This window comes from Haliotis asinina, chromosome 2 (genome assembly GCF_037392515.1).
Source record: "Haliotis asinina isolate JCU_RB_2024 chromosome 2, JCU_Hal_asi_v2, whole genome shotgun sequence".
NCBI classification, from domain to species: Eukaryota; Metazoa; Mollusca; class Gastropoda; order Lepetellida; family Haliotidae; genus Haliotis; species Haliotis asinina.
Window position 1 is genome coordinate 95,701,310 of NC_090281.1, and position 54,698 is coordinate 95,756,007.

At 39.7% G+C, this 54,698-nt stretch overlaps 1 protein-coding gene across 1 annotated transcript; it reads left to right on the forward strand.

Annotated features, from left to right (window-relative positions):
- Nucleotides 1-16,956: 16,956 nt before the first annotated feature.
- LOC137274634 (uncharacterized) lies at nt 16,957-54,107 on the forward strand. Its single transcript, XM_067807937.1, has 15 exons — nt 16,957-17,042; nt 17,610-17,646; nt 25,726-26,997; nt 32,273-32,368; nt 34,712-34,825; nt 36,654-36,767; nt 45,263-45,373; nt 46,695-46,805; nt 47,017-47,127; nt 47,511-47,621; nt 48,571-48,681; nt 49,678-49,788; nt 50,347-50,460; nt 50,807-50,920; nt 51,464-54,107. Exons 2-15 carry the CDS (start codon nt 17,610-17,612, stop codon nt 51,910-51,912), a joined length of 2,976 nt encoding a protein of 991 aa, XP_067664038.1. The 5' UTR covers nt 16,957-17,042; the 3' UTR covers nt 51,913-54,107.
- The last annotated feature ends 591 nt before the right edge of the window (nt 54,108-54,698 follow it).

Sequence of the window (54,698 nt, forward strand, 5' to 3'; positions counted from 1 at the left end):
GAGCAATATATTTGCATCAGGTTTACACAAACAAATAATTTGAGAAAAAAAAACAGTATTTTTCCAAAAAATAAAAAAAGGACGTAGCTTATGTTACAAACTGTTTTACAGGAATCAACGGCAACACTTTACACAAGAAAAAAGTTTTTTAAGAAGCTAAAACTCAATCATCCTCTAATATTTAACTAGTAACATTTAAAAAATTAACGCCATATGTAAACTCACAAACTAAAATAAACAATCAAGAGACTTAAAGATATCATACAAAATTATAAATCTCAGATAAAAACAACTATGTTTAAAAATGAAACTAACTAGACATTACACAAACAAATAATTTGAGAAAAAACAACAGTATTTTTCCAAAAAATATAAAAAAGGACGTAGCTTATGTTACAAACTGTTTTACAGGAATCAACGGCAACACTTTACACAAGAAAGAAGAAGTTATTTAAGAAGCTAAAACTCAATCATAACGCCATATGTGAACTCACAAACTAAAACAAACAATTAGCAATCAAGATACTTAAAGATATCATACAAAATTATAATTCTAAATGTAAAAACAACTATGTTACATTTTTTAAAATGAAACTAACTAGACTTGAACTAAAACGATGAAAAACTAAATCGTCTAGGAGCCTGTCTTGTCCTAGTGGGCCTCCTTGCCGGTGGATCAACAGTTAGTGAGGGAGGGGTGTTATCCATGATGGAGCAAGCTGCGGAAGGGGTTTGAGAGGAGGTAGCGGCGGAAGGGATCTGAATGGAGGTGGTAGCGGTAGGGATCTGAGTTGAGGTAGCGGCGGAAGGGGTTTGAGTGGAGGTAGCCGCTGAAGGTTTTGAGTGGCGGTAGCGGTAGGGATCTGAGTAGAGGTAGCGGCGGAAGGGGTTTGAGTGGAGGTAGCGACGGAAGGGGTTTGAGTGGAGGTAGCGGTAGGGATCTGAGTAGAAGTAGCGGCGGAAGGGGTTTGAGTGGAGGTAGCCGCGGAAGGGGTTTGAGAGGTGGTAGCGGTAGGGATCTGAGTAGAGGTAGCGGCGGAAGGGATCTGAGTGGAGGTAGTGGCGGAAGGGGTTTGAGTGGAGGTAGCCGCGGAAGGGGTTTGAGTGGCGGTAGCGGCGGAAGGGATCTGAGTGGAGGTAGCGGAATGTGATGATGTAGGGGTAAAGAAATATTTATCTATAGCAAGATCGAAGAGGGGTAAGACCTGAGAAGAAGGGGTCGGGCTCAGAGTAGAGCATTCGGAGACCATATGTGAAGGAGTCTGGTGTACGATAGCAGAAGTAATCGAGGTTGAGGTGACTGAGGGGATGGTAGTGGGATGAGATTGTGGAGGGTTTACATGCGTAGTGTCCTTAGAAAGTGTCGGGAGGGGTGTAACTGAAGGTGGGCTGGAGACAATCGTGATAGGGACGGGGATTGAGATGGAGGAATCTGGCAGAGGTTGGGGGATGGGAACAGAGGGGGAGATGGGGTGTGCCTGAGAGACGTGGGTTGAAACAGCGGATGAAGGGGGGTTTTCCTGAGGAACCAAGTCCAAAAGGGGCGTTGTTTGGGTAGAAATAGACTTCGTGAATGCAAAAGCCATGGGGTTGGAGACGGAAAGAATAGGGCGAATGGACTGTGGGATAGGAGGTGAGATAGGGGGTGGGATTGGAGCGAACTCAGCTGGTGTTTCATAAAGATGGGGTTGTCCTCGACGACAGCGTCTGAGTATTGCCTTCCTAAAGCGGAAGACAACACCAGACGCTATCCCAACAACTCCACACACCACTAACGAGATAATCCCATCTACCAGAGACTCTACCTCTGAAACGAAAAAAAGAAGTGGTGCACAGAGCGGTGGAGAGAGAGACACCACAACAATGGATGTATTGTTAGATGTTTAAACAATACTCTCTGTTGTATCTCGATACACAGGGCTTTTTAATTCGATTTGTGTTCTACTAGTTCTATTGCGTTTATTAATTTTAAACTTTGTATGGAAGATAATGATTGTAGCAATAAGAACTATGGTAACTAAAGGTGTTAGAATACCTGATAAAAGCCCAGAGTAGTCACCACTATCATCATCACCAACATCATCATGATGATCATCATGCTTTTCGTAATCACTAGAGCTGACTGAAAAGGATTATACGAAGCAGTAGCAATAATAGTGGTTACATTTCTAGCAGTCGTATGCGGTTTTGTAGCAGTAGTAGTGGTAGCGAGGGTAGTAGTAGTAGCAGGAGTAGAAGTTGTGCGAGTGGTAGCGAGGGTAGCTGCAGCAGGGGTAGAAGTTGTGCGAGTGGTAGCAGGGGTAGAAGTTGTGCGAGTGGTAGCGAGGGTAGTGGTAGCAGGGGTAGAAGTTGTGCGAGTGGTAGCGAAGGTAGTAGTAGCAGGGGTAGAAGTGCGAGGGTAGTAGTAGTAGCAGGGGTAGAAGTTGTGCGAGTGGTAGCGAGGGTAGTTGCAGCAGGGGTAGAAGTGGTGAGAGTGACAGAAATAATAGAAAGAGAAGGTTTTGTTGTAGTGGGGGTCCTAGCTTTAGAATATGTAGAAGTTGTAGTAATTGTAGGAGTAGGCGTAACGTCCGTTTGTTGTTTTGTAGTAGTTGTCGTTGTTGTTGACGTTCTCGTTGTAGTATTGCTGATGACTGTGAATGTAAATAAAATTTTCGATATCCAATGTGTTAAAATGAAGATTACCATTTTAGTATTCTTCGTCAATACTCATAATGCTCAGCTCCAAGCTAGGAAGCAACAACTCCCACCTTTTAACATCTTTTGACATGACACTGGGGAGATTCGAACCCGGGATGAAACAAAAAATATACATTCATTGAAAATTACCTTCGCATGAGTTCTTGTTCACGAGGACCCCCTGCACGTCACCCTGCAGGTCTTCACATCTAACCGCCTCCCCATAGATGTTCTGAAATAATGTAGGATCGCAACTAAATTTTCAACTCAAAACATATACAGTTCTATCAACCCACTCTCATTGATATCGACCCATCTGGAGTTGTCACTCACTGCATTAACAGTCAGCACATGTAACTTGTATTTGACACTGTTATTAATAACACTATGTTAAATTTACCCTGATATCAGTATTTCTTTTTGAGAATGTTTTAAGCAGTCTGTCTGACAATTTGGAATTTAGAAGCAAGTACTTTTTGAGAAGGTCGAGGTTTCAAATTTCAGTTTCAAGTTCTTTTATAAATTGCACTTTATGTTCTAGTGTTAGTTCCAAACGAGCACGCTTAGGTATTTTTTATCATGCAGACCAGGTGAGAACATGAAGAGAATGTCCATTGACAGTGCATACAAGTTATTTTTTTAGGAATTGTTTCTTATCATGGTGAATTAAAAACAAACACTTACTTTCAGTCGCGGGAACAGGTCGAGCAATTTTTCAAGTCTATCCCGTTTACCCTTCAGTACAATGATTGTCACATCTTTGTGGGGGGGCACCTTGTAAGTATGTGTAGATACCTCCACCAGGAACACATACAATTTGCAAACGCGTTGTTTTACAAAGTCCCTTATGATTTAAGGGGGTGGCATATGTCCCAAGAACAAGAAGGGTAATAATGAGCAGCATCATATCTGTACGATCTCCGTGGATAGAATGAACAAAATCATTACAACATAATAGCAACCCGCCCCTCACACGCAATTCGTGCAATTCGTGGGAGAGACACCTTTGATCTTGTTGAAAAGTACAACTATTGTGTAACTTTGTTAGTGCTGTGAGTTCTATCACGTGAAATGACATTCTCGACCCATATACGCCTGGTTTCTATCCAGCAAGGATTCAAGTGTCACTGCATATTTAATTAAACGAGCGCAGGGAGTGAAAGACATTGACCTGTTGCCTACTCGCACAAATATTTTTAATCATAACGATTGTTTATCATTGCAATGATTTGTAATTTAGACAGGAGTGGTTATGCTTTATCTAATAATAACAACAAAAGCCCACGTAGCTTGGATGAGTACAATGTTTGTATTGCAATATGAAAAAAAACATACTTACATTAGTTCAGATGGTGAAATTTCGCATCAAACTCCTTGATGCTTTGTGCAGTAGCTATCTCCGCTTCTGCCCTTATGATGTGGTGCACAATTTCTTTTATTTCGCACAGCTCCAGGATATGTGACACTAAGCAACTGTTTCTTTGGATGGATAAAGTTTTCTGAAATCGATCAAATGAGAATAACGTTCCGTCCATGAAAATAGTCAAGTTTGGACACATTGACATATGTGTCAAATATCGTTCATACACATCTAGTTCTTCTAAAAAGCAACACAAAATGTTTTTCAACCCTGCACAAACGGTGAAACTTAGATTGATGTCACTCCGAGGATCGTTGTCTCCTATTCTTATTCCGAATTGAGTTTTGTCCTCGTTTAAGATAATCAGAAAACCCATTTCATGAGAAAGTTTTAAAATATCTGACAAGGTATGTTCTGAAAATAGGATTTAATACTATTTTACCATCAATACAAGTTTAATATTCCCACGCTATACTTCAAGTACGTTGACACTTCTCACGTGTAAAATATGCTTGACTCTATAGAATTTGAATTCAATTATCTAGTAATTCCGCAGGGCTGTGACATCCCTAAGATGACAGGTGTTTATGGGCGATTTTCTCAATTTGTTGAGATCGGTTTTTATTTGATTCCCATGACATCAGGTGCAACTTTTTGAAAGCATATTGATGCCGATGTTAAACCAAAATGAAACTAAATTTGTATATCCATTGTACGGAAACCAAAGATAAAATTTTGAAAAGGGACATTTCATTTATACATGTCACGTCAGTAAAAGTACTTGCACCTGTGTAACCCACGGGAGGGTGTTACAGACACGAGTTTTTTGTGGGTACTGAAACTGTACGTAAATAAAAAGTAATGTCCAGGAGAGGTTCAGCTTGTCATCTGACGCATTTTAAAGTTTATTCAAATACTTCATTATCATAAAATGTACTCGGGATGTTCTGAAACATCTCTTTTTCTGTTTACATAAACTTTGTGTTAAGAAGTTGCGTGTGTTTTAAAAAAAAAATCAATGTAGAAAGGTAAAGAAGTTCTCCACATTACCCACGGGTTGTGACAAAGCTAACATTATGGATGTGTGCAAATGGGTGAGGGCTGTTCCGAGACAGGGTTTCTTTGGAACCCACAAATCATGTGTAAATAAAATTGCACCCGGGAAAAGTTCAAGTTTTGAATGCTTTCGATTTCTTTTTGAAATACATCATGTTTATAAAATGTTCTCGTTCAATGGATGTCCTTTTATACCAAACAAACTGATTCAACTTTAATTTCAGGTGAACAGACACTTGCTAACACGCACCTGTGTAAATATCAAATATCAAAGTTCAATCCTTAATTATGTACAACTATGACTTAAACAATGACAATGTACTCCAAAGACGCTTCTGTTTAATCGGGTAAATCAAACTTGCTGATCGAAAACAGGACAATGGACATCACGCATCAATTTATTCAACTGTTTTTGAATCAAACATATTTTGAAATGTTGATTTTGGAAAAGATATAAATTACTACCTGGTTTGTATTTCAATGTGAAAATGCTAGGTAAACAAATGTCACACGAGGTATGTTCAGAAATATTAAAAACCATCTTGAATTGGTTATGTTTAAAAGCTGAATTTGAAACAATCACTCGAACGCACATGTCAAGCTTAAAGCGGGAGAGGTAGTACCTTACCTCTCTCACGCTGTTGCGTTTTTCGACGAGTTCAACAGAAAGGTCGGGAAAATTTTACACTTATACCATCGATTGGAATGATATTATTCCTCATTCGTGTCAATTATACCATAATGGGTAATTTATACAAAACCATAGTCCATTTTCAGGTACTACGTTTCATATGGATAATTTGAAAACCCCGCGGACGTGTCATGTTTGTTAAAAGAAATAGCACCTCACGCACCCCTTGTCTTGTTTATAACTTCACCAGGCAACACTTTTAAAACTAGCGCCGTGGTGTTTTAATAGAACATGTATGTGTTCAGTGGGGTGTAATGTATTTCTCTTGCTATGTTTCACTATATTCCAGTGACGATATTCTTTAGATCCTGTCATATGTCCACAAAGCCAAATAGTTCAGTTGCCGTGTGGCGATGTAAAAGCAGTGAGGCTCTCCACCACTAAAGTCAACATTCGAAGTTTAGTATTTTACTCAACATTTGTTTAGGGCTGCTATAAGTTGGTTTAGTCATAAAAATAACATTTTATTGCATCATCAAGGAAGGAATAAATGATTTTCCGTTCTCCAGACAACGTGACGTAAACATTCTCGGTTTCATGTCAGTCAAATTTCATCTCCCTCTATCTCCCATTGAGAAAGTAGTAAGGGTCTCCACCACTAAATTCGACATTCGAAATAAAATATTTTACTCAACATGAAAGGTATGTAGACGATTCATGATGTTGACGCTGTTAACAACGATGAAAATACAACACAAAAAGATGTTTCCTTTTCTTAAATTGTATTTTATTTTCCCCATTTGACAAAGTACAATGTACAATTTTAGTTGTATCTAAAAGCTATATGACATTCTAAAATGTTTCCAATTTTCTAAACTTAGTCTCGCCAGGAACTCCAAGACCTGGTTTGCTCTTCACGTGCAACTTTTTACGCGCAGCTTTTCCACTGTTAATCGTTCTACTATGTCTATCGGTCCTTCTTGTAACCAGCTGTTTTGGTGTGCCTAGACTGCGCAACACTTTGCGAAATTCAACCAGTCCAACAGGTCGCTTTGACTTGGCTGGATTGAGAACCATGAATCGAATCAGTTTCACGAGGCTTGAGTGTTTCACCCATTGTCCATCTATCGACATGAATTCCATATCTTCGTTCACTGTCAGGGCATTGGACTCAATTTTCTGTTTGAGAAATATCCACAATCTCATTAACCTTCCCATGGTTTTGGCCGAAGCAATGTCTCTCAAGAGTTGTTCCGGAACGTGAAGCAGAAAGTCATTTTTGCTACTGATGTCTCTACTTGATTTCTTCGCTGCGTCGTCATTTGGGGACATGTCGTCATTCTGTGTCTTCTCGTTCTTCATCTCTGTCGCTGTAGATGGAGCTGACGATGCTTTCGTCGTCATCTGTGTCTGAGTCTGTATCGACGGTAGTGTCTGTCTTCTCCTTCGACGAGGAGTCTCGATCCGCCATCAACCTCTGGTATGTCTCTCTGGACAGCAGAATCATAGGTTTGCTCATGATTGCTTATGTTGTCTCTCTCCAACAATGCTCTAACACAGGAACGAAGTACGTTATGATATACGAGTAACAGTCTACGTTTTTCACGAGTTCCCACCTTCTTGCTTCCTAACGTTCGAATGAGATTCTTGTGTCTTTGCAATCGTGTTTTGTCAGCATCAGAAAGCGGGATGTTTCCTCTCAGAATGTTGTATATCAAGGTGATAATCGCTCTGAATTGTTCGGTCGATAGATGACTCAGCAAGGCCTTTCTTTGTTTGGTGTTCACTTCTTCTAGCGAATAGAGAAATGTCCTCTGCTTCTTCAGGAGGTCTGCCATGTATGTTTGGATTGATGAAAATCAATAGGCCTGAATGGTCACAAATGAATTTTTTTTTTTTTTTTTTTACGTGCAATGATAAAGTGCTCAGCACTTCCCCAGCGGTCTGGTATGTCAATGCCTCTGCTTCTTATAAGACCCTTGAGGTTGTCGATGATCTGCGTCTTGCTGGCGTACCAGGTTGCACACCGAAGCAATGTCACTTCTGCTTCTCCGGGTGGGTTAGCTACTACGATTCAAGAATATTGCTTCTTATCCATCGCATGACCAGCGCACAAATGATTGCCATCGGAGCAAGTGTACTGTTTAAAAACTATTTAGGCAGGTACACAGTGCAATTATTGTTGTCCCCCGGAAATATATTCGTGCGCAGACGTCCGTTACGTTCGTCGCCATGCGGAGATGCATCCACAACGAGATAGCCATACTTTCGCTCGGCTACTGCATCTCGAAAAGCCTCCGCGAAATATTTCGCCTGTCCCGGAAATATCTGTGATACCAAAATTTTGTATTCGTGAGCCGACCTGGGGTTTGACATCAGAACAAAATAGTGCGTGTTCAGGGAAATGGTGCGGTTGCATTCACCTTTGGGGAAGGCCGACTGTTGAATGTTGATCACCGAAATCCCCAGATGATGAGAAAGCGTGGTGTAAAGATTTAAAAACAATGGATTCTTGCACACTTCCTGCATGTAATCGTCCAGTACCAGCAAGCATCTGTTGTCAGACTCCACAGCGTAAGATTTCAGTTCCTCCTCCGTTGGAAGCGCATCTTGAAATCGAATGTTGGGGACGTTTTTTACCAAGTCCCCATACACTTCCGGTTGGTACACGGCATAGCAGAAGATGATTAGTTTCGGTGGCGGTTCGAACATGTTTTCAGCCTCCTTCAACAGCCTGGCTGTCCAGAACGTCTTTCCCGAAGACGAACCGCCAAGTATGGAGATGGTGGTAGGCGTTTTAAAAGGTAACAGACAATTATTGCTCTCGGCCATTACGTGTTGTTTACTCTCTGGGAGTTTGTCTCTAACACTGATGTCGACATTCAACAGCGGTTGAATTTATACCTTCAGAAGACAACGATGTACAACCCCATTACTCCCAGTGATAAATGAAAGCAGATACTATGAGAGTATTAATATTTCAAGTCAGAACATCAAATCTTGTCTTCCGATTTCACAAATTTTGTTTCCACTCTTTAAAATTTGTTTAAACCAAAATCACACAAACAGTTTACTACATTTTTTTTTGTTTCTTGGTTCCTCTTGTATGCATGTTGTTTCAATGATCACGCTAAAACGCCCATTAGCGGTCTCCTTTGTCCTGTCTTGTGAGTTATCTCCCTTAGACCATCACATGTGTTAGCGAAAGCGGCGGACATTGAAGTTGAATCATCATAAGAAGAAGAAGAGAATGGGCCAGTGTTTGGGGAGACGTCGGGAAGACAGGGAGAGAATGGAGGAACGTATACAGAGATGCGAGGACAGGCATGACGCTCTCTCGCGAGATGTCAGAAGCATCTTGAACCAACTCGAGTGTAGTTATGAATCGCGCATGAGGCAAGTCGAAAGCCACATTCGTCTGCTCATGGCGCGGCCACGTCCCCTTCCACCCAGGATCGATGGTGTGATGCGGTATCCCGCCACCCCAACCTTGTTGGCCCCTCCCCCCTCCCCAGTTTCATCTTCAGACGAGGACTACGTCCCCATGAATTGATAAAAAAAATAAATAAATAAAAAAAAAAAAAAAACAAACAAAAAAAAAAAAAAAAAACAAAAAAAAAAAAAACACTCCTCCGTCATGTGCTCGGGTTCGTATTAAATATTGATTCCAACCACCAAGTTGGGTGATTAATTTCAATTTAAGGAGAGACAGAAAAGAAAAAAAAATTGTTATCCAAAAAATAAAAATCTAATACCAAAATTTAAAAATTGCACGTCAATTGAAAATGTTCACCAAACTTCAATGGATCATTATTCCAGTTTTTAAAAAATAGTAGACAGAAAAAAAAAATTGCTGTCAAGAAATAAAACTTGTTTTCCAAATTCACAATTTTGTTTTCATTTTTCAAAATTTGTTTTCATTCTTCAAAACTTTGTTACACTAAGTTGAATTGATCATAATCCATTTTTAAAAAACTGTAAACAGAAAAAAAAAAAAAATTGTTGTCAAGAAATAAAACTTGTTTTCCAAATTTACAAATTTGTTTTTCATTTTCAAAATTTGTTTTCATTCTTCAAAATTTGTAAAACAAAAAACAAACAAAAAGGAGTTGTCTTAATTAGTTTTAATTACTTGTAAAAAGAAAATTACAAAGAACAACCATCACTATCTATAAAGTTGTGAAACACAAAACACCATCTGATGTGCCCCCATCAACAAGATGGAATTTTAAAAAGGCTGATTGGCCTTTATATGAAACGCTGTGTGCTGCGAAGCTTCAACCTGAATATTTTATTACTGTTCCTGACGCTATCAAATGCTTTTCTGATGAACTGAAATCTATAGCTGATGAATGTATACCAAAGTCCTCTGCAGTTCCACATATTCGAAAACCATGGTTCAGCGATGAATGCAAACAAGCTAGGAAGGCAAGGAAAAAAGCAGAACATTATTTCCGTCGCCATCCTATGGTGCATAATTTAAATAAATTTAAGATTTTAAATGCTAAAGCACGGCGTACTTTTAAACAGAACAAACGCCAATCTTGGCAAAATTATGTATCTACAATAAATTCTCGGACACCTATGTCCAAGGTATGGAACATGATCCAGAAAATTAAAGGTAAAGGTACTAAATCTACTGTCCATCATCTTAAACATGGAGATCAGTTACTTACTGATAAAAAAGATATCGCAAATAAACTGGGCGAAACTCTCGCTAAACATTCTTCCTCTTCTAATTATTTACCTAAATTTCAGCAATATCAAAAACAACAAGAAAAGAAAACTATTAATTTCAATTCTGATAATGGGGAAGATTATAATGAAACTTTTTCTATTCATGAGCTCCATACTGCACTTGATCAAGCTCATGACACTGCTACAGGAGCTGATAACATTCATTATCAACTCCTGAAGCACTTACCAGAATCCTGCCTAGAAACTCTCCTATATATTTTTGATGATATTTGGACATCGGGTAACTTTCCTCCTTCATGGCGTGACGCCATAGTAGTACCAATACCTAAACCTGGACGTGATCATACGGATCCGTCCAATTATCGTCCGATTTCATTAACAAGCTGTGTTTGCAAGACCATGGAACGCATGATAAATAATCGACTTGTTTGGTACTTGGAAACTAATAACCTTATCACAAATATACAATGTGGTTTCCGCAAAAACAGAAGTACTGTCGATCACTTAGTGCGTTTAGAATCATTTGTAAAAAACGCACTGATTAACAAACAACATGCTGTGTCTATCTTTTTTGATCTTGAAAAAGCATATGACACTACTTGGAAATATGGCATTTTACGAGATTTACATGACTTCGGGTTGCGAGGTCGTTTGCCTGAATTTATTGCCAACTTTTTAAATAACAGACAATTCCAGGTCCGCGTGGGCTCTACCCTGTCTGATCATTACAATCAGGATCAGGGAGTTCCACAGGGCAGTATTTTGTCAGTCACACTTTTTAGTATAAAGATAAACAGTTTATCAAAAGTTTTAAATGATTCAATTGGTGGATCGTTATTTGTGGATGATTTTAATATTTCTTGTCGTGGTAAAAATATGAATACCATTGAACGACAACTACAGTTGTGTTTAAACAAGATTGATAAATGGTGTTTAGAAAACGGCTTTAAATTTTCTAAATCGAAAACTAATTGTATACATTTTTGTCGTAAATATAAACCACATAAAGACCCTGAACTATCTCTAGATGGCACACCAATTAAAGTTGTGAAGGAAGCTAAGTTCTTGGGTCTCATTTTTGACTCACACTTAACGTTTTTACCGCATATTAAATCACTTAAAACTAAATGCCTGAAAGCACTTGACTTGTTGAAAGTGGTTTCAAATTCAAAATGGGGAGGGGATCAAGCTACCCTTCTCCATCTATATCGATCTCTCGTGCGTTCGAAACTCGATTATGGCTCCATTGTTTATGGTGGAGCCTGCAAAAGCAACTTAAAACTATTAGATTCAGTCCATCATCAAGGTCTAAGACTTTGTCTTGGCTCCTTTAGAACTTCACCTGTTGACAGCCTGTATGTCGAGGCTGACGAACCATCTCTTGAGCAGCGACGTATAAAATTAGCTTTACAGTATGTAACAAAACTATATTCAAATGAGTCTAACCCTGCATATAACTGTGTTTTCAATCCCCAGTATGAGGATTTATACAAAAAGAAATCTTCTCTTGTTCCGCCTCTTGGTTTAAGAATAAAACCACTTATTTCTGCTGCCAGTATTGAGCTGAAAAACATAGCTCCTTCCTGTCTTCTTTCTTCTCCTCCTTGGCAGTTGGTTAGGCCACAAGTTGACCTAACATTAACGACTTTTAAAAAATCAGAAACGAATGAATTACAATATAAACAAGAATATAATCAATTACAACATAAATATAGCAATTATAAATCCTTATTTACTGATGGGTCCAAGGATGGTGGCGCAGTGGCTTGTGCCACCGTCATTGGATCCAGAACAATATCATCTAGATTACCAGATAACAGTTCTATTTTTACAGCAGAAGCAAACGCCATATTAACGGCTCTTAAATATATTCAAAGACATCCTAGACATAAACAGTACATAATCTATTCCGACTCTCTTTCTTGCCTTCAGGCTATTAAACACCTATCATGTACACATCCACTTTTAATAGAAATTATAGAGTTATATAATGATCTTGCTACTGGCCAATGCGACATCGTCTTTTGGTGGTTACCAAGCCACGTTGGCATTTCTGGCAACAAAATGGCCGATCTTGCTGCTAAGGCAGCACTCAACAAATCTGTGACATCACTTCTGATTCCATACTCAGACTATAAAGCTACAATTAGATCTTATATCCGTGATCTAATGCAGAAGAAGTGGGACACCCAAGTGGGTGTTAATAAATTACATGAAATAAAACCTAATATCGGTACACCTACTTGGGTTGTCAGTCCAGATTTGAGGAGGTTGTTATGCGACGATGTCGCATTGGTCATACTAGATACACTCACGAACATATACTTACAGGTGAGGATCCTCCGTTTTGTATCCCTTGTGATGAAGGAATCACGGTCAAGCATATCTTGCTTGACTGTATTGATTTTGCCATCACAAGGGATCAGTATTTTAATTCACAAACTATGAAGGATCTTTTTAGCAATATTAGCCCTCATTTAATTATTGCATTTTTAAAGGAATTATATTTGCTAATTGAACTGTAAATAGATAAATATTTTAAAATTGGAAGATTAAATTATTAACTCAAATCGTTAGTGGCAGTACCCTCAAAGGGGGTTGAAGTACCGTAAAATAATTAAAGTAAGTAAGTAAGTAAATTTAAGATTTCCATCTTTTTAATCGTAGAATAAGTGTGTTTTTACTTTATGGCTAGATTTGTCTAAATTGCTAACAGCTGAGGGGATGATGTAAATCTAACTTGGGTCCATGCAGGAAGCAAATGTACTCTAAATCCAACTTGGGTTCATGCAGGAAGCAAATGTACTGTAAGTCCCCATGGTCCCTAGTATGGCGATCTACCTTCAGTTGTTGGGAACCTATAGCTCATTTTTATATTGTACTGTCCTCTATAGATGCATTGTTTCAGGTCTATTCACTAGTTTTACATTCTACTCTGTGATATTCTAGTTAGTTTTACTGTCCTTCGTCGACAGGGTTTTACAATGTATGTGCTATTAATTCATTTGTATTATCATAATTACTCGTTCACGTCACGATATGGCTGCAATATTGCCGATGTGACGTTAAATATTAACTCACTCACTACTTCTCTTCTCTCACCTACTCCCTCCCTTGATACAGAGCTTTCCCGTTTACAATCCCCACTCCTGCCATCCCCTCACCGGATTCCTTCTTTCCCTTCTCTGCTAGAGGGTATTGTTACGCCCACCTCCTCCTGTCGCCCTGACCCAGTGTCGGACGTGTTAGTGTCTCCCCTCACTCACACACTCACCACCCAAGCGTATGTGTCTGCTCCAACTGACTCACTCACCATCCAAGGGTCTGTGTCTCCTCCAGCTGACTCACTCACCACCCAGTCTGTGTCTCCTCCACCTGACTCACTCACCATCCAAGCGGCTGTGAGTACTCCTGATACCTCACGCCCTGACCCACCGCCCTCCGAGATCGCCGCTTGTCGCCAGGAGCAAGCGCTGCTACATGCAGACGAAGACCCCGTCCCCGCTCATCAATTCCAATTTCCGACTCCACCGCCTGAGGATGGTCAAGTGCCGCCCGCGGGGAGAGCTCGGAGGACGCCCTCCAAACAAATTAAGTTTATAAATATGGATGATGTGTTTGTTGACACACTGTTAAAGCTAATAAGCTTCGCCTACATGTTTCACCATTCTCGGTGAAGAACTGTTTTATGGATATTGATTTCATGTGTTGCTCTGTATGGTTTAGTTAGAATTTTGTAGGTGTATCCTTAGGATTTGTATTGTGCCAGAAAATTAGCTTCGCTGAAGCTAATGTTTTTTGTGTATCATTCTGACACCATGTGTTTCTCAGTGAACACTGTGGTGAATAAAAATTTCCTATGTATCCATGTGTGTTTGTGTATTTCCAGGATAAGCAACCCAATCGGAGAGTGATGCCGTATTTCTTTCAATACAACCTGAAATATCGTCTTACAATGGTACAGGGGACTCAATGATTCCGGGTTGTATTGAGGGGAAATACGGTAGATTGCGGGCAGTGACCCTGTGTGTATTTGCGCTGAACATATTTGAACGTTGTACAATTATAACATGTACTACGCTCGTCTAGCTGTATCTTGTTTGCTTTGGATCCCCTACTGACACACACAGCAGGACAAAGAGCGTAGATTGTGAACGTGCACTCTTTCACAAGAGAAGATTCTCGACACAGCCACTTTAATATGTGGGTTATGTCAAGAGACTCTCGGGTGGTATATTTAAAACTATGTGCCGCTTGGCTTGGAGTACGAGTGTTATCATAATGTCTCTTGTATAGACGTTGGGTGTGGCTATGTCGGAAAAACCGTAATTATTCACTGTGCAAAACTTTTTCAATCGACTTTTTATGATATTTCAACTGTTTAGACTTCAGTACAAGACATATTGCGACAACAGAACTATTTCACAAGTGAAGATATGCTCTTATCAAAACAGCTGCGTTTAATCATAAATTAATATATAAAGGAAGATCACCGAAACCTATGAGTAATCTTAACTGTTCTGTAAGTCATATCTAGTTATATGTGATATCATCCATATCTTACTCCCATGATGAACATGAAGAAAACGAACAAAAAATACATTTGATAAAGTGTCAAATAGATTTATTCACATTAGACTTGAGAATATCATTGTCTGATTACATTGGAATCGAATTTCTTCGGAATGTCATCAACTGAGAGACCTTACTCCGGTAAGATGTCTTATCTGAAAGTAAGGAACATGCATGTGTAAGAGAATATACAGAATACTTTGGGTTTTTTTGGTGGATTGTATACAGGGATTAGTCATCTAGGAGTAGAGACAGGGTGCACCATCTTCGATCGCAATAGATATTCAACCCACTGTTGACACAAGGCGTGGTAACACCGGGGCTATTCAATTCAATTCCAGTACATTATTGACACAAGGTGTGTCGCAATAGCAATAGATATTCAACCCACTGTTGACACAAGGTGTGGGAACGAAGGTATATCTGTGATGCATTAACACCTGAGCTATTGAGTTCGATTTCAATACATTATTGACACAAGGCGTGGTACCTACGCTATATCTGCGACGCAATATACCAAGGACTATTGAATTCGATTTCAATACGTTATTGTTATTGACACAGAGTACGAGCTATTCAGTCTGAAGAGTTAATAACATCTAGGAGTGGCAGTGTTTAGAAACCTAATCAATTCCATTTCAATACATTAATGGCACAGGTGTGTCGGGAGTACAATTGGTATTCAACCCACTGTTGACACCAGGACAATACCCATTCAACCCACTGCTGACACCAGGACAATACCCATTCAACCCGCTGTTGATATATTCAATACAGGTGATACCCTGCTGATACAGGTGGATGAATACAATAGCCATACAATTCCAATTTCAATCGCTTATTGACACAGGTGGATTGAATACAATAGCCATACAATTCCAATTTCAATCGCTTATTGACACAGGTGGATGAATACAATAGCCATACAATTCCAATTTCAATCGCTTATTGACACAGGTGGATTGAATACAATAGCTGCTCAGGTCACTGTTGACATTAGAACAACGGTTATTCAATACACCGTTGACATTAGGACAATAGCCATTCAGTACACTGTTGACATTAGGACAATAGTCATTCAGTACACTGTTGACATTAGGACAATACCCATTCAATACACTGTTAACATTAGGACATTAGTGACGTCAGAGAGCCACGTGTGGGAGCCCCTGTGCCACCGATGTGGCTTTTTACTTATTAATATTTCCCTACTCGTGGCTAGCTTGAGGACATCTCGTCGCAGATCCTAACCGCGTGGCCAGCCTGACGACATTTCGTCGCAGATCCTAACTGCGTGGCTAGCTTGATGAAACTGTTGTGATGTACTTGTTGATACAATGTGTGTTCACCTATCTTAGTAGCACATCAGCATTAACTATACATGTAGTAAACATTAGAAGTCGCGGTTAGTAACATTTAAAGTTGCCTAAACAATTTGAATACATCATTGTGTAATGGTCTTTGGGATCATCATATCATTCAAACATAATGAAAGATCGAAATATGCTGAGACCAAGTAGAATAGAATTGTGAATAATGGCCTGTTTATTCATTGACACACTGATAAAATATCAATCACAAAGATACCAATGTCCCTAACGTATTGTGTCCAGTAAAGTATTTAGTATAACACTAATCGCTAGAATACCATTCAGTGCTGTCGTTTTAAAATGAGCAGTGTGTTCTTTCAGAATAATGATAATATTATATTTCAATACAGGAAACTAGCTGGGTTCCCCGGAGGGCTATCTGTGCCACTGGAAGCGACTGGCTGTTTCTATCAAAATGCACTTGACAATAAATAATACACAATCGACACCGCTGTATTTATGTCATCGTGCCAAGCTGCTAGGCTCATGAAATCTAAATGTCATTGATTGGTGTTTTAGAGCCAGTGATAGGACAGGGATTGTAAAGTAGATGTGTGATATTTATACGTTAGACTACCACTGGATAATTCAGGTGCCTGCAAATGGGTACGGCGTGTTGGTTTCGGAATTACGGCTTCTCCGATTTATGCAGACACCCCCATCCTTCTGTTAGACAGTAAGTATCGGTGGACGTCCAGCCTACATCAGTCCTGGGTGTTTACTGGGTGATAGACCAAACTGATGCGGGTAGATGATAACACTTTGGTACCCACGGATAGACGAAAGTCATGAAGATATTGGGTAGTTACCACATAAGTGAAACCCATGGGTAGACCAAAGTAAGTCAAGTTGTGGATAGTTAGCACTTTAGTGAAACCCACGAATTCACCAAAGTGATGTAGGTCGAGGATAGATACCTGTTGGTGAAACCAACGGATTGTCCAAAGTGACTTTGACCTTTCCGTCCTTGAGAAATCCAGACTGTGGTGAAAAACGTATCTGTTCCCCACTAACTAGTATCCACGGAAAGTATCTAGACCACAGGGATGTTGCATGTTTGTGGAGGAGATTTTGAGTGTTTTACTCGCTCAGGATAAGAATATGCATTCATTATGCTTTAATCATAGTGTTTTCTTCACGCGTCTCAGTTTTGGTTTGATCTGAAATAGTGTTAATGAATATACGTTATCAATGTTCATATTCAATGGACTGATATTAAACGAAACGTAATTTGTTCTTCCAGATGAAGATGCTCTGGTTCCATCTGTTGTTCCTGGCAGGTGAGTACCTGATCTATATTCCAAGTCATGTAATTCCAATGAGTACGTGAAGATTAATATGAATTTAAAAACACATTTAGTAAGATTATACTGCAGTACCACTATGTGTTTGGAAAGGACTGAAGACACATGAACACTTCTTGTGTCCTACGGGTGAAAGAAGGTCGATCAAGGCCGGACTTTAAACCTTATGGCACCTCCAATGTGAGTGGACCGTGTCAAGGGTGCTTTATTTTCGTGGGGTCAGTGTGATATACAAACTGGGAGAGGATAAGGGAAATCACAGGAATCTTTCACTGCCGCGCAAAGCATACTTTTCATCGGGCATATATGTTATTTTCACTGATGGTATCAGAACAGATTTGAACTCTGTCCTGATATAGTGTGGTCTCATTTCTCATAACCATATGACGTAATCTGATCTATCATGACGTATTACAATCTCACAGTATTAACAGTAATACAAAATGTACTATATTGCTGTTTTTCGAAGCAAGCACGTTCTAAATGTTTGAAAGTTACCGTTGTCAGTTCTGAGTATCCTTAACTAGTGATAAATATTCCCATGTTCATAACTTTAGATATGTCCTTTAGAACCGCAAACGAGTACCAATATTTAAAACTAGTCGCGTTTATAATAACAGTCTTACCCCTTAAATAGTTTCATTTTTATATATCTTAAACGTCCACTTTAATCCCTGAAAACCATGCATAGTTTTGCTCGAGCGTTGTCATTTTAAACATGCTTTAAAACATGTTGGTGATTCGAAAAGAAATTCCCACTAGAGTAATAAAGTATTAGCAGGCCTTTGTTTTTGTATACACGCATTGAAGACCTTTAAAAGACCACGTGCGTCAATATAACTTTGATGTCCAAGCGTAAAATAATTCCCACTGGGGTTAACTGTACCTTAAAGAGCCTCAGTAATAATTCCCCAAACAGTTGCTTAAGAATATTATCACAAACAAGCACTTAAAAGACATCAGCGAATAAATCCACCTCAGATGAACTCGGTAATTCCTTCATAGAAACCTGATTGCGTCTTGGGTTACTCGGGCGTCTGTCCAGTTCTATGCTTATTCCTTCATATGTAACGGACACATATACTTTTACACTGGAGTGCGGTCTGTGGTTGCGACAGCCTAAATGTAAATTTGTATGTGTGTCAGCAATCTTTCAGCTACACTACTGTGGTCTGTAAAACGTTTGTCTCTGCCAGGAACACAATCCGTGCTACTATCATGAACTATTCACAGTGTAGGAAAGATATAATTTGTCATTTACCACTTTGCTGTGTTTGTCTTACCACTATTTCAGTTTTATGTCAATTTATAATAAAATCTGGTCCAGGTATTTCAGTGATTGATGCCTTGAGCATCGAACTACGAAACTGGTATACACAGTTGTGCATCCCCGAATGTAACATCTCGTTAGTTGCCTCTTACAACAAGCATTTGCTGATGAAGAACAGTTCAAAGACACAAATATCCACTTGTGTAGTTGTCATTGATGTTAGACACTGGTATCGACTGACACCATGCCTCCAGTCCTGATTTACGTTTACTGTTACAGATACATTGTGCTGCGGAGTCCCAACGGTTTTGTAATCGATCACCATCATATGCATTTTTAACATAAACCGTTAAAAACAGCATACCACTAGCTAATGCCAGTTCTTATCAGAAAACATAATATGGAACATAGTACAGATGAAACATACATTGGAATACATTGCCACATTTTCCTTTGTAATCTGTTTCCTACTTGGCTTTTAACTTCATCATTTGTATTTCACCAATCTTGTTTGGTGTTCCGATGACACGTCAGGTTGCGTTGAAGTATACGATACAGGAAATTCCTGTTTATAACCCTATTCTGTCATGTTGTAATTTAACAGCGCCAAAATATTTTATTGTGACATATCTCTCAAAAGCCGATGTAATTGCGAGTATATAATGATCACTATCAAATCAGAATGAGTGGTGTTTGCATATCCTACACCACCACCAGGCCACAAGTCACATACACACGCAAAAAGGGTCAGTTGTAAGAAAGAAAACACTATCGTAAAAGACAGACACAGGGAATTGCATCGTTGATGACCGTCGTTGGCAGTTCATTGGACGAAGACCTATGATGTAATGACACATTCTGTGACAAGTTCTGTTGTCTTGCCTATGTAAGACAAAATATTCTTACTAACGAAACCATCAGCGGAAAAACGACTAAATATGATTTCTAAATTCAAAATATCTATTCCTGAACAATTTGATGCGTCGGTTTGCGTTGTAAAATGATTTACTGTGCCTGGGGTATACTTATGCAAAGATATATAACTTACAATTTAGGTCACAAGTGAGTGGTAAGCAGGTTATGATGCATTGTGCCTGTTCATTCGTCTGCTAATCGACACATACACATACACATTGCAGTGTTTTCTGCTATCAACAACTAAGTTGGCATGTGATCGATGGTCGTAATATAACGTTCACAGAAGAATTCCTTGATGGTCATGACCAGCATGTGAGAATGATGGAAACAGTATCTGAAAAAAGATATTCAGATTCGGTATTCGAATCCCGAATCCCGAATCCCAAATCCCTATTCCCGAATCCGTTTCTAACCTCATGTTCCTGATGTATTTAAGGTGTTTATCTGGGTTACAAGTTTAACCAGAAATCCAAGGATCCTCCATTCACTATGCATCTGCGTCCCTTTGTCGTTATAGAATCGAATGATCGTGGGTCACATCCTACAATCACAATAATTTGTAATCTTGGTATGATGCTCACAATATTGATCTCTGCATTGCCTTGTCCAGACTCGATTATATACAGTCCAACGCCATATACCTCCAATATTACTGAGTGTGTCGAACGTGTATAAACATACGTACATACTGCTAGTCTATATATCGTACATACATAATGTTTTGTGGACATAACTATTGTGTTGTTCAGTGATAATTTCACATAAAAACATACAGATGTAATAAACACAGCACATGCCATTACATGATATTCCTTGGGGTTTGCTACTGGCAGAAGGATGCTAGCAACGTTTTCTTTGCTTTACCAAGTTCAATATTTTTCTGACGTGCTGACGAAAGAAGCTTGGCTGGTTAATGCTCGTGACCTCGCAGTTTCGGTCTCGTTGTGCCTCAGTGACATGCACAGTTGCTCCTGCTCTCAGTCTTTGGTTTATCTGGACAAGACCGGACTCCTTATTATTGGATGAACTGCACGTTGTCTGCATAGACAAGGTTCCCAAGGCACGTTATCAACAGGCAATAAATGAAAGACCGAATATTTCATAATCACCTACATATATATTTGCTAGATATACATGCTAACGTGCTACCCAGGGGAAACGGTTGAGCATTCCTAAATATGTTGACGGCAAACAGAACTCTATTCAAGGTCAGCTATGGTGATGATACGTGCATTAGATGTGTAATTTTGAAAATTAATACCTGTACAGTTAGTGGAAAGTGTCCAGTCCCGCCCAGTGGAAGAAGTGAAGACATGACTCTTGTCGGTATGAATTGGCTTGGGTTACTACGTTCGGTCATTTGTCTGTCACTGTGGTCAGATATGGCGAGCTATTGGTATATGTAACTCCTGTACGTCTTTTAGCAATTGGTCGGGTAATGAATGTCCACTGCATCGTTGTTAGAAAATACAGGGAAACCAATGCAGGGAAGGATCGCTGCCGTATTGTGCGGACGAAGGTGGTGAGAATACATGGGAATACATATGAGAATCAAGGTGATGAGATACACGGGTGATACATGTACAGGAAGTGCTGGATCCACTTCTCGTCTTCCACTTTGATAATCATCATCTTGTATTGCTACACGATCTGCATTTATGGACAACAATGTTCGGTCACATTGTTCTCGGGTAGCGAGACACCTTTCACGGCCCCGCGATATGCTTTAGATGTATCAGCGAATGCTTCAGGCACCTACACCGCCGGCTGGTACAAGCACCTATACCGCCGGTTCGAAATCAGAAGCAGCTTTGTACCAATATGATGTAAAACAGATAATATGCTTGATAAACTTACTAATGACGCATATGTCACATCGTCCAAACTACTTTCAAAACGCAATTTTGAAACTGTCAAGAAACGTGTTTGGATTAAAATGTGTATTCACTTTCGCACGTGGAGATAGTACTGGAAGGATCGTTTGGTATGCTTTCGGTGACCTTTGTGCTGTTGCTTGGACTGAAGGTCATTTTCGATATGCCACGATAAGATGCAGCAACTGGAACAACGTTATCGGACATGTAGGCGCTCTAAGGTCGCAGATAATGTTTCACCGTCAATTCAAAATCAATCGCATCGTATTTCGTTTGGGTCAATACGGAGACATAGACAACCAGTTAGATCAAAAAGTGAAAGTACCGTGAGAGTGCCGGGGATGGGGGAAGTGACGTAAACAATAAACGTGAACTTCGAGTATGAATGTCGTATTGCGGGTTGATACACAATTCTACACGTCATCACCGATGATTACGTGGCCGACGTTGAATCAACTTTCAGGCATGCCATTAGAGTTAACTTGTTCAGTGAAGAATTTCGTTTTACGGTAATCGTGAGAGTGTGTTATGGTAATCGCGAGTGTGTGTGTGTGTGTGTGTGTGGTGGTGGTGGCGGTGGTGGTGGTGGTGGGGGGGGGGGGGGGGGGGGGCGCTGAGGAGGAAATAAAGGCTATCTATCTATCTGTCTGTCTGTCTGTCTGTCTGTCTATCTTGTAGAGAGTTCTCACGATGTACAAGTTGTCCAGCCTTAATTGTTTACAGGTGTGATATGAGTTGTGTTTAAGAAACTTCCGAAAACGAGAATGCCGGCTTTCTTATACGGTGGCGTAGTTGGGCCACAACTTTGTGGGTGTCACTATCTCGTGCGTAAGAGTTAGTAAGAACTTCGTGGGGCATACTATCTCTTACGTTGTACCTAATACATCATTTCTAAGGTTCGGATAATGGTTATTAAGTTGTAACATGGTTGTTTATGCAAGCCGTTAGTAGAAATGCAAGTCGGTGAATATTCATGACACGAACGCACTGTTAATATACAGTTTTATTAAATGTGTGTGTCACGTCAGGGTGACGTGGACCTTGATCTCATTGTAGTTATGTAGTTTCGGGAACTCACGCAGACACTCGCAGAGAGAGAGAAAGCGAGGGAGGGGAGGTTGAGAGGGAGGGAGGGAGAGAGAGAGAGAGGGTAAGGTTCTTATATGAAATTCTGGTCATACCAAGACCTCAGAGGTTTTTTTGCTCTCTGCATGTCTTTTGATGGGGCCAGGTTTGATATAATGCTCATTTGCGGTTTGTTTTTTCGTCATTGTTTATAGGTTGAATTCACTGGGTTGGAATAAGTACACATAGATTGCTGCCGATAGTTGAAGACACGCCAGTTCACTCATTGGTAGCAATGAAATATCCATAGTAACGTGTACCAATGAGGAAAATATAGCAATCAATTAACTGCATGAATACCAGTACAGCAAACAGCACGCGAGGCAGTACAGTACGACAGTTGGTCCAACACATGGTAGTAATGTCTAAAGGCGAAGGAAAGAGTAGACTCATACAGTAAATGAAGCACATGACAGTAGGCTCTAATGATAAATGAAGCACATGGTAGTAGGCTCTAAGGATAAATGAAACACATGACGTTAGGATCTATTGGTAAATGAAGCACATGTTAATAGACTCTAATGATAATTGAAGCACATGACTAGACTCTAACTGTGACTGACGGATTTAAGTCTACCATTTCAGATGAGATTAATGGATAATTAACATATATCGATCGTCTCCTGCAGGAGATACTAAGTCCTATGTGGTGAGTGAGTGAGTTAGCATTTATAGTCACAGCGGCAGTATTTCAGCCACATCGTGACTTATATAAATTTAATGTATAAATTCATCAGAAATGCGCAAATTTTAAAACCTGTCGACGAAGGACGGTAAAACCAGCTATTAGGTCACAGATATAAGAAATAAATCTAGCATATATTTGTAAAATAGGATTTTAAAATAAGACAATAAACGATTTTATAAAGGCTCAGGATCACCTACAACGTAAGGTAGTTCACCACACCTGGGGCCATGGGGACTTACAGTACTTTGGCTACCTTCAGGGACCCAGGCTGGAAATAATCATTCCTTCAGCCACTTGTACTCATATTTAGCAAAAATAAAACAAAATATGTTCTAGGTTTAAACCCTAGATATTAGATCCCATGAGGAGACGTTGTCTGGCTGTAAGAGATGCTAGGGAGGACCACAACCCTTATTTTGGAGGATACCTTGGCATCATGAACTTTACCTTTGTTAACGAGTTTCGGCGAGCTTGTTCGGTTGCTGTCAAGATGTTCAGTGCAGTTCTCTTTTTGTCATGTAACATGAATATATGAGTAACAGTAAATACATTTAACATGTTTAAGGAAGTTATTGTTATGTCTGAGTGTAATTTGTTGCCAATCAACGTTGACATTTCAATCAAGATTCAGTTGACGTTCACAGCAATAGGGTTTAGTACAATGGTGTCGACGTCGTAACCGGGGTTTGAGTATTAGTAAACTCTATTACTATTACCAGTTACCTAATAAGTTGGCGGAGTGGTGGTGTAGCCTAGTGGTTAAAGCGTTCGCTCGTCACGCCGAAGCCCCGGGATCGATTCCCGACATAGGCACAATGTGTGACGCCCATTTTCTGGTGTCCCCGGCCGTGATATCGCTGAAATATTGCTAAAAGCGGCGTAAACTAAACTTCCTAATAATTTGGCCTTTCCGTATTGTCGGGGATGATGTAAGCGCAAGTTACACATTCGCTTGGCCCGTCCGGGGCTTTAATGTGTAAGAGCAAGGAGTCTGACGACCGGGACTCCTAACTACCACAAAACATTCAAGTACTGGCACTCTGGCATACACTGACTGCCTCAACACAAGGTTCTATACTCACATGGGTTTACTCGAGTCCACTGTTCATTACAAGGTGACCCTGGCCTAGCCAGGATATGAGAAGCTGTGTAATAGATATGGAACTGACCGACGCGATTCGAGCATTCTGCTGTCTCTTAAACCCGTACCACTTTCTAGCGCTGACCGTATCTTTATCAGGTTTGCGAGCCTGTTCCACCCATGTCACATCACCCTACAATCAATCCGATTCGTTGAAAGTTACATCATTTCATGGTCTCATGTCGTACCGCATGATCGGAAATATTCCTAGATAGATATCCGTTTAAGAAGCTTATCTGTTACGGACATTTATCCTGTTCTTTATATCTTAGCGTTTTACCAAGCAATAATAGCATTGACTCTATTGCGAAATAACCGTAAGTCTCAATAATAGTTTCTGTATAAATGATGTACATTTAACGTATGACAGTAATAATACAGTGGCTAGAAATCTATTCATATCTATTTTTGGCAGTAATGTAGTCATAGGTGCTCATATATTTCTTTTACAAGACTGGAATAGGTCTTCAGCAACCCAAGATAGTCTAAAACCTAAGAGGCGACTAACGAGATCTGGTGGTCAGACTCGCTGACTTGGTTCACCCTGTCATTTGTTCCCAAATACCAATTGCTCACTTTATACAGACTAACGTGACAAGTTAAAGTAACAGCCTAATTTATCACAAAAATCCAAACATTTCTGCAAAATATTATAATATAATAGTTCAGACAGCGACGTCACATAAGACGCAGTGTTTGAGGAATCCCTCGGCCCTTTGGTAATACCTGAAGAATATCCGTAGTTATTAGTTATTGGATTGGTTATCGAATGATCCACTTTATGACCTTTCGTTAACAGTCGAGGTTGAACTTTCATGAGGCACCAATGTTCATAAACTTCAGGAGCAATGGCATGTGGTTAAAGCATGGAGTCGTCAGGCCGAAGACCCGTGTTCGATTCCTCACATGTGTGAAGCATATTTCTGACGTTCCCCGCCGTGATAATGCTGGAATATTGCTAAAGCGGCGTAAAATCATACTCACTCACTCAGAGACTGCGTACATATTCTTCATGTCCTTCATTTGTGTTTGTCTGCAGGTGCTTTAGCGATGCCAAAGGGACAAGAATTCGTTGCAGCCTTCTTTGAACAACCATACCAGAGAGGCAGCTTTCCAGACATGTTCTTTGTGATTCTGTCTGAGGAGAATGCCACTGTTCACGTTGAGAGTGGATTCGGTATTTCGGAAGATTTACAAATCCAAGCCAGGGAAGAATACAAATACAAAGTTAATGAAAGTTTTTATTACCAAGCCAACCTTCAGGTGACTGACATGTCATTCCACTTTTCATCCACTGAGGATATAACCCTCTTCTGTTATCACGTACTGGTTAATAAAGGAGATGGATACCTTGCCTTACCGATAGAAGCATTATCGACGGAATATATAGTAGTAACGCACATTGATAATCACACAGGATATCAGACAGACCTTCCTTACACGTCGACAACACAAACTGTTTTCCTCATTGTCGCTACGGACGACAATACCCAGGTGAACATCAGTCTTAAGATACAAGGACCCCTTATGGCTGATGGATGTGGCAATGGAACTTTCTTCAATGGGGAGAGCAGAAAGTTTACACTCAACAAGTATCAGACAGTTGGTGCTTACTGTGCCGAGGACATTACTGGAACACTGATCACCAGTGATAAACACGTGGCTGTGATTAGTGGACATAATATGAAGTACACCCCTCACATTAAAGATGGCATGGTAGAAATGTTGCTACCGGTAAAATCATTTGGAAGAAGCTATTACTTGCCAGAACCACCACCTGTTACTGGTGGGGCTGTATACAGAGTTGTTGGATCAGTATCGTTAACCACCGTCCGCTCCCCGTCAGTCAGTAATATATCCTTCTCTGTGGGTGAGCGGGAGTCTCATGACATAACTGTTGACTCCACCACAGGACCACTGTACATTGAAGCCGACAAACCCGTCATAGTTGTTCAGATAACTATAACAACACCATCCATGGCACTCGTCCCACCCACCAGTTTATACTCCAGCTCTTATGCCATCGGAAAACCTGTTCTTCACGCGACATTTGACCTAAAGAAGGTGTATATAACGGTCATTATTCCAACTGACAAGGTTCTCGGAATACGTCCACAGATATTTCACCAGTTTAAGGTCATTAAAGGAAGCTGTTTCTCAGAGGCATCAGTGGAGTTGACAGCACCAGGATTTTACAGCCTGACCCACGTGGACGATGTCCCATTCGGAGCCATGATGTACGTGTTTCCGTATAATGACCAAAACTGTGTGTTCACCCATCTGGCCGGATTGAATCTGACAAATGACGTAGGTAAGTACTGTCACAGTATCGACGTTCAGAATAGTTGCCTCTGTTTTAAAATTTACTAAGCTGAATACATATTAAGATAACAACAAACACTCAGTTTAATCATTGATAATATGATATTAAATGTTGATATTAAATGATTGATTAAATGTTGATATGATATGATATCGTTGAGAGGCAGAGTTATACGTCGTGGAAAAGTCTGGACATTCACAATCTATAACAGTTGAAACGCAAGGTATAACACTGCCTCATAATGTTAATGTCTTTTCTCTGACGCCAGACTGCTGTTTGTAGGTAAACGTGTCTGGACCAGGCATGCCAATGACTGACGTCAAAATACTGTGACATCCACTCACAAAAACTGATGTACAATTTAGACGGAAATAAACTCTCGGGAGAACGGTGAAAATGAACGGTGCAAAAGACAGACCAGGATCGGGTATAGGACACTTACAAAACCGGTTTATACTTTATTTCTGTATACTGGTATTTTTAGTATATATCACTTATGTCTATCTCCAAAACATTAGACGCTGATCATGTGTATTCACTAGTGACCGCAAACGCTAGTCGTTTGGCTCGTATTGAAAATAAAATAATTATATATAGCTCAACATTTCATGTCTCCAAGAATAACCAATGATATTATTTAAGGTGAACTACGATTTGTACCATCTTTCTGTTGCTAAATTTACGAGACAGAAACTACCTGTAACGTTCCAAACGTTTTCCCGAAGTCCGTATCAACAAGCACTTTGTGCATGCTGTCCTCATGTACGAAATATTTAGGTTTTAGCTATTTGGAGAAAGTGCAACCCTGACTCACTAATATTGTATGTTAAGTTCCATGTTTTACTCAAAAGGACAAGCGCTAAAAAGGCAGGCTATGCAATTGCTACAGTGACGATTTTTTTGCGTTTTTCCTCATGAAGTCATTTATTTATCTACGTGAAAATTATACAGTTTTGAAAAAAATAATATTAGTTAACATTATTGGACTTCTTCTGTACAAATTTTCCTGTGCTGCAGTATAACGAAACAATGGCAGTCAGCTGACCTATTGCGTAATCAACCTGATAAGCAGAGCCATGGTGCTCAGATACAGTAGGGAGTGTATACGTGAGATTGGCCAGACCTAAGACCATTGCTCAGCATTGGTACCTCAGGTGAGAATGAAGATGAAATGACTTACCAACCTGTCAAACAAAGCAAGCATGCAATCAGGCACAAGATTGTGCATGGCAAACGATCAGGTTCTTGGAATCAGAGGAAAAGCGGTGTTGCTGTCAACACTTTGTGAACACCTCTGGAAACAACACTTGTCAGAATGAAAAGCTCTGTAAATTCTCCCAATATCAAATTGTGCCCACTTAACGTCCGTTCAGCAATACACCAGTCTTCAGAACTACATGACTACATTCTAAACCATTACATGGATATTTTACCTCTAACTGAAACCTGGCTGGAGGAGAATGATGATATTGTCACCAACTGTCTTGTGCCTGTTAGATACAACATTCAAGCTTGTAACTGGCTTGATCTGCAAGGTGGCGGAGCTGTTACACAAAATTTGTGCCTCGATGTGCAAACGTCGATTCAAACACAACATACTTTCTCCAGATCAATGACCTGACAACCAAACTCATAGTTGTGTACCGATCCCCCGTCACGCAAGAATAACGTGACATCAGATGCCATCACATCAGATCGTCATCTGCAGATAGATGCAACAATGTGTACCAACGAACACATCGGTGACTTTAACATCCATGCCGACGACGACTCCATCGCATTGTCATCTGGATTTCATCATATTGTGTATGAACAAAACCTGAATTTGCACATCACTTTAGCTACCCACAAAAAATGGTCACATTGAGGACCTGTCATCACCAAACAACCTCTGTAACTGTCACTGATCATGGAATATTGGATCACAGTACTGTGACCTGCCATCTGAAGCTGAAACGACCATCTGCGCCCACGAGAGTCATCACACAGAGAAAACCAGACCCACTAACATCGATAAATTTCAAGAAGACATTGATGCTACTGAAATTCCGTTCCTATCATCATCGGCATCGACCAAGTAATTGCCAATATTCAGTTGACACTTACAGCTGAGCTGCACGTAACCTCCTGGGCAAGTATGATCCACTCAAGACTCGCAGTGTTGTAGTAAGACCAGACACCTGCTGGATGACCGATGAGGCGAGACTTGCGAAACTCGACCGTCGACGTGCTGAGAAATCATGTTGACAGAATAGATTGGGATCCATCATCCAATATTTCAAGCTGTAAGGAACAAGGCCAACATCCTCAACCAGCGGGCTAAGATCAACAATATCAAGCAGTCAATTTCTAAAAATAGGAACAATCCAAGACAACTCATTGCTATCACCAACCGACTTACGAAACTAAGAACTGCAATCTATGAAGGTATCAGAGGACCAGGCATATTCCCTAGCAGACTTTTTACAGTCAAAGCTATACGACTTGAATCCTTTTCATCATGTGATATTCGGCTCTACAGGATGATGTGCCATTCTGAGGGAAGTCACTTGGGGAGTTTGCAAAGGTCAAAGTTACAGAGGTGACTGAAATTATCTATAAAGCTTCCGTGAAGTGCTGCGTCCTAGACACTTTGCCTACATGGCAAAGATGCCTGGCCATGATCATGCTGATTCAAACATCTCTTAAAAACGGACAGGTTCCGCCATGTTTCAAGAGAGCAGTCATCAGTCCAATCATGAAAGAAAAAGAAACCAAATGCTTGGATACAACAGTGTTGAAGAACTTGTACCAAATCTTCACTTCCTTTCTAAAATCTTATAGAAAGTTGTGCTGAAGTAACTCAGTGGCCACCCGTGTAGCTGTGGTCTACATGAGGTGTTCCAATATGCATGCAAGGCAAAGCAGAGCACTGAGACTGCTCTCGTGCGAGTGCAGGATGACATATTTCACATCACAAACAGGAGGTGGGGATTCTGGTTCTATTTGACGTGTCAGCAGCTTTTGACACAATGGACTATGAAACGCTCCTATCAAGACTACAACACAGCTTCGGTGTGAGGAACTGAAGGAGTAGGTTGGACTGCCATTCTGTTCTACACACTGCATGTACACCAATGCATATCAGAAAGCTTGTCTACAAAGGACCGACTCTGAGCAGACTTGTGCGGTCCAGCACTACATCATCTTCAACGAAAGCAACCTCCGATTTCAGATTGTGTCCAACAACCTTGGCTCGCTTAAATACCTGTTGAATTCTCTGTTTTCGTCGTGAGCCTTGACATACACAATCAAAGGATCGTCCTGTAAATAAATATGTGCAAAAGTACACTATAAAATTCTATCTTGAAGAGCCTCCACATTAATCAAACCCCGACCTCCAGAACGTATTGGCATATATAAACGATAGAACGAAGAACGAGGGTGGTGTGTTCTGTGGGTACAGACACGATTCTCCTGGTCAGACGGTCATGACTCTGGATATCCTGTTTTGTGCAACAACTACTCCAAAGGAATAGGTGAGGACTGGCACAACAAAAGTATTGGTTGCGTTTAGCTCTGGACACCGGATTTTCTTTAAGAGAGATTTGCACTCGGCCCAAAGTTTGTCTGTAATCTTGGCATTCTGGAGCTTGTCTCACAGCTACATTCCAAAATAGATGTAGCCCTGTTCTTCCACAAGATGTTCAATAGCACATCCCCCTTTATTACCTGACCGATAGTTACTTTGTAACGTTTCAGATGAAGAGTAGTACATTTGTCGAGTCCAGATTTCATGCCAATATCATTAGAAAAGGACTCGACAAGGAGACCATGCTCTTTCAAACGGGTATCTTCTTTGGCAAGGCGTTCGATGTCATCCATGTAAAGGAGAGCAGTGATAGACCTTAGGGATCTGTGCTGAGGAAGTCCATGATGATAACCGTCCGCTTTATTGAGCAGAAAGCTCAGAGGATTTAAGGGACTGGCAAAAAGCAAATTACTAAAGGATTCCCCCAGAAATATTCCACTTCTGAGCGGAATAGACTCCAAAGTCTGCACCCGCCCCTGTGAGTACATCTCAAGTTGTGTCAACCAGCTGTCCATGAAAGACTTGAGCATGTGGAACCACCTTCCACTTGAGATCACATCCACCACATCCCGACAGAGATGAAAACCAAATTTTTCGCCGAAACGTTGTTAACATTTTGCAGTTTTTGTGCAGGCTCCAAAAACCGTTTATCTGCCTTTCCTAAACTGCATACTAACGCTACAGAAATATCTAGTTATTATTGTTATAAGGAAGATGTTGCAGTGATTATGTTTCAGCCTCTTCCAAAATCATTTTTGTACAAGACGTTTACTCTTACTCCCCCAACATCCCTGTGTCGCTCTCTTCTGCTCTCTGTAAATGATATCACTGGAAGAGTAGGTTAGATGACAAAAGGTATTTCAGACTCTGAGGATGTTATACTGAGTATTCAAACGTGTGATAGGGTGGAAATTTATGGGATCAGTTAAGTCTCCTTTCTTTTGAAGTTTGTATTGTGCGACGAGAGAATGGAAGCAGTAAAGTAATGGTGTTTCGACACAGGGGAGCAGTTTCCAATACTTGTGTCGAATGCCATCAGGCCCTGGAGCTGTATCAGATTTGGACTTTTTGACTTTTTTCAGGCAGTCTGTTGAGATATAACAGACAAACGCATTGCGCGATCGTAATCACAAACTCATGGTGCCTTCAGGTTACAGTCACCGTGTACAGATCTCAACTGTTTCTAGAACCTTTCATTGGCATCCATGGGAGATCGTCCATGATTCACACCATCACGTGCACCCTCCGATTTGACTTGCCAGTAAAAAACTTTTTCATCATTTGTAAATAGTTTGTTATTTATGCTTCAGAAATTATCATGAAAGGGTTCAACCCATAGAGATCTGGGTTAGAATTGATCTTCAGTAAGGATCTCATGCTTGTCGTTAGAGGCGACTAACGGGAGCCGGTGGTCATGTTTGCTGGTTTGGTTGACGTATGCTGTTGTATCTCAATTGTGTACATCGATGCGCATGTTGTTGATCACCAGATTGTCTGGTCCAGACTCGATTACTAACAGACCACCGCCACGTAGCTTGTATATTTGCTGAGCCCGTCATTAAACAACAAACCATCGAATCATAAAAGGAGCAGGTAATTTGAATTAAGGTTAATGTTCATCACTGACTCGGTTATTAAAATATCAAGTTCCGTATTTTACTTGTAAAGGTTTCTCTTGTTTACTACTTCCAGACAAGACGACATGCCAACCATCAGAGGGATGTTCAGACGGGACTCCATATCCTTGCTCGTGCACGTCAGGCTACTTTGAATACCAGTGTCAAAACAGTAAGTGCAACAGCAAATTCATCATGGCATATGTTATGCTGACCATCGATTATTGTATAGCTGAATACCATACATAGCTGAATACTGTTGTTACGGTTAAGAATTTACCGTGACAAACCATGTAAGAAATCCCATGTGAACCAGCAAAACAGAACAAAGACAAGTCGTTAACGTTCAAATTCTGTATTATTTTGCAACGAGAGCAAGGTATACAAAGTCACAAGTCAATATAACAATGCTGATTACAAATACAATTCAAGAGAGACAAAATCTAAGTCAGTGAGTCACAGAATACCATATAGCAAACTCACCAAAGTCTTGGTACGAGAGGTAATCAACTATGCAGAATGTAAACACACCGATCGGTCTGACAGCGGATAATGTATGTCAGGCGTTGACGGGTTTTGATGATCAAGCGTTGGCAGTAATATATCCTCCAGTTAATATGAATGAGTGTTGCCGTCAACACGGGAACCAGCCTTTTTATATATACTGAGTCATTTCCCGAAAGTTCAGGCACTTACGACAATCGACAACACTGTAGAATGCCCTCGAATAAATCTCCCGGAAGTAAACACATGGAAAATTAGGAGCAGATAAAATCCGGAAAACCAGAATCCTAAAAGTGTTGTCCAGCTATTAAAATGAAATGTGAATCGTCATACGTATTATTTAATTAATGACAAAAATATACCGAAAATACACACTCATAACACTGCACATAACTGAATACTGTACGTACAACAAATATGGATGGATCATTTAAAGCGCTTGACCGAGTCGCGTTCCCTGGGCGTACCAGGCGCTTATGGCCATTGACCACCTAGATGTATGAAAGGCAATACTCTTGATTGCTGTTTTCACGGTGCTGCAAACGTTAAAGAACAAAGAATGATTTAAAATAAGACCGTCAGCATCGTGCCTGTGATACTCTATACCGTGTTATTTTTTATTGTGTACGAGTTATACATTATACGCTCAATCCATATCATGCGGTCTTGTAGAGGTGGCGTTCATATAGGGTTAGGTCAGAAATCTGCCGTGCGATAACAGATAACGTAGACCATATAACACACCACCACGTCAAAGTGAATCATTCATTAAACATCCATATAATCCGCATAACATTGTCAAAAGGTTCATAACTAATTTCGTACCACCCACGCCTTGCTGGTAACCCATTATTTTCGCCGGAACACTCTGTCACATAACCGTCCCTATGTTGACACTTTTTCGTCAGTGATTGGGGTTTTATAATATAAGTACCATCTGCGCGAAACAATTTAAAGATAAATACGAAACTGCACAATGACATGTTTCAAATGTCTCAGTTACTGGTCACTGTTCATATCTTGCATAAGGGCATTATTTAAACACATGGGATTTTATACAAAACTTACAAGTAAAGGAATACTACTTCATGGCAGTGTTACTATATTTATCACGTCTTCACCCACAGAGCAATACGAAGCTTGTAAAGACAACTGAAACAACTGCGGAATGCCAAAGTCATGTGTTCGATCCATATTTTCCAGTGCTACATACTGACTTTTACTGTCGCTAGCTGAGTCCAGTGCGCAGTCATTGCAGAGAAAGTATATGTTAGGTTCAGAAGCTGTGAGGTGTTGATGCCCGTGCCGAAACTAAAATAACGGCATTCACCTCTCAGTGACAGTAATCCAACAGGAAGAGAGGGTCAAGCACGGGATATCCAGAGTAAGATCATCACATATAATGCTACCTGTATAATGTATTGCAGTTGAATATTTACAAAGGATAACACTGCCGCATGACAAACTACGAAACCATACAAACAAAATGTATCAAGTCATGAAACTATAGAAGCTATATATCAGGTCACGATGCTATTAAAACCCTATATGTCAGGTCACGACACTATAGAAACTATATTTCGGTCACAACACTATAGAAACACTATGCGTCAAGCCATGGAACAATAGAAACAATATGTTTCAAGTCTGCATATATTCAAACACTGCATATCAAGTCGGGACACCATAGAAACTATATGCCAGGTCATGACACTAAAGAAACACTTTATGTCAGACAGTGAAACAATAGAAACAACATGTGTCAGGTCACAAAACGATAGAAACAACATGTGTCCGGTGACGAAACTGTAGAAACTATATGTATAGGTAATGACGAAATAGATAATACATAAATCAGGTCAAGCAACAAAATAACTTTGCTCAAGTTAGGCGAGGTACTGAAACTGAGCGTATCCTGCAGTTTGTCTTCCTTGAATATATGCATACAACCAATCACATAAGTGATTGTGAAAAAGTAGTTGAATGTGTAATTGAGTTGTAAATATTCTAGCTTCAGGCGGCTGTACGGTTGATCCATGCCAGTACTCCAGTAACTGTACTGACCTGGACACTCTGTACCAGTGTGACTGCGTCAATGGATCGGGAGGGGCTTCTTGTGAGACAGGTAAGACTGAAATGATTTTATAATAAGTATTAATTAACAGTATTAATTGCTTGTTGCTCATCTACGGGTTACCTGAAAGCCTCAGCATCAATCATCATTGCTGCCAAATGATTAGAATGCATTGTTAATTTATTATTTATAATGGGGTGCATTGAGATGGCACGTATCAGATGACCGGGTTTAGTAAATCACTTGTCACAAGACAAGAGATTTATTTACTTATATGGGGGTTAAGCGAAGTTTAGGTAACAGTTGTAATGAGATGACTCGGTCTCGAACACCAGTTCAGATGGGATAATTTGATCTGAGACAACAGTTACACTTTGATGACTCGGTGTGAGATAACAGTTAATAACTGGACGACTGTTAGATGACAGTTAATATTGGACAACGTGATCTCAGATAACAGTTGCATTTTGATGACTCGGTGTGAAATAACAGTTAATATTTGGACGACTTGATTTGAGATAACAGTTTCAATTTAATGACTAACTGTTAGATTACGGTTAATATTGGACAACGTGATCTCAGATAACAGTTGCATTTTGATGACTTGATATGAAATACCAGCTAATACCGATCTGAGATAACAGTTACAATGTATGACTTGATCTGAGATAACGGTTGCAATGTATGGACGATTTGATCTGAGATAAAAGTTACAATGTATGAACGATTTGATCTGAGATAACAGTTACAATTTGATGACTTGGCGTGAGGTAACAGTTAATACTGGACGATTTGATCTGAGATAACAGTTACAATTTGATGACTTGATCTGAGATAACAGTTGCAATGTATGGGCGATTTGATCTGAGATAAAAGTTACAATGTATGGACGATTTGAACTGAGATAACAGTTACAATGTATGGACGATTTGATCTGAGATAACAGTTACAATTTGATGACTTGGTGTGAGGTAGCAGTTAATGTTGGACGACTTTATCTGAGGTAAGTTATTATGACATGATCGGGACTGAAATACCAGATTTCACTGTATGAGCAGGTGTTTTTAGTATAAATATATGCTTGGAGGTACCAATGTGGCCTACACTGGTTTTGTATGGCAGTCTCAAACAGAAACAGCATGGCTAGATTATTTCTCCGAAGACAGAATAAGCGGTTATTAAAGAGTGTATGGGTCTTACAAAGGGGAAAATATAATTGTTTGTGGCAATATTAATCACTTATCTTATGGTGTTTTATCTATCTGAACATCCATGCACTTGTGCGCATTTACAGAATATACACGGTGCCAATAGTGTATGTGTTAGACAGTGCTCAATTTAAGAGATTTTGTCGAGTGTACAAGATAGTTGATAAGTGATAGTTACTGATAAAGAAATGTTCATGCCACAGTCGACACAGGCAGATATTTCATATAGAACAGGTTTTATCGGTCTTTTGTATAAATAAGACCCAACAAAAATTATAGTGCAGAAACGATTTTGGTGCTATCCTGCAAAAATAACTTACACATGCGTGTATATGTACATCGTGACCAGGACTAATATACACTAGGTTTTCCGGCACAATGTGGTGAAGGGTTGGGTATGGATTGGCCAGTTGTCCTACGGGAAAATAGCTGTACTTGCATCCTCTGGATAAGACAGGAGCTAATGATTATCAAAATCGAATCCCGGTTCGACACGATTATGCTTGAAGTAATTTCAGCATTACCCTGTTCCTTGCATCAAAGCAGTTCCCATCAGGGACCCGTATGACCGCGGGCCTTTTCCCTCACCCAGCTGACTCACCGTGAAACAGGCGACATTAGACCTAACTTCTTCACTCAGGTGTACTTGTAACGATGCCCTGTTCTTACAGATATCCTGGATGACTGCATCAACAACAACTGTACAAACGGCACCTGTGTCGATCAGGTGGGCAATTACACCTGTAACTGTACTGCTGGATACACTGGCAGTCACTGTGAGACAGGTAAGAGTGTTGCTGATGCGTTCATAACTACACCTGTACTTGTGAACCTGGACATACAGGCCTGAACAGTAGCACGGGTGACACCTTTTTACTCGAACTGAAAACAAAAAGCAAAACAATTGTAAGATTAGTAGAAAGATTTTATAGCAATTTGAATGTTGTAGCGGCTTCATTCCGAGTCCTAAAAGAGCAACAAACAGGACAACAAACATTTCAGTCTGCCATTTCAAAATAGTGAGACAGTTCAAACTCAAAGGCACTTTTTGCACGATCCTGGAATAAGCTATATAAGCTGTACAGTGTTTTCAACATCTACTGCCTTAAAGAGTAACAAGACTACACATAACACATCCCTACCACACACTGAAAATATATGGCTAATGTATAACAGTCGAACATTTTCATGGTCAGCGAACAACACTGAATAACGGTATCGTCGTCTTCTTCCACCACCCCTGCTACTTCTACTACTGCTGCTGTTGTTGCTACAACAACTACAAATACTACGACTGCTACAACTACTACTACCACAACAAATACTACTACTACCACTACTACTATTGTAACTACTACTACTACTGCTGCTGCTGCTGTTGCTACTACTACTACTGTACTACTACTACTACTACTACTACTACTACTACTACCACCACCACTACTACTGTTGCTGTTGCTACTACCACTAGCTACTGTACTACTACTACTACAAATAATACTACTACCACTACTACTACTGTATCTACTACTACAAATACTACTACAACTGTTACTACTGTAACTACCTCTACGTCAGTAACTACTTCCACTGTACTACTACTGTATCTACTACTACTACCACTACTACTACTGTATCTACTACTACTACAAATACTACTGGCACCCATGAAGAGCCACCTCTTCGTGGTGGGTGCTGGGTAACGCTAAGTGCTCTTCTCCCGTGTGGACCCGGGACAGAATGTGTCCACAGCACCCCATTGCAACCTGTTTGCCGTGGGTTGCGTCCCGTATCGGTGGAGGACGGGATCCTGGTGGTTGAGGGCAGTTCGGCTTTTAACTGCGTCCCATTTGCCCAACACACCACTTCGGCTCTTACTTCACCTAGACGGATGGTTGAATGAGCCCGATTCAACCAATCGGCTGGTCATGCCAAGCCCTGTGCATAGACTACATATGTGTCATTGCAGAAATTTGATTTGAAATTGTTTTGAAGTTTGGTCTTGGCACTATTGGTAATCTGTAAATTTTAGTATTGTGAATTATGATAATATGAACTTTGCCTAGAGTCTTATGCCAGAAGGCAATGGCTCAAGGGCCAATCTGGTAGATTAATTTCTTATAATTCTTCTACTGGAGTATACCATCCGGGTATCCTTGGTGCTGCAGGCTGGAGGCTTGCTTTAGCATTGTCCTTGTGATACTCCATTGTGGGTGGGGAGCTCGGACGATGAACCAAATTAAACAAACCATGGCTTTTGAAATTCCACCCAAAAAAACCCAAAACGTTTACTTGAAACTGACCCTGATGATACTGACCATAGACCGTCTGCATTGATTGAGTACTGGTCGCGTTTCGTTGTGATTGAGACTCCTAACAAGATACCCTTAAAGCTTAACCCCTTTGCTATCTCCAAAGGTATTCAAGGTATTGCTGGAGATGTGAAAAACATAAGACGATTTCGTTTGGGTGCACTGTTAGTTGAATATAGTAAAAAACAACAATCCACCAACCTGATGAACATCAAATCTTTCGTGGGCATTCCCGTCACGGTGTCTGCTCACAAAAAACTGAACACGAGCAAAGGTATCGTTAGGGATCGAGACCGATTGTTTGACGATATGTCGGAACTTGATATAGGATCTGAAATGAAGAATCAAGGTGAAATCTACGTCAAGCGATTTTCAACTCGGAGAAACAACGAAACCATCAAAACCAATACGTATCTGTTTACATTTTCCTCTCCAAATGCACCCAAATCAGTGAAGGCAGGCTACTGTAATATTCAGGTTCATACATACATTCCCAACCCGCTCAGGTGTTTTAAATGCCAGAAATATGGACACTGTGTAAATACTTGCACATTGTCTGTTGTGTGTGCTCACTGTGGTGAGAAGGTTGTGACTGTGTTATTATAAAATGCACCAACTGCTCAGGCGACCATTCTTCATTTTCTAAACAGTGTCCATGTTGGAAAGAGCAAATGGAAATCAACAAAATAAAATTTACACAAAATATCTCTATTTCCGAGGCAAACAAACTGGTAAAGAGATCTGATCTTACAGGAAGTTATGCTACAGTCGCAAAAACACCATCTGAGTCCAGATCTAAAATAACAAAATCATCTGCATGCTGTCAGACTACCTTGACTTGGGTCAATTGCGATTCTCCACAGCTTTTATCCCCTACTATATCATCTCAGACTGAGGAATCACTTCCTAGTACCTCCAAGTCTTCTTCTGATAACAAATCATCATCTTATCGTTATTCAAAGCCCTGTTTCACTTATTACTACTAATATGCATGCTGTTCCTGGGAGAATTACTTTACATGTAGCGTTTACGCTATGCTCACTCTATATTTCACCGTCTTCGACGTTTGCCAAAACTGATTTTCAAGCTTTATATCACCCAACTCCCGAAGCCCTGTATTATAATGGGAGATTTAAATGGGCACAACCCACTCTGGGGTAGTGTAACTACAAACACTAAAGGGACAGTGTTGGAGGACTTTTGTTCTGACAATGACTTATGTCTTTATAATGATGGCACATATTTACACCCTGGGACAAGGACCTTTTCTGCTCTTGACTTGTCATTGACAAATTTAGAACTACTTAATGAATTGGAGTGGTCAGTCCACGATGACCTCTGTGGAAGTGACCATTTTCCTACTATATTAAAATCTGTAACTCCATCAGATGTTCTTCCATCATCAAGGAGAAATTCTAAAAAGGCTAACTGGGTTTTATATGAAACACTGTGTGCTGAAAAACTTAAACCCGAACGTTTTATTGACGTTCCCGATGCTATTACATGCTTTTCTGATTAACTGAATTCCATACCTGATGAGTGTATACCAAAGTCCTCTGCAGTTCCACACATAAGAAAACCATGGTTCAACAATGAGTGCAAACAAGCTAGGAAGGCAAGGAAAAAAGCAGAACATTATTTCCCATCCCATGGTGCATAATTTAAATAAATTTAAAGTTTTAAATGCTAAAAGACGGCGTACTTTTAAACAAAATAAACGCCAATCTTGGCAAAATTATGCATCCAAAATAAATTCTCGAACACCCATGTCAAAGGTATGGAAGATGATCCAGAAAATTAAAGGTAAAGGTACTAAATCTACTGTCCATCAATTCTTAAACATGGAGATCAATTGCTTACTGATAAATCAGATATTGCTAATAAACTAGGTGAAACCCTTGCTAAACATTCTTCCTCTACAAATTATGTACCAAAATTCCAGCAATATCAAAACCAACAAGAAAAGAAAACTATTTATTTCAATTCTGATGACGGGGAAGATTATAATGAAACGTTTTCTATTCATGAACTCAATACTGCTCTTGATCAAGCTCATGACACTGCTACTGGAGCTGATAACATACATTATCAACTATTGAAGCATTTACCATAATCCTGCCTAGAAACTTTCCTGGATATTTTTGATCATATTTGGACATCGGGTAACTTTCCTCCCTCATGGCGTGATGCCATAGTAGTACCAATACCTAAACCTGGACGTGATCATACGAATCCATCCAATTGTCGTCCTATTTCACTAACTAGCTGTGTTTGCAAGACCATAGAACGCATGATAAATAATCGACTAGTTTGGTACTTGGAAACAAACAATCTCATAACAGATATACAATGTGGTTTCCGTAAAAATAGAAGTACTGTTGATCACCTCGTGCGACTGGAATCATTTTTGTTAAAAACGCACTAATTAACAAACAACACGCTGTGTCTATCTTTTTTTATCTTGAGAAGGCATATGACACTACTTGGAAATATGGCATTTTAAGAGATTTACATGACTTCAGGTTGCGAGGTCGTTTGTCGTTTTTAAATAACACACAATTCCAGGTCCGTGTGGGTTCTACCTTGTCTGATCATTACAATCAGGATCAGGGTGTTCCACAAGGCAGTATTTTGTCCGTCACTCTTTTCAGCATCAAGATCAACAGTTTATCAAAAGTTTTAAACGATTCAATTGATGGATCGTTATTTGTGCATGATTTTAATATTTCATGTCGTGGTAAATATATGCATACCATTGAACGGCAATTGCAGTTGTGTATAAACAAGATAAATAAATGGTGTCTTGAAAACGGCTTTAAATTTTCTAAATCCAAAGCTAACTGCACACATTTTTGTCGTAAATACAAACAACATAAAGACCCTGAACTCTCTCTAGATGGCACGCCGATTAAGTTGTGAAGGAAGTCAAGTTCTTGGGTCTAATCTTTGACTCACACTTAACGTTTTTACCACAAATTAAATCATTTAAAACTAAATGTCTGAAAGCACTTAACTTATTGAAACTGGTTTCAAATTCAAAATGGGGAGGGGATCAAGCTGCCCTTCTCCATCTATATCGATCACTCGTTCGTTCTAAACTTGATTATGACAACGTCTATGGAGGAGCCTGCAAAAGCAATCTTAAACTTCTTCATTCTGTCCATCATCAAGGTCTAAGACTTTGTCTTGGATCTTTTAGAACTTCACCTATTGACAGTCTCTATGTTGAGGCTGATGAACCATCTCTTGAGCAGCGCCGTATAAAGTTAGCTTTACAGTACATTACTAAATTACACTCTAATCAATCTAACTCTGCATATAACCGTGTTTTCAATCCCCTTTATGAGGATTTATACAACAAAACGTCTTCTCTTGTCCCGCCTCTAGGACATAGAATTAAACCCTTTCTTTTTGCTGCTTCCGGCATTCCGCTATAAAACATAGCTCCCTCCCGTCTTCTTTCTTCTCCTCCTTGGCAGTTGCTCAGGCCCCAAGTAGACCTAACATTGACCACATTTCAATAATCAAAAAACTAATGAATTACAATATAAACAAGAATATAATTAAAACATAAATATAGCAATTATAAATCCTTATTTACAGATGGGTCCAAGGATGGTGGCGCAATAACTTGGATCCAGAACAATTGTTTCTAGATTACCAGATAGCATACGTAGTCCTATTTTTACAGCAGAAGCTAACGCCATATTAACAGCTCTCAAATATATTCAAAGACACCCTAAACGGAAACAATATATAATCTATTCAGATTCTCTTTATTGTCTTCAGGCGATTAGAAATGTATCATGTAAACATCCACTTTTAATTGATATTATTGAATTGTATAATAATCTTGCTACTGGACAATACGACATCGTCTTCTATTGGTTACCCAGCCACGCAGACATATCTGGTAACACAATGGCCGATCTTGCTGCCAAGGCAGCACTCAACAAATCTGTGACACCACTTCTTATTCCATACTCTGATTACAAAGCGAGCATTAGAACTTACATACGTGATCTGATGCAGAAGAAGTGCGACACCCAAGTAGGTATAAATAGATTACATGAAATAAAACCGTATATTGGTTACACCTACTTGGGCTGTCAGTCCAGATTTGAAGAGGTCATACTACGACGATGTCGTATTGGCCATACTAGATATACTCATGTATAACTTTTAAAAGGTGAGGATCCTCCATTTTGTATCCCTTGTGATGAGAGAGTTACGGTCAAGCATATCCTGCTTGACTGTGTTGAATTCTCCATCACAAGGGATAAGCATTATACACTTAAAACAATTAAGGATCTTTTTACCAGCGTTAGGTCCCATTTAATTATTGATTTTGCAAAATATATTGATGTTTTGGTTGAAGTTTGAAAACTTGTTGTGTAAATAGATGTATTTTAATTATTGGAAGTTTGAATTAGTAACTTGAATTGTTGGTGGCTCTACCCTCAAAGGGGGTTGAAGTAATGTAAAATTATTGTCCTTCTGAGATGGTACGTAAGTCCAAAAGCATTCACAGTCAGTATAAACTTTCCACTGTTCTTAGTCGTAGTATATCTGTATTTTTAATTTTTGGCTAGATGTGTCTAAATTGCTAACAGCTGGGGCGATGATGTAAATCCAACTAGGGTCCATGCAGGTAGCAAAGGTACTGTAAGTCCTCATGGTCCCTAGTATGGTGATCTACCTTCAGTTGTTGGCAATCTATAGCCTGATTTTATATTGTATTGTCCGAATAGTGATATTAGTTTTAGCTTTGCACGCTAGTTTTAATTGAAATTGTGATATTGTAGTTGTTTTACTGTCCTTCGTTGACAGGTTGTATACTATACATATATATCATGTCAGAAATAAATGTTCTCGTCAAGATATGGCTGAAACATTGCCGATGTGACGTTTAATATTAACTCACTCACTCACACATATCACTACTACCACAACTACTACTGTATCTACTACTACAAATACTACTACTACAACTGTTACTACTGTAACTACCTCTACCCCTGTAACTACTACCACTGTACTACTACTGTATCTACTACTACAAATACTACTACTACCACTACTACTACTACAAATACTACTACCACTACTACTACTGTATCTACTACTACAAATACTTCTACTACCACTACTACTACTGTATCTACTACTACTACAAATACTACTACTACCACTACTACTACTACAAAAACTACGGCAAATACTACTACTACTACAAAAATACTACTACTAGAACTGTCACTACTGTAACTACTACTACTACAGCCGCTGTAGCTACTCTACTACTACCACTACCTCTACTACTACGACGGCTGTTGCTGTTCCTGCAAACCTAATTCTTTTACTTATGACACAAATGCCACTGCTATTTTAATGCATATTCGCTCTTCGGTGTCGTACCCTCGTTCTGCGAGTAAATTAACTCTTTATCACTTACGGTTTTCAATTCTGCAAACCGCTTGAAACAGGCTTAGTTATAGTACAGCTGCCTTGGAATGTTAAATATTGAAAACCTTTTTTGCTGCAAACACCTGGAATACTGTTGGTGTGACCTAAAACAATATTCCTTCATTAATTATAACATTTTACACCTGAATGTGATTGTCAGTATTAATTTTAGTGGTGACAGTAACTCACTCTTCGGAATTGAAAAGAATAAGTCTGAAATGAATAACCCCTGTTCACGTAGGTCCCGGATCTTCATCTCAAATACATGTGTATGTGTGATTTTACATTAAAATACTGGCCCACTATAGACAGTGCACATCTCTGAATGTAAATGGACTTTCTGTGGCATTAACAATTGTAAGTAACGGTATATGTTGAGAAGTATTCATACAGACTACATTTTCAGCTAAGGTCAAGAGCTAAATTTTAAACAATAACATTGGCATTTGAAACAGTTAGTATGCGTCATGCTGTTAGATCATGGAGAAAGTGTTGACATGCCCCATTCAAGGAGATAAATTCAATAAATCACCTAGCATATAGTATTGTTTCGTAACCATGTATACTACACAAACCGTCATAAGATACTGTATGAGAGTTTGAAAATTCTTGAAAAAGTATCAGGTGATTTGTATGGTGAAACGTGTGTTGAACAGGCTCATCCAGAAGGACAATGAAAGAATAACAGATCATGTTTTCATCTTGTTTTATTAATTAAACCCATGTGGATATTTTATCTGTCTGTCTGTCTGTCAGTCTGTCGGTCTCCTTGTTTACATGGTAGAAAATGTATTAACTGTATTAATTATTACGTGATGTTAACTGGGATTACGCAACAAAATATCAGTAACACTGACTGTTGTCATCTTGTTGGTTACATCGTGAAGAAATTCGGAATGCAGCAATACTCTACATTCTAGTGGGCATTGTACCAAAGTATAGGACGACTTGCAGTACGAAGATTTCAAGGTAGTCTGAGAGACTATGTGTGAGGAGAAACATGAGGATCGTGAAGGACATGTTGAGGATTTGATTAATGGGTCATAGGAAACAGGACATGACTAATTCCTACATCCTTCTTGGATACACACAACCAAAATTAAGCACCAAATGTGTTTTGGGGTGTGTAGTACATTCATTTAACTTTGTTTTAGCAAATGCTATTCAAGTACTGTGTGTTTTCCCATTACGATCATTAGCCATGTCGTCAATATTCAGATTGTTTGCTTGTGAAAGGTTACATTTGTTCGTTCTCCTGGCTATTTATTTATAGGGAGCTATATCAGACACGGTGATATATATATGATGTATTTTGTACTTTTTACATCTATGTGAACGTGAACGACATCTCTCAATTAGTATGTAGGTTTTCATAATGTCAGCAATACAACGGTCAGTGCATATAGCGTCTTTTCATCCAGCCATACACACACATATTCACACTAAAAGCAAAACATACATGTATGTTTTGCTGATTCGTACATGAATGAAACGTTTTGTAGATATCGACGACTGTGCCACAAACCCATGTGTCAACGGTGCCTGTGTCGACCTCGTCAACAACTACACCTGTGACTGTGAACCTGGGTACACAGATCGGAACTGTAGCACAGGTGAGGAGTTGTTGACATTGACAGGGTATTATTCATCCAAACGGTCCAAACGGTTGACTGAAATTGTCCACCTCTGTCTCACATATTATATATTCGGTTAACCCAGATAGGCACATCTGATCGCGTTCCCTGCTTTCCTGACCATCGCTGATGTGTCTGTAGATTATAGACTGCACGATCATTTTATTAGTGACCAAACTGTTTCACAGATTAGTTTTACTTAAATTAAAGGGTCGTGTTATGCAGAATGAATTCAGTGGCGATTTGAAAACGTTCCCTGATTAATGAATAAGACATTTAAAGTAATGAGGAATAAGCAGACACGACGCTTTAATTCCTATATCACCCCTTCCGTCAGTGGAATAACGAAGAAGTACCTTCAAAGGTTGTTCAAAACGGAAAAGAAATTTCAAGAGTTTCATTGCTTTTGTCAACTTCTTTTTGTCCCTTCTCGACTAATGGTTTACGCTGATGGGACGGAAGCATGCCAAAAGAGGTATTTCTAATAAATGTTGTTGGCTCTCATTTTTGTAACAGGGCCTATTGCGCGAGTGAGTGATACATTGATCTATCCCTATGAAACACATTTTAGGATAGGAAAAGTCAGTGATGTAATTTTTTTCACTCCTGATGGTATTGAGGTATTACCTGAAGCAAAACGGCACTTAGGCTATATTTTTTTCCCAAAAGGTATGTGTTTTCATAATAGATAATGATAAATGAATATTTCTTTAGCCCCTTATCCATATACAATATGCTCAAAGCTGTGTACATGAAGTGAAAAGTTTAGTCATGATAATATCTTTTGAAGAGATGTGTCTTCAAATGAGCTTTAACAATTTGTTTTTTCAGACAGAAAACATATAACAACAAATACATTACCTCTGATATGTGCAAGTTATAATAATGATAAAAATCCCCGTTCGGCTTTTCATATTGCACACGTCATCTGTTGCATTCCCCAAGACAAACTTGAATTGATTTATGCTAGACTAAGTTGATATTTACATATTTCTTGTATCACTTGTATCTTTAGATGAAACGCCCCTGAACGATGCGAGAGTTTTAACGTTGAATACGTTATTTCTGGCACGAGTATAACTAGTGGCACGGGAAAATAATACAACATTGGATCATTTGTAGCATGTTTAGTAATTATGTATACGTTGTGAAGAAATACATCTGCGTGCATTTCCATCTGAATAATATCAACACAAAATATACCGTACAGTGCAAAACATGAGCCAAATGCTCATGGTAGGAAAAATGCGTAACACACTAATAAGCAAGCCGTCAAAGCCATTTTGAGTTGTACCTGTAGATATCGACGACTGTGCACCAGAACCATGTGTCAACGGTACCTGTGTCGACCTCGTCAACAACTACACCTGTGACTGTGAACCTGGGTACACAGATTGGAACTGTAGCACAGGTGAGGAGTTGTTCACATTGACAGGGTATTATTCATCCAAACGGTCCAAACGGTTGACTGAAACGGCCACTAACGACTACTAATTGCAATAAGAAGATATATCTAAATATGACCTCAATGACATTCTCGCAAATATACAATATAGTGAAACTCGTAACGCAATGTATTAGCATGACCAGTTGGGATTAAATCACAATGTACCTGTTTGTAGATATCGACGACTGTGCCTCAAACCCATGTGTCAACGGTACCTGTGTCGACCATGTCAACAACTACGCCTGTGACTGTGGACCTGGATACACAGGCAGGAACTGTAGCACAGGTGAACGCCTCTTCTAAGTTGCACTGTTTTTATTGATATTAAACCCGCCGTGTAGTCCATTTCTTAAGACTCATATCGCTGGCAAACAAGGTCAACCGTCTAACTCGCTCACCCAAAGCGGCTATGGAGAGGTTTTGACGGCTGTCTTTATGAACTGACGAGTAGGTGCCTGCCTCTTTGAGTGTTGGTTCGAATCCCGGATTCAAGGCTAGCAATTTTCGAATTTGGTAAAATATACATAAAACACAGGGATATACACCTATGTATATTTTCATTTCATACAAAATATATACGCACTTTACTGATGTTCATGAAAGCGAAGACAACAAGTTCATAATCAAACAGATATAGTTTGTGTAAAATCATGATGTAACTCCTTGCAGATATTGATGACTGTGCAACGAGCCCATGCGTGCATGGTACCTGTGTCGACCACGTCAACAACTACACCTGTACCTGTGAGCCTGGGTATACCGATTGGAACTGCAGCACAGGTGAGGCGTCGCACACTCACCACGGCTATATCACACAGGTTAAATATCCTCTATAACCCTGGCAGCCGCACCTCATTAGTACGGACCTCACGGTTTCAGTTCTGTAACCGTTTTCAGCAGCGAGAGATATCAAGGGCGCTGAAGGCCCAATGAAAGTTGACGCTTAATATTCGTTTATGCGAAGAATTACCCAATAGTGCAGTTATTAGAGTGTTAGTGTACTCACATGGATCTTACATTTACCTTTGGATTGTCTTATCTTCTCTTTCGTTGGAGCCGTTCTCCCGGTTATGCTTTACGGCTGTGAAATCTGGGGGTTTGAGAACACTAATTTAACGGAACGTGTACAGTTAACCAAAGGAATGGTTAACTGCAAAATTGGTTCTAATTTAGACTGTCTCACAATCCCTGAACCACGTTCTTTTGCCTACTGCCAAGTCTTCTCTGCAGTACTAAAGCTTTAAATGAAGCAAGTCTAGATTTCCTTAGGTTCAGAATCTCTGGTCTACATAGGTCGAATATTCCCCTTGAATTGAGATTTGTGCATTGTGTTATATGGTACTTTATGGTAAACTATAAAATCTGTGAACGAAGGACTGTAAAACCGACTAGAATATCACAATATCAAGAAATATAACTAGTATACATCAGCATTAACTGAGAGGCCAAATTGGGACAATGCAATCTGAAAAATTGCCGAGGAACCCGGACAAGGGAAAGGAGGGTACCGCTCCCGGGACCATGGGGACGTACAGTACTTTGGTACCTGCATGGACCCTAGCTGGATTTATACCATCAGCCATTGGCAAATGTACTGACAGTTAGCCACAATAAACAGCAGATATTCTATGTTTAAAAAGGTGTGTAGAGCTAAAACAGACTTTAGGACTTAAATACCCCGTAAGTATTGTTTGAAGAGACTCTAGATAAGGAACCAATATAATTGTAGATATCGACGACTGTGCCACAAACCCATGTGTCAGCGGTACCTGTGTCGACCACGTCAACAACTACACCTGTGACTGTGAACCTGGATACACAGACCGGAACTGCAATACAGGTACTATAATTTAATCTTTATCCATCTCACAGTGCTCACATTTATTATAGTCCCGACAGACAAAACTACGTAAATTCCAAGTACATGAAATCCCATGTAATTGCAGCTGCTCGAGTCAATGGAATTCTACTGTGAAATATACTTGTAAGTTCTAACTTATTTTCATAACTGTTGAAATATGTGTGGGACCTGGAAATAATAGCAGGCTTAGAAACAATAGAAGGTCCACTGCAGTGGTCATTTTCGGCACGAAAAGGTCCTATTCAGGCGCGCAGCAATACAATTTTGCCTAACCTCCTTAGCAGCAATTTAGTGCAGGCCCGGGCGGTTTTTTATAATGGTAGCTTTGCCAATGCTATTTTACAAATGGAAAAGGTCTGAATTAAGCAGTGAAAGCTGTACGAATGGATCGCTTGCAATCAGTAATGGTAGGATCGTGAAAAGGGGAAGCACATCCCACTCACACAAAAGTGATGTGTGCCCGTTAGTTTCCTGCTATGTCAAAGAAGGATGAAAACGAACCAGACAATTCAGTGATAGACCAGAAGACGATAAAACATTTACTGATACATCAACCGTGTGTTGAATACCCCTGGCTGTCCCTTCAATCAGAACCCGTTCCATTTCCCTATATATTGGCTCACTAACAGGGTGCCCGTAATCTACCTCTAGGTATTGGCATTTACTTGTCAACGGCTTCAAATTCTGCTTTACCGTTGCCCACAAGAACCGTGGAGGGGGCTAGCCCTCACAATGCCAACTGTAAATTTAATCTTTTTGTGGTTTCAAAAAGATCTTAGTTTGTGTTTTGTTTGTTCTTTAACACCGCAGTCGGGAAAAGCTGTATGGTAGTAGACAATCCAGTTATCAATACCGTGTGGTTCGATGACATGTGTCAACCAAATCGGCGAGTCTGACAACACGATTCCGTTAGTCGCCTCTGATAACAAGCATGTAATGTTATATGCCAATTCTAACCCGGATCTTCACACGTAGATATCGACGACTGTGCCACAAACCCATGTGTACACGGCACCTGTGTCGACCACGTCAACAACTACACCTGTGACTGTGAACCTGGATACACAGACCGGAACTGCAGTTCAGGTACTATAATTTAATCTTTATCCATCTGACAGTGTTCACATTTATTATAGTCCCGACAGGCAAAACTACGTAAATTCCAAGTACATGAAATCCCATGTAATTACAGCTGCTCGAGTCAATAGAATTCCACTGTTAAGTATACTAGTATTTTTTATCTTATTACAATCAAATGTATTACAAAGATGTTCACGTAACTTTCAGCATAAACCTCGATAGTATTGGTTCTTTGCGTAAGGCCACAACAACGCACGAGCTTCTAATTAAATGCGATTCCTTCAGATACCTGAATCTCCCCCTGCACGTCAAGTGGTTAGAATGTCGTAACGTAATGCGACACACGAGTCAAGATGCAGCATGCTAATTTATTTTGTTTAATGTATACATGTTAGAAAGTGTGAAACATTCTAAATCAAAACGAGTGGTCACATGGCTCCAACGGCAACATGGTTATGTCCTATTTGTTTACTTGATATTTAATGTTTTTGAGATAAGGTTTCCACGTCAACCCACAACGTGATCAATTCGCTCTGTACATTGACTTGCTTTGTTATCATCCAGACATAGACGAATGTGCCAGTGACCCATGTCTTCATGGCGGCAACTGTACTGACATGATAAGCGGATATAACTGTACCTGTCGTCAAGGCATCAACGGCACAAACTGTGAAACAGGTATGTACTCTTCTGAAAGGTGCGAGCGCGCGCGCGCGTGTGTGTGTATGTGTCTATGTGTCTGTCTGTCTGTCTGTACGTGTCTCTGTGTACGTGCGCGCGTGTCTGTGTGGAACAAAGTTCGGTGGCGAAGTTGCTTGTGATCTGTTTTGATCTTGGTCTCTCTCTCTCAAAACGTCACTAGAATATGTGGTTCAGATCCAATTGTTTACGGACGAAGGGTTAAATAATGAGTAGGAACTAGTAATTAGCAAGTCATGTATATGCGCATGACTGGTTCAAACATGTCGATTGTCGGAAATAAGGTGTGTTGAACATTGGCCCTTTTAACTTCTGCTTCATCTAGCTCTTGACCCCTGCGCGGCAAACCCCTGTTTGAACAACGGCAGCTGCACTCGGACAAGTGACGGTTTTAACTGCGTATGTCCACCCGGCATTGTTGGTGAAAGCTGCGAGACGGGTAAGTAACAGAAGCCGCTATGGTACTGAAATCAGTCTGCCAGGGTTATTTGCAGCTGGTTCCCAAACTAGCATCTGGAACTGGCCATTCGTGACTTCATGCCAACTCTACGTCACAATAATAGCTGAATGACGTCACCACTGCTGACCACGCAAAAATACAATCGTGTGCGATATTTGTACGTGTCAGTACGCAGCGAATAGTCTTCCAACTTCCGGAAATGGAATATCATTCGACTGTGTTTTTCAACCATTCATATTAAAGAATACTGTGACGTTTGGTTTTTCAATTTTCATTGAAAACTAACGAAGAGTGATGTCTCATGATAAGTAGACTCTCACACTCGTGTCTTCTGATATCAAATACATCAGCACTCGTTGATAACAACATACATATTCTCGGCGAGCCTCTGATGTATGTAATTTTATCAAATCGTGTTGAAATAATTGGTATCAGTAGACACTAAGATGAGATTCTATACATATATCCATAAACGGTAGAAGGATTGTAACAATAATCTGTGCCAATTTTCACCCCTTCCAGACATCGACGACTGTGCTTCCAGCCCATGTAGAAATAACGGAACTTGCAGTGATCGAGTCAACGCGTTTGAATGTCAATGTCCGGCTAATTATAGTGGCTTACTTTGTCAGTTTGTACTTGCATGTGGATGTCCTTGTCTGGCCGGGGTAAACATAACTGATGAACAACTAGCGGCAAAAGTTGTGTGGCTTCGGTCAATTCTGCTCGTCAACAAGGCGATACTGTCCAAGTCAATACGGAAAAAGACAAGTGCATCTGACGAACGTAGATCTTCGGTGGGAATTGGAGTGGGTGGTATAATTTGCCTTGTCGGAACATTTGCGTTCTTCGTATTTGTTGATTGTATGAATTTCATAAAGTTAATCTCTCCAAAGAAAGGACCTCAAAGTAAAATAATACACATGACAAAAAGAATTCAGAGAGAAATGTGTGCACCATCCGCACAGTAGCACTGAGGTTGAAAGCTTTTAACTAATCGCGAAGATAGGATGACCCAGAATCGTGATGTAGCCTGGTTTTTTTTTGTTTATTTATTTTTTCATTTGAGGATGTGTAACTAAGGGGAGGATGAAGAAAGAAGGTGAACATAACTGCGTTCATCTGAGCCACGTGCACAAAGCAGTCTTAGCGCTACAATGATTGTAACTCTCGTGCTCCAACACGATAGCTTAAGATAGTTGTAGCGCTGTGATTGTTTTGTACATGTGGGCCCTGATGTAATCCCCGTAAGCAAAGACGCTTTCTGTGACTACATACACACTGAGGTGCTCATGACGAAATCGTTTACCCTTTTGAGCGTAGGAAGTCATTGTGTATATCATCTGTACAGATATTTTGTTGATTGATTTTTACTTATCAACATAGTATAATCCTTATAATTGTTTAGTTGATGACCACGTATTTATCCTATTCCATGTACTTTTACGTAGATGTGGTATATATGCACACCATGATAGAAGTATTCGTTAGTAACATATATCTTGTGTCCAAGGAATGTAAGAGATATTAATGAAAAACAGGTACTGGTCGAAAGACAAATAGAAAAGGAGTGGCGGTATTGGGTAGATTCTCGGAAGGAAGGAAGGATTAAGCTTAACAAAACCATTAACAGTTGACAGAGACACAGACAAAGACGGGAGTGTGAGACATAAACTGAACAAATGCATGTTCATACATGCTTGTACATTTTGTTTATATCGCGTGATATCGTCCGAAACAAATTGAGGGTGTTATTCCAGCCCTTTTCCTGAACATTAAAACATCGGCTGACAAAGTGGCATCATCGGACATCCCAAATTAATGGGACTTGGGAATTCGTGGAAGTTTGCTGTATGGGTGAACCGCTGTCGTTGTCTGTCCGCAGACGCCTGGTCTATGCGGACATTAGTTAAAGCCGCCATGAACATATTGTCAGTCTGAGTTCTGCCAGTGTGGATGCGTGCAATATCCCTCGTGCGATGTGAGCGACATGTGTCGAGCTGATCACAAAACTGTAAAAGCTAGAACAATACCTTACCGTAGATGACAAAATGCGCCAGTTCTAATATCTCGATTTGATAAGTTCCACTGAAGAGTCAGCACCACATATGACTACTACGTACATGTATCGATGAATTACATGGTGATGTTTCGGATGTGTACAGAGGGATTAGGTTTAGATCTTTGGTAGTCTTTATCTTGACCTTGGTTTTTCATCTGACGACTATTCATTATGTTGCGTTTCACAATATATAATTATGTATTTTTTAAATATGTGTTTCAAACTATTCATGTTTGGTAGTATTTGTGTGCCAAGCCAGTCTTTATGCCAATGCAAATATTTTAAAACATATATTTTAAGGCTTTCATATTTGTTTGTGTCATTTCCCATCGTGTGAGTAATATTTACAGGAGTTCTATACATGTGTATGTTACCTTTAAATATTAATTCGTTTGTATGAATAGTTTTCATGACTTCTAACCCTCAGTGGTGAATGAATACAGCGATTTTTTCTGCTTTTTGCTCATAGAACACGTCTATATAATGCTGCGAGTCTCAGTCAGGAAAATTACTCTTGCCTTCACCGTGGTATGTAAATCACGGGGAAAGTATAATCAGAATAGCCACAGTTCGTGGAGATAATGTAACAGTGTGTGGCTCAGAAATTACTTGATTGTGTTCAGTCAGATCACTAAATCAGTACATGGCTTGAATCATTCCAGCTTTAAATCGTTTATTATGGTATTTTCATTGTGTATATACAGTGGTTTATTATTGTTGTTTGTTTTAATGTCTCAATCATGAAGTGAAGAGTTTTACTTAAGGGTAATCAATACATGCATTTGCTTTTATTAAACATCGCACTTAGAAATAATTTTGCTGTATGGTGGCGATATTTCTATTATTTCTTGCTTTCAAAGAGTCTATACAATGCATTTAACAGCACTTAACTGTACATTGTATCTACACACACACACACACACACACAATGTAAAGCTAGCCACAATATAATGATGATTCATAATGTAATATTATAATCACCTTTGCCACTTCATTGATTTCACTACTACAATTTTAGAGGAAGAATTAGAAATTTTACGCTGTGTAGGACAAAGGGCGTTGAAGTTCTAAACTTTGTAATAAATGATTTTGATACGACGGTCAGAAGGCAGAAATTCATAAGATTCATTAACACGTGCGACGCATTACCAGAGCTTTCTTTTTATACGATTACGTTTCAATGAAGTCTGCGATCATAGCTCCCAAATCCCTTTGTTGTGAGTTGCTGAAGATCAATTTGAGCACGGACCTTCACCCTTGTAACAAATCAGATAAATAAGAGCAACAAAACGCTCTTTCTATCGATACGATAACAATTATCTGCTAAAGAGGCGATTGTGCAGTTCCCACTTTATCGATGTTTACATGAATCACTCTCCAGTAAGTACCAAGTGCACCGATGACAGATTGCTCGTATCATCGTTGATTTTAAATGCTCCATTCCTATCCTATCTACCTTAAATTGGTAATTTGAAACCTGCTGGAAAAGCCCAGATTAAGCGTGGGTAAATGGCACTGTACGTATCCATCTTTTAACAGAAAATCAGAACATTCGTATCAAACAGTCTCTTCTCAACTAATAATGTTTCTCAAAATATATTATTATTTGTTGAGGTCTACGTATTATATACTGCAGATGTGTTAGATGTATGTTAACCAGACGTTCAGGGTCAACAGTCACTGGGTGACGTCCTG

Bases quoted from the DNA above. Each gene is read 5' to 3' on its own strand.
- LOC137274634 (XM_067807937.1), top strand. From the start codon at position 17,610: ATGAAGATGCTCTGGTTCCATCTGTTGTTCCTGGCAG. The intron at 46,806-47,016 runs GTGAGGAGTTGT...ACCTGTTTGTAG, and splicing joins AGATTGGAACTGTAGCACAG to ATATCGACGACTGTGCCTCA. The intron at 50,461-50,806 runs GTATGTACTCTT...TGCTTCATCTAG, and splicing joins CGGCACAAACTGTGAAACAG to CTCTTGACCCCTGCGCGGCA.